Here is a 72,089-nt window from a genome sequence, read left to right as displayed (position 1 = left end):
GTAATGTATGGGTATCTAGCTGAAAATTAATAACATATGACTGTTCTTAGGCTCTATGCTTTTCATGTACACTAGAGAAAGTTCTCACCCAATCTACATCTGGACAGCATTATGCAGAATCTGGAATTCCCTTAAAATTTGAGGAAAAACATAAATAAACATCAGGATTCTTATTTTACTGCTCTTCTATGAATATAACACTGTTTCCAACTGGACGATGTGGGTAATGATTTCAATATGGATTAGTATTCATGTTAGCCTACCCCTCCGTGACCCCATGGTCCTTCTCTGACCTCCATCATCCCTGAGTTTTACCTGAACCACACCTGGTCTCTCCTCCTATTCCCAAGTATAGCTTCATCTGCTCCCTTACCTATTCCTGACCCTACCCTCTTCCCAAGTCTCATTTCATTTCACTAATTTAACCTGTGTCTTAGTGGTGAAATTCAAGAATGGGCTTTAGAGGTGGTTAGAGATGAAGTTGTTTGTGGCATATATTATTGAATGATTTTTTTAAGTAGTGGGTTACTTTTAAGGCTTTAAGGCTTTATCAAAATACAATATAAAATTCTTGTTACTATGTCAAAACTGTCGGTTCAAATTCTTTCTGCTTTCCTCACTTGTATCTATTTTTGATAAATCAGGGATGCTTCTCTGTAATTTAAAATAAAGGAACATATCTGAAGTCTCTGGATTTTGTCCTTGGCTTCTTTAATGCCATTAGTAGTGATATGGCCTGAGATATAAAGCTTTGTAGAGGACAGAGCCATTTAGATTGGATCTGAGGACTGGTAAATACCAACCAACAGTATATGGATTGGTTAAATTTTTTATTAATAAAGAAAATAATGAATTCACTTTATTTCTGAACAAGTTACATTACTTTCAGATAATTCATATTTGGGTTTTATATAGTCAAAGTTTAAGCAATAAAGTTCAAAGAATAGTGTAAGCAAATTATATTAGATATATATATATATATATTTTTTTTTTCTTTTCAGGATCACACCATTTAAGAGTCGCAAATTTGGAAAGGTTTTAGTTATCATTCTTCCCTAAAACACCTATCTCTCAAAGCCTTCTCCATTAAACCCCCTCCCTCCTCTCCTTTCCCTCCTCTGTAGCCATTCCAAGACTTAAATTCTAATCAAACTTCTTTTGAATTTGTGTCTTTTCTCCAACTGAGTTTCTACAAATCTCTTACCAGCTTGCCCAGCATGGCATTGTTGTTCAGAAAAATCTTGTTCCTTAGTTTTTCTGTTTCCTAGTGATATAGAGATATTAAAATCAAAATACAAACTCTTAACATAGTCAAGGTCAATAAATAATATTCATACCAATTAAGTCCCAGTGCTGTCACTGTAGGTCTCTGAACTTGGCTGCAGTTATTTTTCAATTATTTTTCTGATGGTGAATTCACTTTTTATTGCTCTTCTACCACTGCTTATAAAATCATTTCATAGTCAGTTTATAGATGCCTTGAGTAGTGTTGGGCTGGCAAGACTGGGGACCTCAAAACAGCTGACTCCAGGCCAGCAACCTCCCAATAATGCCTCCTTGCCACCCTACCCTAACTTAGCTTACAAGACCTGTAACCCTTGCCCTAATCGGAAGGCTGTCCTGTCCCCACCTTCCCACCGAAAACTCTTTATAGACCCCCCTGCGGTCAGCCTGGGTGCGACTTCCCCCGCTCTCTCCCTCCCCTGCGGGCCCAGGAGCAGTGCATCCCATTTAAAGCCTGTTTTGACCAACTTTTGCCTGGCCTCTCTATTCCATTTCACTACGGATCAGATTAAACCTGACAAGTAGTATCTTATAGATTAAAAATACTAATTTCTAAAAATTAAAATTTCTAAAAACTAAAAATTTCTAATTATAATATTTTATTTTTAACCCTCCCTCATTAGGGGCAATTAGTGTTGTCTAGCCTTTTTGGGGATATTCAGTAAAACTGGTATGCTATTGCTATTTTAGGGCAGCCCCACCTCCAGTTGTTTAGCATGTTTTGAATCAGTCTTGCAAGTTGTTTTTAGTGATAAATTTCCCTAAAAAGGTTGTGTTTCCAAGTAACCACAGCAAAGCATAAAATGAGTTAAGAAAAAAGGCATAACCTTGGTGGTGATGATGTTTGATTGAGTGATAGGAGTAGGAGAGCCCCTACTCAGTGAGCTGAAGAAGGATGAGAATCAGGAGCCAGGGAGTATAGACAACTATAGCAGTAACTTTGCCCATAAAACTATAGGCTAGATGTAGGTATTAGCTTAAAGTACATTTGGGGAAAAGAAGACATATATTATTTTTCTTGCTTTTTTAAGGTAAGAGAGAGCTGAGAATATTTAAGGATTCAGTGGAAAGGGTAAGAAGGAATTGAGAAGTTGAAATAAAGTAGGAAAACTAATGGAAGATGGTTTTTGAAGAAGAAATGGAACCCAGTGCAGATGTGAAAGAAATGCTGTGGGTGAGAAAAAGGACACCTTTTCCAGCCATTTTTTTTTTTAAGTATTCAACCCATAACAGAGTGGCACTCCTAGATGCCAAGGGATGAAAAGTTGCAAATAGCAAACCCTCTAACTCAGGAAGGGAGTGCATACTGTGTTAGATGTAGCTGAAATTACAGTGGCAGAGATGGAGAGTGGAGTCATCCCTTAAGAATAATAATGTCTATACCCTAGGATTATCATGAGGATTAAAAGGAGATAATACATATAAAACATTTTTTAAAGATTTTATTTATTTATTCATGAGAAAGAGAGAGGATGAGAGAGAGAGAGAGGCGCAGAGGGAGAAGCAGGCTCCATGCCGGGAGCCTGACGCGGGACTCGATCCTGGGACTCCAGGATTGCGCCCTGGACCAAAGGCAGGCGCCAAACCGCTGAGCCACCCAGGGATCCCCCATATAAAACATTTAGCACAAAACCCAGAATATATGAAAAGTACTCAATAAATTGTTAAAGATCCTGGTCTCCTTTCATTTTTTTTTTCCTGGTCTCCTTTCAATAAATAATAGTTACTACTGTAAAAATAATACCAATAACAGTAATAGTATTCTTCAATTTTTTAAATACTTTATAAACTCCATCTGTAGTAGGCCCTGTTTTAAGAATAGGAATGTAAAGTAGATTGAAATTAAATATTTGTTGAAAGAATGAATGATTTTGCGTGTAATGGGACAGAAAGGCAATATAGATGATGAGCCAGTGAAGCAAATCCAAAAAGGCGATAGAGTCCTCCAGGAAGAATTGGAGCTCTAGGGATGGCTTCAACAAGAGATGATAACTGAATACTTACCTAGGTAGAAAGTAGATGACATTGGATGGTGTATTGTTTTATCAATGGATTCTGTTTGCCAGTTCCTGTATTGTGTCTATGGAAAACACACATGAACACATACACACACCTATACACATATGTACACATACACACAAGCACATGTGTACACATGTACCTGGTAGAAATTCAATCAAAAGGATAAACTGAAAGCTTCTCAGATATTACAATATAGTTAATGGTGTGTTCTCTGAAGCCCTAGGTGCATTGTGGGCAAGACAGAATTGGGAGGGGGGAGGCTCTCTGTGCTCCCAATCCTACTCCTGCTTCAACTACAACAGCTCCTCTCGTATCTTCTCCACCCTTGCCAGAGGGGCACTAAGGAGATTGTTCTTTGCCTTTTGGGACAATCCAGCCCTACCCAGGCCTTTTAAAATTACAATCAGTAAGTAATCAGACCTGATATACCATCTGATGACTCAGTTATTATGCAATGAGAGTGAGTCACTTCTCTTCTCTCCACAATTTCTCTCTGGGCAGTCTTTTCCAATTCCATAGCCTAGACTGCCAACTGAGTGGCAGTGATTTGCAAATCTTTATCTCGTGCCCAAACCTCTCTTGGCCACAGATTCTACCTAAATAACAATGGAATAGCTTTACCTGGTAGTCCCAGAAGCACCTCTAACTCGGTATATGAAAAGTTGGGCTCACAGATTTCTCCACTAATTAGATCTTTCCTGTATTTCTATAATTTGTTAATTAGCATATTAGGGCTTCATTTTAGATGATTCCTTCTCTTCCATCCTCAGCATCAAATCTGTTCCTCTAACCTGTGTGTGTGTGTGTGTTTAATCTCCTAAACATCTCCTTCTCTCTATTTCCATTGCCAAAGTTCAGTTGCATGCTAATTTTTACAATGGCCTCTACTAATCTTTCTTTTAAAATACATTCTTCAAATAAACTATCACTAATTCCCCTTCAGAAATCATCAGAGAATCAGTTTCAAACTCCTGACTGTGCCTTATTTTCACCACATGTTCATTGCTTAATTTTCTAGCATCATCTACCAGCATTCTCTTCCTTATATTTTTTCATTTCTTTTGTGATTTCTTGGCAAAAAAGGATTCTCAACTCCCCAAACATATATATTTTGCCATGCCTCCATGCATGTATGAAGATTTTCCTTCCACCTAGAATGTCCTTTCCTCTACCTCTGCCACACCTCGTACCCTGCCTTTGTCCACCTGGTTCTCTTAGTCATACTGAAAACAGTTTTTCCATCTTCTCCTTGAATCCTTCCCACACCTCCTTCCCCTTCCCCCAGGCAGAGTGACTTGCTCCCTCTTCTCTACTCCCAAATACCTTCTTTTACATCTATATTGTATTAATTGCCTCATTATATAATAACTCTCTGCTTCATAGATTGTATCTTCCTGAGAGTCAGATCTTGAATGGATGAATGGATAAGGAAGTCTAAGCCAATTTTATTTCTCTTTTATAATATAAAAGTAGTTTAGATCTGAACAATTGAAGTGTAACTGATGTTTTCAGGTATCTGTGAAACATTCACAAACTGCTGTGATTCAACCCTACCAAGGACCAACTCAAAAACGGTCAGAAAGCTTCTCTTTTCTCTTCTTACGATCTGTGGTTAAGTAAAGAAAATCTTGGGTCATTTTGCCTTGCAGTCTGTAGAGGTTTTGAAAATGTATTCAATATTCAAAACAGAAAAAAAAATATTAGAATGAAATTTCCAATTATGGGTATGTTTAAGAATCATTTATGATATAATAGTAAGGTAATTAATTGGCCAGAGGATTGTAAGAGCACAAAGTGCCTTGGAGGATATTTATCATTTGGTTGTTTGTTATCTGCATAAGCTTCTAGTTATGCTGATTTTACAAAAAACATTTGATTTTTGTCCTTTTGCATTTGATGCTGTCATAGAGGAGGTCTTCCATCTTTGTGTGTGTGTATATATATATATATTCATTGGTGATTAATAACTGCATTTCATTGATTAGTTGAGAGCTAAACCAATAAACAAGATTTTAAAAGAAATCTATTCATTTCTGTTCAAGAAGAGATATAGTTTCAGAAATGTTAGGCCTTTCTAGGCTAGGTACTAAAAACATAATTTTTTAGAGTGCTTAAAGGCAAGAACTCAAAATTTCATTATTCATTATTATTTTTCAGACTTTTTTTAGCAATTATTATTTTTTGATGTGTTCTAGAGCTACATTCCATTTCTTTTTATTATAGGCTCAAAAGGTTCTTGAATCACCATTTGGGAAAAAGAGTAGAGAATGATTTCTTTTTCCTTCTTCTAAGGAAATATTAACTTTCCAAAGGAATATTAATCTAATTGGAGCCAAATCCTAAACATTGTTGAACCACATTTAGTTGTAGATGGGGGTATGGTATATAAGGTCCTGCATTTAATTGTGAATCTCTCTCCTTCCTCTTGTACCATGAAGCAAGAGCCAGAGAAAGTGTTGAAGGGTCTTCTCCAAAGGTAATCCTAGTCATCCTACTCTCTTTGCCCTTCTTGGCATCCACAAGCATTCTCATCTTTTTAGTCTTTTGTACCAAATGGTCAACCTGAAGTTAGTAAGACCCTAAAATATGGATTTATACTTAAACTAGTGAAAAAAAAAAACTCTTAAAGCAATCCTTTTCACCAGATTACATTCATTAACACAGCTAACCAGAGATCTCTGCTTTGGAATTTAAATACAGAACAAGCTAATAATAAACTGGTAACGTATTTGCCATTTCCCCTGGATTCTTATGAATATTTCTTCTATGTGGATATCATGTGAAAAGAAACAAAGCCTAGGTTGAAACACTCCTGGGTTTTCTGGCTATAATACAAGAATCCTCCAAACTCACATGATCATTCATAACAAGCTGTTCTGGGACTTTGTCTTTATTGTCCACATTGTCATATAGTTATTGTCATCATCATCATCATCATCATCATCATCATCATCTGGATATTACTGAGAGTCTCCATGGCTGAATTACAGAAAATATCGGAATAAACTGGAATCTGAGATGGTTTTAACTATAAGGTCAGAAGAGAGGATTGTGACATAATAATGATGGTAAAGATCATTATCATAATAATGTTAGCACTAACATTTATTGAATATTTAGTGTATGCCAGACTCTGTACTCATTGTCTTATATTTCCAATTTTACTAAATTCTCAAAAGAACTCTATGAAGTAGATATTATCATTTCCATTACATAGAGTAGAAAACTAAGCGCTAGAAAAGTTAGGTAATTTTCCCAATGTCCAAAATGACATTAGTGTTCAGTATTATGTTGATCATGTGCATTTGAAAGGAAATGATGACTTTATAAATCTCGTTTTGAGATTTATGTTCTCAGCAACAGTACAAACACAATTTGAAAAGGGACTTAAAAACAAATATGATTTTGTGGAAATTTTTGATAAGCTATATTCATTAAAATAAAATACTGATATAGGCATCTACCTTTATTTGGAAATGCAGTATTCTTTTATTTAGACTTATGTCCTAATTAAAGTTATAAATTGTTGAATTTAAATTTTGCCTCTAATTCTGCTTCCTATTAAAGCCTATGGATTCCTTTTAATGCACAGTATCTGATCTCCACGCATTTATTAATATATAAAAACCCCATACTCTTGCTATTTTAAACTTAGAAGTTTGGTAGAAAAATATACATTTCTGGACTATTAAGAATATGTAGTCTGTACATTTTTAGACTGTTTTTTCTTTGAGTGAAACCATCCAGATTTACTGAGTTGATTTTTGGAATCATTCATTAGCCTAGATTGAAAAATATTAGCGAAGTATTCCTTTTTTATTGCACCACACAGGGTTAATTTATGAACTCAAAACCAGGAATAGTTGGGCCTTCCTTGATTGGAGTTTTATTTATTTATTTATTTATTTATTTATTTATTTATTTATTTATTTATTTATGATAGTCACACACACACACACACAGAGAGGCAGAGACACAGGCAGAGGGAGAAGCAGGCTCCACGCACCGGGAGCCCGACATGGGATTTGATCCCGGGTCTCCAGGATCACGCCTTGGGCCAAAAGCAGGCGCTAAACCGCTGCGCCACCCAGGTATCCCCCTTGATTGGAGTTTTATCATTAGGCAGATTTATAGTGCCTCGGTGTTATTGGGGGGAAATAACGCTGTAATAAGGGAAAGGAGTAATAGGGGAAAGAAGTCGTTACATATTTTGATGCTCTGGACTATGGTAACACTATTCCTAAGAATTATTTCTTTGATGTATCAAGATCCTGATCAGTAATGACATAATAAATTGATGAAAAGGAGAAATTCTTTGAAGGTGGAATATGGTAGAAGAGAATTATAGAGTTTTTTTAAAAAGAAACTTTAGTTATAAGTTTCAAGTTCTTCATCTTAGAAGCTCCCCACATGCTCCATTGCCTCCGCCACTGTATATCATCACGTATTTTTTCATTCAGTGATTCACTGCACATATCAATTGAATATTAAGAGCCATTAAATATACTTTTTAGCAATATAATAAATGACCATGTGGAAGAAAGAAACAACTGAGAATTAGATATGAAAATATGTGCTTAATTGCAGTCTAGTGTAGGATTTTCATCAAAGGTCATTTTTTTCGTTAGGATGATCATGAATTGATGAATAACAAAAAGCAACCAGGATGATGTTTGTATGGTTACCTTTTATATTTCAACTTTTCTAATACCACTAGTAGAAATTTTTATTATGATTTTTTTCCAAAAGGACTTATCCTCATTAAAGACATGCAAAATAAGGTTAACAAAATAGTAAACTGGAGCAAAGGGATAAAAGAAAATGAAAATATCCTAACTCTATAATAATTTATGTAGTTGAATTTCATATTTGTTTCAGATATTCCTGACATACAAGGGGGAAAAAAAGAGAAAATATGGTCAGTCACAACAGGGGTTTTTACCTATTATATCATAACTGACATTATAAACTGAACATCATAATTATTTCAAGGGACAAAGGAGGAAACAGAGGCGCCTGCATGCCTGCACTATCTACCCAGGGATCCAGATAACCTGAGGGCGGAGAAGATCAATATTTGGACACACCTAAGAATGCTCCAGGGTATACTCGTGAGCCAAGGCATCATGGTCGGAAAATCTGTTACATAGTTGACATTATTAGGGCAAAGGGTGTCTCCTAGTTTCTCTGGGAGTGGGGAGGAAACACTTTTCCTCTGTCTAAATTCTAAAATACTACATTTATCACATTGAGAATAAATAAGAATAGATTTCACAGATTCAGTTAATATCTGCACATTCACTTTTGATGTTAATGTAATGGTCTGCCATTAATAAAGAGGATGTTGCTTGTGTATTTGTTTGGTTTTCACTGTTTCTAGGCATGGTCTCATCCTATGTGGCAGGTTATAGCATCATCCAGTTCTCCAAAGGAATTTCTTGGAGTAGGAGATGTAGGGCTTCCCTCCCTGCTTTCTAACAGAAGACACAGAATTTCCCTTGGAGAGTGTGAAGACCAGCCAGTTCTTCAGTTAGGGCAATGATGTATGAGTATGGTTTCTGCCGTTGCCCTACCCTTTCAAACTGGATGAATGGCGTCAAAGGGCAGGGCTCTGCGACTTGATGCCTGGAGGAAAAGAGAGACATTTTTTGTGTAAATGTAGACTTTTGCATAATGAACCGATATGCAAGCTTCCAAGTTGTACAAGTTGTAACGGGTAGTATTTTGGAAACAAACATGCAGGTATAATCAGCTACTAAGATACATAAGCAGAATATGTGGAAAATGTTTTTCTCCTAGAGGGCCTTGTGAGGGGCGTGGAAAGGAGCTTTTAAAATGAGGGAGACACTAAATCCTGTTGCCATGCAGGGCTGAAAAAGTAAACAGTATACACACTCCCAAGGGCTTTTCTTTAAAGAGTCTCTACTGGAATGAGAACAGCAGGCATCACATCCAACTGTTGCCATGAAAAGCAGGAGAACTAATCCAAGCAGAGAAGATTCATGTCAACTGGGAGCTTGGCTAAAAGTTAAGGGAACACTATTATAAGCGGTAATATTTATTAGGTAGATGATATTTCCTCCCAGATAATTTTTAATAGTTTGGTTTGAAGTAATATGATTAAAAAAACCCATAAGTTTTTTATTGGATTAGAAAACTATCTTCATCCAGTTGGGATATCCACTGCTCTTATGAATCATCTTAATATGACTGTACAAATCACCACATTGTGTAGAATTGGTGTTCAGGGTGTTATGGCCTAAATTGTGTTGCCTTCACATTCATATGTTGAAATCCTAACCCCTAGTACCTCAGAATGCGACTGAATTTAGAACTAGGACCATATAGAGGTAATTAAGGTAAAATTAGTTCATAGGGGTGGGCCCTAATCTAATATGACTAGTATTCTTATAAAAAAAAAAAAGGAGATTAGGACACAGACATGTACATGCACAGAGGAAAGATCAGGGGAAGAACTCAGGGAAAAGGCAGCCATCTGCAAGCCAAAGAGAGAGGCCTCAGGAGAAACCAAACCTGCTGGCACCTTGATTTTAGAATTCCAACCTCCAGAACTGTGAGAAAATAAATTTGTGTTTAAGCTGCTCAGCATGTTACATTTTATTATGGCAGCCTTAGGGAATGAATGTACAGATATAAAATTTTAAAAAATGACCTAGCAAGTATGTTTGGATTTTTAAAAGAATAATAAAGCAGTATGTCTGCTTTAAAGAATAAAATTCACAAATTCTGAAGTTGGCTGAAGATTCAGAGCTCCTCAATTTAAATAAGTGTCTCCCTGGCTAGACTGTAAACTCCTTCAAAAAAGGAGCTGAGCCATGTTCTTTTTTTCTGTGCATTCTCTGGGTGATAGTATAAATTAAGGTCCTCCCTCTTGAACTTAGTTCTTTGATTTTTCATAGAGGGGAAGAAAGGGAATTCTGCAAACTATAAACCAAGAATCTTGCCCTCAATTTGAATCAGGAAACTAGAAAGAATTTATACAAAGATGATTAAAATTGAGCACAGTACACCACTAGTAATAAGGAGTGTTAGCCTAATTAATCCCTCTTTGGGTAATTCATTCAATGACATTGAACATTACTGTTTAGCTCTTGAAAGACTCTCCACCTTTGACTTCTACAACATTGTTTTGATCTCTCATCCCTCCTTGACAAGAGTTTCTCTGTCTCCCTTCCTTGCTTTTCCTTTTCCAGCCCCCATCAAAGCTGTTGGAGTAACCATTACATTGAAAAGCATATTTGACATAATCAAAATGTAACTTCTGTTATTAAAAGAACCTCTAAAATTTATTTGTAGGTCAGTCTTCCCTTATCCTGGATGGGAATTGATGGTGCTTACACCCCTTTTCCACTACATCTTAGAATTTCAGAGACTTAGAAGCTAGGCAGTGATAGTGCTAGGACTCACATGCTCCTACTTGATTCATTCCACTGTTATCTTCGGTCAGGCTTTTCCACATGCTGCCTACACTCTGAGATCAATCCTCATCGCCCGAGGCATTGAGAGAAAAAAGAAGTTCCTATTGATTTGGATTTACAAGCCAATTTCAGTTTAGGTCATATGCCACATTTTTACGAACTCTAGACTGATATGTTGCTTTGAAGTATGGGAGCTGGGACTCTGGAAACTGCATTTCTCAGATTCCTTTGCTAGCTAGTTTCTTATCAGTTTCTATGAATGGGAAGTCTAGACGAACATTAGAAGGCAATAGGTGGGAAGAAAGGAATTTCTTCTCCTTTTATTAATTGCCATCTCATCACTCCAGCTACTGGGGAAAGTGGCTCCAGCTTCCAGTTTCTTTCTGAACCCCCAACACTCCCTTCACTGTGTTCCTTACAGGAACCAATAGCTACCAAGATGTATTCCCTCAGTAGTTGGAGCTAACCATTGTTCTTCATGTTACCTAGTGGGCCAGCCAGGATATGGTCAGCCACATCCTGAAAGTCCACACCCCAGTTGGAGATCGTCCCCCTACATCCTGGAGCACCAGGTCTACAAGATTTCCTCTTGTGAACTCCTGTGTTTCTACTCCTCACCCCTCTTTGCTTCTGCAGACCAAGAGTTTTTGCTCTTTGAGTCTTTCCATGCTTATGGGAAGAGTTTTCTGAGTGGGTTCCTTTCTGTCTTTGAAGTATCCAATGTGGTTTCTGATTACTTTATTGGCCCCTGGGTTATACTGGTCACAGGGTCAATCACCAATTGCTGAAGCCAGAAAGTGACCACAGTTGGCCAAGCCTGGGACTTCTGTGGCTGAAAACATGGTCTTTTATTAGAAAAAAGATAGGTTGGGAGGATAGCACTAGTGGACAGCTGTGGGACAAAACCTATAGTTATTATAGTAAAAAATGACCTTTTTCATGATAAATTAGGGAAAGGAAGAAGGAGAATAGTAACTGAAAAGTAGGGAGTGAGAGTAAGGGAAGGGTTCTGTTCTGAGATGGACATGCATGTTTAAACACTGGTGAGAAGGACTAATACACATGCAGAGGCAAAGGACCAGAGAAAGGAGAGATAATGGATGGTATGAGGCTCAAAGGAGACTGGGAACTGAGATTGAAGCTAAGCCTTGAATGGGAGGTGGGGCACAACTGCTGAAATAGGAGTGAAGATCCAGGTGCAGAGACATTTTCTAGGTGCAGGAACTTGTTGGAGTTTACCGATACTGACCTCTCTCTTCTCTGTTAAGATGAAGGTAGGTCATTTTCAGGAAGGAAGGGGGAGAATGGGTCTATAGCAGAAGTTTGAGGAGAGAGGTGTAGAAAAGTCCTCTAAAGGAGAGAGAAAAGTGGTCAGAGAAACACAATGTGGTTACCAGAAATACTGAAGCCACCTTTGAATTTAGTAATCATAAATTTGTAGGGGTATCAGCTTTCTCTCCTGTGTACCTTTTTTCCTTTCTTTCTTTCTTTCTTTCTTTCTTTCTTTCTTTCTTTCTTTCTTTCTTTCTTTCTTTCTTTCTTTTTCTTTCTTTCTTTCTTTCTTTCTTTCTTTCTTTCTTTCTTTCTTTCTTTCCTTTCTTTCTTTCTTTCTTTCTTTCTTTCTTTCTTTCTTTCTTTCTTTCGTCTATTTTTTATGGGAGTTTGATTTGCCAACATATAGCATAACACCCAGTGCTCATCCCATCAGGTGCCCCTCTCAGTGCCTGTCACCCAGTCACCCCATGCCCCTGCCCATCCCCCTTTCTACCACCCCTTGTTCGTTTCCCAGAGTTAGGAGTCTCTCCTGTTGTCACCCTCACTGATATTTCCCACTCAGTTTCTCTCCTTTCCCCTTTATTCCCTTTCACTATTTTTTATATTCCCCGAATGAATGAGACCTTATAATGTTTGTCCTTCTCCTACTGACTTACTTCACTCAGCATAATACCCTCCAGTTCCATCCACGTTGAAGCAAATGGTGGGTGTGTGTCGTTTCTAATGGCTGAGTAATATTCCATTGTCTACATAAACCACATCTTCTTTATCCATTCATCTTTTGATGGACACTGAGGCTCCTTCCACAGTTTGGCTATTGTGGACATTGCTGCTATCAACATCGGGGTGCAGGTGTCCCGGCGTTTCACTGCATCTATATCTTTGGGGTAAATCCCCAGCAGTGCAATTGCTGGGTCGTAGGGCAGGTCTATTTTTAACTCTTTGAGGAACCTCCACACAGTTTTCCAGAGTGGCTGCACCAGTTCACATTCCTACCAACAGTGCAAGAGGGTTCCCCTTTCTCCACATCCTCTTCAACATTTGTGGTTTCCTGCCTTGTTAATTTTCACGATTCTCACTGGTGTGAGGTGGTATCTCATTGTGGTTTTGATTTGTATTTCCCTGATGGCAAGTGATGCAGAGCATTTTCTCGTGTGCTTGTTGGCCATGTCTATGTCTTCCTCTGTGAGATTTCTGTTCATGTCTTTTGCCCATTTCATGATTGGATTGTTTGTTCTTTGGTGTTGAGTTTAATAAGTTCTTTATAGATCTTGGAAACTAGCCCTTTATCTGATATGTCATTTGCAAATATCTTCTTCCATTCTGTAGGTTGTCTTTGAGTTTTGCTAATTGTTTCTCTTGCTGTGCAGAAGCTTTTGATCCTGATTAAGTCCCAATAATTCATTTTTGCTTTTGTTTCCCTTGCCTTCATAGATGTGTCTTGCAAGAAATTGCTGTGGCCAAGTTCAAAAAGGGTGTTGCCTGTGTTCTCCTCTAGGATTTTGATGGAATCTTGTCTCACATTTAGATCTTTCATCCATTTTTAGTTTATCTTTGTGTATGGTGTAAGAGAATGGTCTAGTTTCATTCTTCTGCATTCTTGGCTGTCCAATTTTCCCAGCACCATTTATTGAAGAGACTGTCCTTTTTTCCAGTGGTTAGTCTTTCCTGCTTTGTCAAATATTAGTTGACCATAGAGTTGAGGGCCCATTTTTGGGTTCTCTATTCTGTTCCATTAATCTATGTGTCTGTTTTGGTGCCAGTACCACACTGTCTTGATGACCACAGCTTTGTAGTACGACTTGAAATCTGGCATTGTGATGCCCCTGGCTCTGGTTTTCTTTTTCAAAATTCCCCTGGGTATTCGGGGTCTTTTCTGATTCCACATAAATCTTAAGATTATTTTTTTCAACTTTCTGAAGAAAGTCCATGGTATTTTGATAGGGATCTGTGTGCTTTTTTTTTCATTTAAATTCTGGTATATGAGTATGAGGAGTACGTGTACAGAAAGTATGAAAAAAGTGTAAAGTTAGTGTAGGGAAAATGTGAAGAAAGTGTAGAGAAAGTGGATATTTAGTTTCTTCCAAAAGAGGGGATGGAGAGGAACAAGAGAGTTGAGGTTTGGGCAAGAGAATTATTCAGGTGGCCAACCATTATATTTATTCTGGAAAAAGAAAGACAAAAGACCGAAGGGAGTGGAAGAAAAGGAGTACAGCAGAGATTCAAAAGACTGGAGAACCCAAAGAGTTCCAGGTACTCACGGAAGCAATCTTGAAGGATAGAAGGGATATGGTCACAGAGCACAAGGACTTTAAGTGATAATTATGGAAGTGGGCCACTAAGGTAAAGGAAAATTTATTGAAGAAGAGAATGTCATGGAACCAAGAAATATTTATTTCTAATTGCTGGAATAAGAGCTTATGTATATGCTCAATGCTTTATGCATCCAATATTAGTTTTCTCCTGTTGTGAGCCTATTGAAAGCAGGGACTGTGTCTAAAATAATTTTTGTTCATCTAGAGCTTCACAAAACCTCTTTCCCATAGAATATTTTGCAAGAACAATATATTCTTTTCCACTATTTAAATTTTAATTCCAGTATACTGAACATACAGTGTTGTATTTGTTTCAGGTGTATAATACAGTGAGTCAGTGATTCTATACATTGGCTCAATGGTTGAGCATCTGCCTTTGGCTCAGAGTATAATCCTGGGGTCCTGGGATCTAGTCCCCCATTGGGGTCCTCACAGGGAGCTTGCTTCTCCCTCTGCCTCTATCTCTGTGTCTCTCATGAATAAACAAATAAAATCTTAAAAAAAATCAATTCTATACATTATTCAGTGCTCATCATAAGTGTATTCTTAACCCCCATCACCTATTTCACCCATCCCTCTACCCACCATATACACACACACATAACCTTTACCCCTTCCAGTGGATATTTGGGCTGCTTCCATAGTTTGGCTATTATAAATAATGTCATTACTATATCATAGGATAGTTCTATTTTTAATGTTTTGAGGAAACTCCATACCATTTTCCACAGTGGGTGCAACAGTTTGCATTCCCACCAACAGTGCATTGGGTCCCCCCCCCCCTTTTTAAAGGAATTTATTTATTTAGTTGACAGAGGGAGAGAGAGAATGGACAAGCAGGGAGAGCAGCAGAGGGAAAGGGAGAAGCAGGCTCTCCCCTGAGCAGGGAGCCTAATTTGGGGCTTGATGTGGGGCTCAATCCCAGGACCCTGTAATCATAACCCGACCCAAAGGCAGACTTAACTGACTGAGACACCCAGGCACCCGTGAAGGTTCCTTTTGTCCACATCCCTGCCAATGCTTGTTTCTTGTTGTTGTTTTAATTTTAGCTATTCTGACAGGTATGAGGTGATATCGCATTGCAGTTTTGATTTGGATTTCTCTCAGATGAGTGATGCTGAGCATTGTTTCATGTGTTTTGTTGGTCATCTGTATGTCTTTTTTGGGGAAATGTCTATTCATGTCTTCTGCCCATTTTTTAATTGAATTTTTTGGGTTTTTGATGTTAAGTTGTGTAGGTTCTTTATATATTTTGGCTATTAACCCTTTATCAGATATGTCATTTGCAAATATCTTCTCCTATTCAGTAGATTGTCTTTTAGTTTTGTTGATTGTTCCCTTCACTGTGCAGAAGCCTTTTATTTCAGTATACTCTCAATGGTTTATTTTTGCTTTTATTTCCCTTGCCACAGGAGACATACCTAGGAAAATGTGGCTACAGCCAGTGTCAGAGAAATTACTGCCTGTGCTCCCTTCTAGGATTTTTATGGTTTCAGGGCTCACATTTGGGTCTTTAATTTATTTTGAGCTTATTTTTATGTATGGTGTAAGGAAGTGATCCAGTTTCCTTCTTTTGCATGTAGCTTTCCAGTTTTCCCAATACCATTTGTTGAAGAGACTTTTTCTCATTGCATATTCTTTTTATTTTCAGATTTTAAAACCATTTTATTATTTTTATGCTTTTAGATATGGTTCCAATTTTATTTATTTTTATTTTTATTAGTTTCCGAGAAAGAGTTTAGTGATTCATCAGTTGCATGTATCAGCCAGTGCTCATTACATCAAGTGCCCTCCTTAATACCTATCACTCAGTTACCCCATCCTCCACCCATTTCCCTTCCAGCAACACTCCGTTTGTTTCCTTTTTTTTTTTTAAAAGATTTTATTTATTTATTCACGAAGGACTGAAAGAGAGAGGCAGAGACATAGGCAGAGGGAGAAGCATCCTCCCGGTGGGGATCCTGATGTGGGACTCGATCCCAGGACCCCATGATCATGACCTGAGCCAAAGGCAGATGCTCAACCACTGAGCCACCCAGGTGACCCCCTCAGTTTGTTTATAGTTAAGAGTCTCTTATGGTCTGTCTCACTCTCTGATTTCATCTTATTTTATTTTTAATATCTCTATACCCAACATGGGGCTCAAACTTACAATTCCGAGATCAAGAGTTGCATGAGCCAGCCAGGTGCCTCTCTCATTGCATATTCTTGCATCTTTTATTGAAGATTAATTGATCATATAATTGTGGGTTTGTTTCTGGGCTTCGCTCCTGTTTTATTGATCTATGTGTCTTTTTGTGCCGGTACCATATTGTTTGGGATTATTTCTTGATTTCTCATTATATTATTTATTATTAGTGTATAAAGAAATGCAAGGGATTTCTGTACATTGATTTTATACCCTCCAGCTTTACTGAATTCATTTATCAGTTCTAGTAGTTTTTGGTGGAATCTTTACGCTTTTCTATATATAGCATCATGTCATCTGCAAAGAAGTTTTACTTCTTCCTTACCAATGGGAAAGTCTTTTATTTCTTTTTCTCATCTGATTATTGTGGCCAGGATTTCCAACACTAGGTTGAATAAAAGTGGACATCCTTGTCTTTTCCTTATCTTAAAAGGAAAGCTCTCAGTTTTTCACCATTGAGGATGACGTTAGCTGTGAATTCCTTATATGTGGCATTTATTATGTTGAGGTATGTTTGTTGAGAGCTTAACCATGAATAGATGTATTTTGTCAAATGTTTTCTCTACATCTATTGAAATGATCATATGATTCTTATTCCTTCTCTTATTGATGGGGTATATCACATTGATTTGCAATATTGAGCCACCCTGCATCCTGGAAATAAACCCTACTTGATTTTGTGGTGAATGATTTTTCAATATATATTGCATTCCATTTGCTAATATTTTGTTGGGGATTTTCGCGTCCATGTTCATCAGAGATATTAATCAGTAGTTGGAAGAACAATATTTTAATAAAATAGTGAAAATGGCAATTCAGGGATCTTTTTTTTTTTTTTTTTTTAAGTGGCCTCCATGCTGGGGCTTGAACTCACAACCCTGAGATCAACACCTGAGCCAAGCTCAAGAGTCAGACACTTAACTGACTGAGCCATCCAGGCACCCCTCAGGGAATTTTTTTGACCTGTTTCATTGCCTTCAGAATGATAAGATATGAATATTCTCTGCAAGTTTAGCAACTTTAGGTCTAGTTGGGGGTCAGTTATTTACTCAAGGTGAGCTAAAGCTAACTTCAAATATACAGAAACTTCATTGAGTTAAGAGAGAACACATTCTTCTGAATTTTTTATAACACAGAGCATTTCCTTTGTTCATTTGTTTGTTTTCTTCCCATACATGGCTTTGCAAAATCAGTAATGAAATGGCTATTACTGGGCATAAATGGCTATTACTGGGCATAGAGTGCAGGTTTAAAGGGGTGCGGCATTGAAAGGCAGTGACAGTCCAGCCACTGATCATTTGGGGGAAATGAGAAGTGTAAATGGCTCCAATGTTGTCATCTTTCCTGTTTCCTGTGAAAACAGGAAAGATGAGACTCTGCTCATATGCACACGTTTCCCCCGTCATACCTCTTTTTAGTCCTATGTAATATTTCAGTTGGATTAGCCCTCTTTGCCTCATGCCCACCCTCTCTGGTCCACTCCCTGCACAGCATCCTGAGACTTGACACAGTTTAGGATTAAGCTATCGACTAACTAGTGCTTAGAGAATTTAAAGTCATCCCTGTAAAGTCCTGTGTATTCAGAGTGACATCCCAAGTGATGCTTCCACTTCTGACTGCATTTATGTTGCTCACAAACTTTTTTAAAAAGGATTAATTAATTAATTAATTAATTAATTAATTAATTTGAGGTGGGAGGGGCAAAAGAAGAGAGAAACTTAAGCAGACTCCTAAGCATGGAGCCCAATGCAGGGCTCTATCTCACCACCCTGAGATCATAACCTGAGTCAAAACCAAGAACCGGGTGCTGAACTACCTGCACCACCCAGGCTCCCCTTTGCTCAAAAACTCTTAATGAATTTATCACTCTTGAGGATTGAAAGTTATTCACAAAAGTGAAAGATTTGAAGTTTAGAAATGATTTACTTAAAAAAACTTGAAATGCAGCAACTGAAATGTCTTTCAGTGGGTGAATGGTTAAGCAAACACTGGTACATCCATGCAATGGGATACTGCTTAGCAATGACAATGAATGAACTATTGATACATGCAAAAATGTGGATGGATCTCAAGGGCATCACACTTAGTGGAAAAAAAACCAGTCTTAAAAGGCCATATACTATAGGATTCCATTTACATAACATTTTCCACATGACAAAACTATGAAGGTAGATAAAAAATTAAAGGGCAGGGACGGGGTTGGGGAGGTATGACTATAAAAGAGGAGCATGAAGAATTCCTACAAGATGGAGGCCCCTTGGTGGCTCAGGGATTGAGCATCTGCCTTTGGCTTAGGGCATGATCCCTGGGTCCTAGAATTGAGTTCCACATTGGACTCCCCACAGGGAGCCTGCTTCTCCTTTTCCCTATGTCTCTGCCTCTCTCTCTCTCTCTCTCTCTCTGTCTTTTATGAATAAATAAATAAATAAATAAAATATTTAATTTTTTAAATAAAATCTTTAAAAAAAGAATTCCTACAAACTGTTGGGATAGTTTTATCTTATTATTTTTCATCACCACACATAGTTAGAAATTTTTTTCTTGTGATGAGAACTTTTAAGTGCTACTCTCTTAGCAACTTTCAAATATACAGTACAGCATTAACTACAGTCACTTATTTGTTTATTTTTTAGTCACTTGTTTATTTAATAGTGGAGTCTGTATCTTTTGACTCCCTTCACCCATTTTGCCCATATTCTGTCCCCTGCCTCTGGGGGGCCACCTGCCTCTGGCAGCCACCTATCTGTTCTCTATATCTAAGAGGTCTGTGGTTTTTGTTTTTGTTTTGTTTTTAGATTCCATATATAAATGAGATAATATGTTCTTGTCTTTCTCTGACTTATTTCACTTAGAATAATGGTCTCAAGGTTCATCCATGTTGTTGCCAATGACAGATTTTTCCTTCTTGTTTTGCGGCTGAATAATATTCCATTGTTGGGGTGTGTCTGTATATTCCATTTTCTTTATTCATTTATCCATCAATAGACACTTAGGTTGCTCCCATGTCTTGGCCATTGTAAATAATGCTTCAATGAACATGGGATTACAAATACCTTTTTGAGTTAGTATTTCCCCCCCACTCTGGATAAGTATCCAGAAATGGAATTTCTGGATCATATGACGTTTTTATTTTTAATTTTTTAAGGAACCTTCATATTGTTTTCCATAATGCTTCACCAATCTACATTCCCATCAATAGTGCAGAAAGTTTCTTTTTTCATCACATCCTTACCAACACTTGTTATTTCTTATCTTTTTGATAAGAGCCATTCTAACAGGTGTGAGGTTATATCTCTTTGTGAGTTTGATTTGCATTTCCCTAATGAATAGTGTTATCGAGCACATTTTCATACACTTATATGTCAATGATTATTTGTATGTCTTCTTTGGAAAAATATCTATTCAGATCATCAGCACATTTTTAATCAAATTGGGTTTTTTTGACACTGAGTTGTATGAGTAGTTCTATATGTTGATTTTAATAGTGGCTACATTAATTTGTTTATGGAAAAAAATTGAAAAAAAATAAAAAAAATTTTGTTTATGGTATCAAAATTACATAGAAGTAAACACACACACATCAATATACACAGGCAAATGAGTGCATTGAGAAACTAGTGAAAGCTGAATAAGGTATGTAATCTAATTAGCAGTTGTATTTTTAGTCAGGATTCTTCAGAAAAAGAGTCAGAATATATACATGCTGGAGACCTAGGAAAGCCAATGGTGTAGTTTGAAGGCCTGAGAACCAAAGGAACCAATGCTGTCAATTTTAGTCCAAATCTGAAGGCCTGAAAACCAGGAGCACTGAGGGCATGAGGACCTTGTCTCCACTATGCAGTCAGGAAGAAGGAGGATAAATTCCCCCTTCCTCCACTTTTTTGTTTCATTCTGGCCTTTAAAGAATTAGATAATGCCCACTTCTGTTGGAGAGGATCATCTGTTTTACTCAGTGTGCTGATTCAAATACTAATCTCCTCCAAAAATACTAAAACAGACATGCTCAGAAATACTTTTGAACTGGCTATCTGGGCATCCTGTGACCCAATCAAGTTGGCACATAAAATTAACCATCACAGCAGTATTGTACCAATGTCAATTTCCGGTTTTGATATTGTGTATGTAAGATATTTATATAAGACGTCACCATTAGGGGGTGTTAGGCAAAGGTTGCACAGGACTGCATGTACTACTTATGCAACTTCCTGTGTCTAGAATTATGTTTAAAAGAGTTTACAAGTCAGTTTGAAAAGAATTAAGATCACTTCTAAAATAATATCATCTTTACTTATTTGCATTCTGATTGAAAGGTAAAGAGAGGGCCCCACTCTATTCTAAGAACATTCTCTGTAAGATTATAAGAAGGCCTAGTGAATAGCTCTCAGTAGAGCATTGAATGAATCTTGCTCTTGGTTATACTTGGATCCTATTAGACTGATTCTCTCTGCATTGGAGTCCCTCATTTACTGAATTTTCTGCTCCTAAACTTGCATCAGCCAGTGCCTGGGTGTGATTGAACATTCCAGATCCTAATGACTTGTCTACCTGGCTCTCAGGTCATGCTTCATTATTGTTCTATCTCTACCAGGCTGGATAATGGTCTTAGACAAAGTCTGTACTTTCTGACTGTATTATTTGCATACCATTCCCAGCTTAAATGACCTTTCCTTATAGGGCTTTTCCTTTGTTTACAATTCTAAATTCTTCAATTCTGCTCCATTATTCTCTGTTGGAGTAAGAGTATAGGTTTTTTCTAACGTAAAACTTACCACACTTTGTACTCATATCATATTTGTTTGTTTATGCATTTAATGCTCATCTACTCACTAGACTATGAGCGGAGTGAGGACAGAGACTATGTCTATTTTCTTCTTTAAGTGAGGAGGAAGCCATGTGTATGCATGGGCCTACAGTGCTCTTGGCCAAAAGTGGGAAAGCAAGGACAAAGGATCTGAGGTAGGAGATTTCTTAGAAGTTTAAAGAGTAATGAAGCCAGTGTGGCTGTGTAAAGTGAGCACAGGGGAAGCCATAGGAAATGAGGAAGAGAAGTAACAGAAACTAGAGCTTGGGGAGGATGAATTTAGGGCTGTGTAGACCTATAAGGACTTTGGCTTTTACTCTAGGTGAAATGGAAAAATGACTTGACATGTTTTTAAAAGTATTTCCATTTTATGATTCTTTAGCATCTCTTTAAATTAAACAAATTTAAGAGGAAAAGAAGGATGCTATTTATCAATTTCCTAAAATCTCACACCTGGTACCCAGAAAACCCCATGCCAAGTGTTTTTCCTTGCATCATTTCCTTTGGCGCAATTATTTGCCACATTTAACAAATTATGAACCTAAGGCTTAGGGAGGTTACAAAAATTACCTAAAGCCATAAATAGTAAATTGCAAATTTCTGATGCAAACTTAGATCTGCTTTATCTCAAAGTGCATTTCATCAACTTCTGGAGTATAATATAATCCTAGAGTGAAAGGAGATACAGCTATAGACATAGACAGTCTTCAGATTGTCAAAAACTTTGTTTACCATATATAGTAGATGCTTATATATTTTATCTGTCTCATTTTCCCTGCCCTTCCTGCTCAGCTATCCATCATAGTACCTTCTCCCCAGGGCTGGGTTGGGTACCTGATTTGTACTTGGCCTCTTAGAGTGACTCATTCATTCCTCCAGCTGCAGTGATTGGGCCAAAATGAACATGTGATCCTGGTCAAGCCAACCTGAGACTTTCATTTGGGAGCTTTTTATTGGAACTAGAGAAGATTTCTCTTCTGGGTCTTGGAGATGGAAGTACGTAATCAGGAAATGTCATCAATCATCTTTCTTGCCACATGGAGAAACTAGTACATGGTGAGAAAAAAATAATTTGGGTGTAACACTCTTCATTGTCAGTCAACTCAGGAATGCTTTGTAATATAACCTAAAGCAGGGGTGGAAAGATGGAGTGAATATTCTGTTTGCATATTTACATCAGATATATTAATATTAGCACTTGCAATATAAAGTCAAAGACTTGTAAATGGGTAGACTCTCTCAATCGCAATAAGTTTCTGAAAGAAAATCAGTCTTCTCTATTCTGGGCTGTTTGTGCATTAAGACAAAATGGTCCTCCATCTGGACTGAAGATTTCCATCTACTATTCTTTCTCTCCTCTCAGACTTGCCCTATTAAATCAACAAACATTAAGATCCTCTCTTTACAAAGTAAGCAGAAACAGAAGAGATGTCAGAGGCTGTGATTTGTATGAATTTTAAAAAGTAGATAAATCCACAGTGTGTGATCAGGGTTTGTCACACCTCTATTCAAAGTCCCCAGAGACTCTCCTGTCACATTCAGAATCAATCCAGAGTCATCACCATGTCCTACGAGGCCCTAGATGATCAAATCTATGGCTTCATTTCTGACTTCATCTTCTACTAGTTTCCTTTTTGCCTATTCCACTCCAACCACCTGGGCTTTTGCTGTTTCTCAAACACTCCAAGTACTCCTATTTCAGAATGTACACTCTGTTTCCTCTTTCTGAAACACCTTTCTCTCAAATACCCACATGACACTCTCAACTTCTTTCAAGTCTCTATTCACCAAATCATTGAGGCTTTTACTGTACTCCCTAAATAAAATAACTTCCCCAAATTTATGTTCTATTTCCTTTATAGTACTTGTCACTACATATTTGTTTATTTGTCGATGGTCTGTTTTCATTCACTGAACTGTAAAACTGTAAAAGCAAGGACTCTATTGCTTTGGTCATGATCCCCCATATCCTCTGGCACATAGTAGTGAGGGCCCAGTAACTATTCTTTGATTGGATACATGAATGTAATTTGACATCCATTGAGACAATGTGCTAACAATTGATTTGTAATTATTGCCGAATTATTCAGAGTTCCTTGAGTATTTATTTATTTATTTATTTATTTATTTATTTATTTATTTGAGACACACACACAGAGAGAGGCAGAGACATAGGCAGAGGGAGAAGCAGGCTCCATCCAGGAAGCCCAATGCAGGACTCGATCCTGGGACACCGGGATCATGCCTTGAGCCAAAGGCAGACGCTTAACCACTGAACCACCCAGGCACCCCTCTTTTTATTCTTAAATTAACATTGCTAAACATTTTCCTTTTCTCAAATCGGTCATGCACACAGATACACAGGTTGGAGAACCACTGGTTTTGTAGAAGAGGAAATATAATTAAGATCACTTTGATGATTAAATGAAGGATAACATTGAGGGCTTAATTAGCTTTTCTTGTTTGTCCAAAATTTAGGTTTTCTTTCAAACTTACTTAGCTTTTTCATTTGTTTAGATTTTTTTTCTAATATCTGTGCTTCATTTTTGTTAATATTCCATTATATTTATTAGATTTTTACTGTCTCTAAATAAATTGCTATCGATATTATTTTTCAAAATATCCAACCTGTCATATAATCTCTCAGTTCCATTTTTTTCTGGAGACAACCCCCAAGCCCTTTGTTATCTTGTTCCAATTCAAGTAGTTGCTTCTAGGCTTGCTGAGTGTCTCATCCTGGCTCTTTAAGCTTTATCATCAAAGTAAAACTGAATTTTGTCATTTTGCTATAATGGATATCTAGTTTAATAAGACCCATTATATTCTTCTTTCTTGTTTTATGTTCTTATTTTACTATAGTAACTGTCTAATAGCTTCTGATAAAGGAGTACTTAACAGAGCCATTTTTTTTGCTTGTTTTTTTTTTTTTTTTTTTTTTTGGTTCTTGCATGTCTGAAAAACCCTTATTTAGCCTCACATTTGATTGGACTTTGGCTACTATAGAATTTCATCTTGGAAATAGCCTTCTCTTGGAAGTTAACAGGTACGTTTCCACTGATTCCTGGTGTCTAATGCTCTGAGAAGCCTAATGCAATCTGATTTTTTTCTTCTAAAGATTATTTATTTAGAGAGAATGAGTAGTGGGGACAGCAGGGGGGTGGTGGTGGTTGGCAGAGGGAGAAAAAAGAGAGACTCTCAAGCAGACTTAGTGATGAGCATGGAGCTCAGGAGCTTAGAGCATGAAGCCCAATGAAGGGCTCATTCTCACAATCCTGAGATCAGGACCAGAGCTGAAACCAAGGGCCAGATGCCTAACCAACTGAGCTCCTCAGGTGCCCCGATTTTGTTTGATTTTAATTATGACTTAACTCTTCACCTTATCTCTGGAAACCTTTAGGTTCTCTTCTTCATTACTTCATTCTTCATCACTTCATCACTATGAAATTCCAGAATTTCATAACACTATGGTTTGGGTCTGTTCTCACTTTTTAGGTTGGTACTCATTAACCTCTTTATACTGTCAGACATTTTACGTATAATTTAAAATGTGTAAAGCAAAATTTCCCTATATTGTTGTTGTTTTTCTCTTTGCAAACCTCCTATTTATTAAAATTAGATCTCCTGGATTTCTCTAATTCTTTCATCTTTTATTTCCCATTTTCCTCACATATCTTTTATTCTACTTTCCAGAAAAATTTCTTGAGTTCAGTTTTCTACACATACTGAATTCATTATTGTCAGCATCAGGTGTTTCATTTCTACAAATTCTTTTCATTTGATGATTGGTTCATTTTATAGAATTATCTTTTGTTTTAAGAAAGTAAAAATTTCTCATCTGAAATTAAGGTAGGAGTTTTGCTAAAGGAAGGATGGTTGCAGAGGGTGGGGAGTGAGCCAACTGATGTCCTGTTAATCTGCCTAGCCTGTGCCACCTCACTCTCTGCTGCTTCTCAGCTATTGGCTTATTAAAGAGTTTTCTCTCAGTCAATTCCTGATTGTACTGAAGGCCCAATTGTGAAATGAAAAGCTATATAATTAGCTTTGTATAGGATAGGATGTAGACTTTATAGTGAGGGAGTTTTCATCAAAATTTAAAATTATAGGGATGCCTGGGTGGCTCAGCGGTTGAATGTCTGCCTTTGGCTCAGGGCGTGATCCTGGGGTTCTGGGATCGAGTCCCACATCAGGCTTCCTGCATGGAGCCTGCTTCTCCCTCTGGCTGTATCTCTGCCTCTCTCTGTGTGTCTCTCATGAGTAAATAAATAAAATATATTTTTAAAAGATTTAAAATTATAAGCAATAAAGAATTCATGGGTTTGAGTTCATAAAAAAGAAACAAAATTTCTGTTCAAGTTAAGATATTTGGTATTATATACCAAAATATTGGGAAAAGTTAACTCTGGGTGATAAGAATGTGTGATCAGAAAGAAAGAAAACTCAAAAGATTGACTGAAATAAAATTGAGGAATAAAGAATTAGGCTTGCATGCGGTAGGAATGTAATGAAGTATAAGTTAAGGTGGGAAAGAAAAGTACAGAAGTTAGTGGAAAAGACCATGGGTTAAATTTTATGAGCTAGTACAGAGCTAAACGATGATAACGGTTGCCTAGGAAAGGAGAAGATGGTGACTGAAATGGAGTAGTACTGAAAATCATGGGCCATTGAATGGGTTATCTACACAGTCCTTGTAATCTAAAAAGTGGGCAAGAGTTTTGGCAGGGGAGGGGGGCAGATGTGCAAGACTCTGAACAATATCAAAATCCTCAAAATCTCATTAAGGATTGTCCAAAGATAATGTGGACTAGGGAATTGGTGGACCACACCTCTAGGATTTGCTACTTTATTCACTGAAGTATCCCACTGTACTCACCTGTAATTAAAGTGGGCGATTTATAAATGGCAATTTTAGGATCAATCTAGGAAGAATCATATTTTTAACAAAGCATTATTATTATATTTCTCCTCTGCTTAGCTTCATCTACATGGCAGACATTTTATGTAGGGTTGAAAATCTCTACTTTCTTACTAAACTGCTCTTGAGTGTTTCAAACTCTTAATTTGTGTGCATACCTAATTGCATCAATGAATTCAGGGTAAAGGAAAATGAAAAGGTCGGGAGAGGCTGAGATATGATAAGAAACTTTTCAAGTCTAAGAAATTGTATAAGTCAGTACCTCCCTGGGAGAGCCAAGCTGGAAGCTGGAGCAGCTCAAGAAGGCACCTGGCTGCCATGAGGCAGAGTGTGCTTCTTGGACCATGTGCTGCCATATATGCCTGAAGTACTTGAAATGCAAATTTGGAGACACTTTGCCATCTAAATGCTTGGCTGGATTAATCGACTAATTAGGATGGTTTTTCTACAGGTTGGAGTAAGCATGCAATTGGTACTCTGGTCTGGGAAGCCATATGGTTCATCTCGAAGTATCGTAAGAAAAATTGGTACTAACTTATCTCTGATCCAGTGTCCAAGACCAATTTTTAATATTGGTCCAAGAATTTGGTTTCAGCTTACCTACAACAGAGCCCCAGCCATCCAGGAGAAGAGGCAGTGGTGTCTTTTGCTGATGTTGGATGGGTTAGCTAAAGAAGAAGGAGAGTGTTCAACGAGACGAAGGACAGACGTCAGACCAAGGCAACCCCTTCAGGATGACATTCCTTTCTTTGAGAAGCAGCCAAGCAGACAGTTTTCCTTACCAAGTCTGTCTCCAGAAGAGCCTCAACAGAAGACCGCACTAGCAAATGAGGAAGCATTGAAAATGCTTGAAATGCCCTTGAAAATGAACTTTGCTGCTCTCAGAGCACAGATTGCCAAAATTGTGACCCTGCAAGAACAGCAAAATCTCACTGCAGGTGATTTAGAACTTACCACATCTGTGGCTGCAGCACCACCCTCTGTCCCCCGGCCTCCCCCACGTCCCCCACCCCTCCTCCCATCAGGGCTCCACCAAAGTGTGTCTTCTGTTGACTTGATAAAAGAGAGAAGAGAGAAAAAAGCTTGTGCTGGAAAGACTCTGGTTAAGAGCAGTCCAAAGAAATCTGATATGCCAAAAATGCTAGAGATCCTTAAAGATATGAATAGTGTAAAACTGCAGTCAGTAAAAAAAGGTCAGAACAGGATATAAAGCCCAAACCGGTGGATTCTATGAGGGCTACCCTGCTGCCCTCATAGCAGAGGCTCTGAAAAAGAAATTTGCTTATCTATATCGAAGCAATAGTCAAGGTGAATTTGAAAAAGGAATTCCAAAACCTACATCTGAGGTCACCTCAGAAACAGTGTTGTTTGGGCCACACATGCTGAAGTCTACAGGAAAAATGAAGGCTTTAATTGAAAATGTTTCAACTTCCTAATAGACAGTGAGCCGAGAAAAACTATCCTTCTTCCAGCTGTTGGTTGGTTAGGGCTGTTTGGCTAGTAGAAATCAACAGTATTTAGCAAATACCTGAATTTAGTATTCAGTGGTATCCTTTTAAGTCTAATTAGATTCAGCAATAACAAAAGCACCCTAAGTTTGTGAGGTTTCTCTTATTTTATGAGATTAGTTCTGAAGTTTTCCATAACGTGTATTCGGAGGTAACATGTTTCTAATGTGTAGTCATAATGTTTAGGTTTCTAGGCTTGAAAACATTTATATAGATTTCAGAAGAAAGGACATTTGTAGTTGTGAGTTTTTAATTCCTAACACTAATTTATCTGTGCAAATGTTTTATATGCATATATTCGGGTATAACATAGTATGTAAAATTTAATAATGACATCAGTGAGGGTAGTACTGTTATCATCATTAGTTGTCAGTAATCATTTACTACTTAGTGATGGAGCACAGGTTGTTGGAGTGAAATATTTAGGATTGGAACCTTTATGCCTTGAATAAGGCTTTTACCTTAGATTCTCTATCTCATTTCCTTGGGAGAAGGGGTTCAAGTAGGAACCAGATAATGTTTACTGCTGAAAATTCCATAATGCTTTCGTTTAAAGGGAAGCCAAGACTATGAAAGCTGCTTTCACTTTAGTGCTGTTCAGCACTGAGGAAAAAAATGTAGGTTTCATATAGATTTAATTCAATAATTTGATTTTTCACTATAACAAGTGAAAACCAGAATGTACCATCTTTTTTTTTCCAGTTGAATAAATGGCATCATAAAGAGGACTCATTGCAAAATTAATACTTAATGGGAAATGGCAGCATAATAGGGTTTTAAAATTTTTAATATTGGTGGAATATAGTAGCTATAGTGAAACATTGAATAGGCGAAAGAATTTCCTGTAAGTTGTTTATCATTGGTCAGAGTGCTGTTCTGTTGAATTACATTATACAGCAAACCTTAGGTGCTATTTGGAGAACAGCCTTTCTCATTGAAAACTTCTGAGGAATTGCTGTTAAGTGATCATTCGTGAATGTTTGATAAATCTTTACAGTTTTCTGTATTTCTGTTAAACTCAGCTATAGTTAATGCCAGAATCTCCTACCATGAGTAAATACTTGGATTTATTTAAATCTAGTAAAAAGAAGTGGAGATAGGTAGACATCTAAGTCACTGAAAATATGTGCAATGTTCTCAATATTAGCAAATGTTATTCAGCTTAAATTTGAACTGTGACTTATTTTACATATGTTGATTACATTGTTTCTAATTGATGATTTAAAAATTCTGCCTTTAAAAAAATTCAGAAAATTTGCCTGAATTACATATTCTGACCTCCTAAGGAATTTATATTTGTATTAGTATTGAATTTTGGCCACTGCTCCAATGGAAGAAGTTACTGTTTTGAAATAAAGCAAACTTACATTTTCCTTGGGAAAAAAAAAAAGAAGAAGAAGAAGAAGAAATTGTATAAGTCCCCCTACTGATTTACATACAGTTGTTTACATACCCACTGATTGTCTTGTCTCCCCCAGGTCTGGCTGACCACTTCCTAGTTTGATAAAGATTGCTTAGAAGCCAAGAAAACATTAGCAAGATTCATTCAGAGGAAGTTACGTAAGAACTCATTTTATTTATGTTCCTTTATAAATATTTCCACACCCACCCTTTACCTAAACTGTTCACACTGAAGCCCCTCCAAAACAAAACAAAACAAAACAAAACAAAAAAACCCACGAAACACTGGAGTTATAATGAAAACAAATTTATAGTCAGTTTCCCATGGGTGGTCCTATGTTTGTGATCAGTGCCCATAATTAGTGCAGGTTTTAGGACTGTTTTTTCCCTCTCCTAAATGCAGTAAAAGTAATCCTGGTAGTATATCCTTCCCTTCCGTCCTGAAGATCACTTCTTCTGATTCCATAGTCCTTCATTATTCACTCAGTATTTTGTGGACACCAGCATTCTGCCTAATGGGGTCCAGGAACCCATATGGCTTAAATAGGTTGAATTAACTGCTTTAAGAAAATATCTAGAGAAGACCGTTTGCTGCCAGAATTCTTTCAATTCTACTGACTTCTGGTCCCCCAAATGGTTGAAAATGCAGACTGATTTTCATATGTAACACACACACACACATACATGTGTATGTACATACTTTTTTTGAGAGAAAGAGAGAGAGAGCATGCAAAGGGGTGGGGGAGAAGAGCAGAGGGAGAGGGATAAGCAGAATCCATGCTGAGTGCAGAGCCCAACAGGGGGCTTGATCCCACAACCCTGATTATGGAGGAGAGTCGGAAGAAAAGCAGGCAGTGGCATGGGGCCCCAGTTTTTAGAATCCATATATAAGTGAAACCATATGATATTTGTCTTTTTCTGTCAGATTTATTTCACTTAGCATAATATCCTCTAGGTCCAGCCATGTTGTCACAAATGGCAAGTTCTCCTTTTTATGGCTGAGTAATACTCCATTGTGTATATGTACACATCTTCTTTATCCCTTCATCTATCGATGGACACCTGAGTTGCCTCCATACCTTAGCTATTATAAATAGTGCTGCAATAGGGATGCCTGGGTGGCTCAGTGGTTTAGCATCTGCCTTTGGCTCAGGGTATGATCCCAGGGTCCTGGGATTAAGTCCTACATCAGGCTTCCCACAGGGAGCCTGCTTTTCCCTCTGCCTATGTCTCTGTCCCTCTCTCTCTCTGCATCTCTCATGAATAAATAAATAAAATATTTTTAAAAAATAGTGCTGCAATAAACATAGAAACTTTCTTTTTCAATTTTAATTCCAAGAAAGAAATTATACATTCTTTTTTAAAAATCTCCTTCAATTTATACACAATAGACTAGATTGATCCTGACAGATATAGCAGAGAGTGAGCATACAGGTAAGGAAGATAGTTAATCAACTCCACAGCCAGTATTTACAGAGAAAATTCAAAAAAGGAGGAAAATCTCTGAAGAAATTCAATGATGATTACATGAACTTAAAGACTATACTTAAAGCAAATGTGTGAGATAAGACCTAAGACAAATAAGTAATAAGGCCCTTGAGACACGAAGCACACACCCTGCCAGTCTATGTGGGATGCCACAAACAGGTCCAAAAAAGACCAAAACATTAACATATACTAGAGAGAGACTGAGCTCAAAATGCACTATATGATTTTTTTAAAAATATTTAATTAATTTATTTATTTGACAGAGAGAGAGAGAGAGAGAGAGAGAGAGAGAGCTCATTGCAGGGGAACCAGGAGAGGGAGAAGCAGGCTCCCCACTGAGCAGGGAGCTTGGTGCAGGGCTCCATCCCAGGACTCTAGGATTATGACCCGAGCCAAAGACAGACTCGTAACTGACTGAGCCACCCAGGCGCCCCAGCACTATACAATTTGTTGTACATATCTTCCTCGACTTAAAATAAAATGAGGTTACACCTGGGAGCTGCAGCTCACTACTGCTGCCCAGCATCACAAGAGAGCATCACTCAGGAAAAGTTCAAAATTCAAAATTTGAAGTACAATGTTTACTGAATGCACCATCATAAAGTTGAAAAATCATTAAGTTGGGGACATCTGGGTGGCTCAGTGGTTGAGTGTCTGCCTTTGGCTCAGGGCGTGATCCCGGGGTCCTGGGATCAAATCCTGCATCAGGCTTCCTGCTTCTCCCTCTGCCTATGTCTCTGTCCCTCTGTCTGTCTCTCATGAATAAATAAATAAAATATTTTTTTTAAAAAAGAAAAATCATTAACTTGAACCATTATGAGTGGTGAACCATTTGTATATATCTATGTTAGGTAATTTATATGCCTACTTTCCAGTTTAGGATGTGGGTCCTATTACTCCCAATCTATTGGTCTCTTGTCCTCATTACCTACTATGTTAGTAGTTTCCTATTACTACTGTAATAAGATTACTTCCAATTTAGTGGCAATTTATTAACAAATTTATTTTGTTTGTAACACATTAATAAATTTATTATCTTATAAGCCTATAGTTTGGAAGTCCTAAATGGTCACATTGGGCTAAAATCAAGGTGTGCCTTCCTCTCTGGAAGCTCTATGGGAGAATAACTTTTCTTGCCTCTTCCTGCTTCCTAGGTTCTTTCCATCTTCAAGGCCAGTAATAGCTCGTTGAGTGTTTCTCACATTGCATCATTTTGACACTGACTGTTCTGCCTCCTTCTTTCACATACACACAAGGACTTTTATGATTACATTGGATAATCCAAGATGGTCTTTATTTTAAGGTCAGATGATTAGCAACCTTTATTCCTCTGCAGTCTTTGTTATGCAACGTAGGGCAGATTCCAGTAATTAGGACTTGGACAACTTTGAAGAGGTGGGGTACAGGATTCTGTCTACCACAACTACCAAGATAAAAAAACACTGTGTAATGTTTCCTATAACACTATGACAGGGTAAATCTTTTTGAGCTTCTTATCCCCAGTCTCTTATGCCCGTTAAACCATCTGAAAAACAAATAACTATATTGTTACCACGGGATACGTAGATATATTTTTTAAAGATTTTATTAATTCATGAGAGACACAGAGAGGCAGAGACATAGGCAGAGGGAGAAGCAGTTTCCCTGTGGAAAACCTGATGTGGGACTCGATCCCAGGACCCTGGGTTCATGACCTGAGCTAAACGCAGATGCTCAACCACTGGGCCACCCAGGTGCCCAGAATATGTAGATATTAAGTTAATTTCGGAGTCAGGTGTGAGACGAGGAATTATGTAGCCTTCTCTAAAACTTCTCATAGTATAATTGAAGAAAATGAAATCCAGAGGGATTTCTAGTTCTCCATGTCACAGAAAGTCAATGTTACAGCCTCAAGTTACTTGAGAATATTTATGATATATATAACCTTGTAAATAATAAAGAGAATTAATATGAGAAAAGGGAGCGCTGCATCAATTTGGTGTTAAATTCCCCAAAGTTGGGAGCTTTAATACAGTTATTCTGTTTCTACCATTTGAAGGCTCTCATTCTTTGAAGCAGGCTTCCTCCAATTTAAACGGCATTTCAGTAACTCAATATTTAGACTATTACCCTATTACCCAATAGTGCTAAGCCAAGTCTAAATAAAATATACCATGACAATATTACAGAAAATTTACATTTTAAATGGTAGGCTTCCGGGTATGGGCTAAAGAAACATTCTTTTGCTTTGCATCACCTCCAACTGTGTTTTGCTTACAGAGAAGGATTGTTTACCTCTTGGCCTTTCTTCCTTGCTTCTTTCCCAGTAATATGTAAGTGGAAAACACTCCTTCAAGAGCATGTAAAATATATCCCACCCTGTGCTTTATGAATGTTGTCATCATGCACAGGTATTGAGTAATAGCCAGAGAAAGTCACGCTATGCTGCTTCCACATCACCTATTAGATACAATTGGGAACATGAAAGAACAAGTGAGTGTTCTCTGGCCAGGGTTCACTTTCAAAAAGGCACAGACGCAGGGGAAGCCGAAGAAGTCATAGAGGCTGTGGCACCAGACCAACTCAAATCTTAAGCTTCTTCCATTTGACTTTAGTGAGGAGGCATCTAGGAAAGAAACAGAGAAGTAAACTGACGATAACTCTCCCTGTGATCTTTATCAAATAACGATCTTTTCCCTGAATTTTTTTCCCTGTGACTTCAGCTCATAGACAGTGTGACCATTTCGTTTTCTGGGTTTCCATAGCATGCTAAAATAAATTTTACCTAATTTAGGGATTCAAATTAATTATTAGAATGAAAGCAATCTGATCACTTTTGATTGACAGTTGTGTTTATTGAGGATCCTTGAAAGTAGTGATTTATGTCTGGCTTAAAAAGCAGAATGATTTACCAAATTGTTTACTGTTTATCTTAAGCGACTCTCCTCTCCTTCATAACCAGACTGTGGCTAAATGCGACCAAAGTTTGAGTCCTTGAAAGTACATTGGAATTGGAGGTGGGGTTGGGGGACAATTGTGATTTCAGATCTTTTTGTTTGTTTGTTTTTTACCCTCAGCTTTGTTGAAAGCTGTAGGAAATAAAGCAGCTCTGAGCTCTCTAAGTCTGTGATATTATGTTCTTAAAACATTATTAAATTAGTTCTAACACATGTCAAAGATATCTATCTATCTATGTATCTATCTATCTATCATCTATCTATCTATATGGAATGGAGGAAAATGAGGGAACATCAGAAAGTCAATTTTGAAAGTAACTGTTTCTTGATTACTAACGTGATCATGTAGATAGTATGAAATATGTAATACATAAGCTGGAAATTAATAAATCCAATCTGAAATGGATATTTAGTGTGTGATATAATATAATGTGATGTTAGTACATCCAGGACACGTAAAGTCCAGATATTAGTCCACATGTTTTTAGGAGGAGAGAGAGAAAAATTAGGTAGGACCCCGCTTTAAGTTATGGAATTAAACTTTTTGGAAGAAGGCACACACAGAGGACATAATTCTGTGTGTGTGTGTTTTAATTTGTTCGTTTAAGTTGTGTTAGGGAAGGTAAATGGATACAAAGCAGTCACATTTAAATAATGTAACCTCAAAAAGAAAAAGAGAAAAGGAATATCATTGTTTCTCCTGACAGGAAAACTGAAAGATATGATAATAGCTGCATTCAAATATATGAGATTTGCATTTCATTGACTTCCCTTGTTAGCTATTTTTTTCCTATGTCTAAAGACAAAATAAAAGGGAGTGGTTTGAGGGTTTAGTGAGTCTCTTGTTAGGAAAAGTCTTAAAAACCAATGTTTCCAGTGACTGAAGGAAGTCATGTCATTTCTTTATTTAATGATCATTAGTACAGTTATATGGTTATACAATTGTAATATTTCTCAAGAAAAGAAGAATGCAAGATGAAAATCTGATTTTTTTCAGCCAGGGAACTATTTGTGTAACTGAAATATTAATAGAGGACCACTGTTATCCATGCTGTGCCTCATAATTGAAAGAGCTTTGAAATTAAACACATTTGAGCTCTGTGGGTGCTTGGGTAAGTTATGGAATGGTTCTAAGCTTGTTTTTATCTTAGTGAAATGATAGTAACAATATTTTCTCCATGGGATTGTCATATAGAATAAAAGTAGCATTTACAATAAGATGATGAGTATATAATAGATAACAAATATATGCAGAAAATAAACATAGACCCCAAAAATATTGTTGGGAATTATCTATTCAGTCCCAGCATATTTTCATTTTTTTTATTGCTGGGATATAAGTTATATTGGGATATAAGTTGTATTTGTCAAAATGCACATGATTATATGGACAGTTCAATGACTTTTTAGGACAGATATACCTGTGTCACTCATACCACTCTACTGCTACAGAAAGCTTTGTTATTTATGCACCTTCTCAGGTAATCTTTGCTACTCCCTTTTCCTCAGCTATGATTCTTGATTACTTTCCTTTTAGATAGTTCCTTACAGGACTTTATATAATTAGAGTCACACAGTATGTATTCTTTTGTGCCTTTTTTCCCCTCTACATGTTTTTGAGATTCATCCATGTTATCGAAAGTATCAGTAGTTCATTACTTTCTACTAATGAATAGCATTCCATTATGTGGAGATACCACCACCTGTTTTACCTTATCCCATCTCTTGCTGATGGAAATTTGCATTATTTTCCATTTTTTTTGTATTATGAATAAAGTGGCTATGGACATTCCTGTGCAAGTATTTTGTGTGCACTTTTATTCATTTCTCTTATGTAAAAGCTAGAAGTAGATTGCTAGATTATAGGGTACATTTGTGTTTATGTAAAACTGCCAGATTGGTTTCCAAAGTGGGTATAATGTTTTACACTCCCATCAGCAATTATGAGAGTTTCATTTATTCCAGTCTTTGTGAACATTTGGTAATCAATGATACATATTGGTTCTGTTTCTCTCTTTTTCTCTCTCTCTTTCTCAATCTCACTAATATTGAGAAGGAAAGTGAGAGAACATCAGGGATTCAGTTTTACAAATAAGAGAGACAGGGACAGAAACAGAGAGATTTTAAGGGATTGTGGAGGCTGGGATACCTGAAATCTTCAGGGCAGGCCAGCGAGCTGGAAATTCAGGTAGAAATTGATGTCAAGTCTAAATTCTTCAGGGCAACAGTCTGGAAATTCAAGTAGAATTCTTGTGTTGCACTCTTAAGGAGAATTCTCTTTTGGGTAATGTCAGTCTTTGCTTTGTAAGGCCCTCACCTGATTGCATGAGGTTTGCCATAGTATGGAGAATAATATGCTTTACGCAGTCTACTTATTTCAATGCTAATTATATCTAAAAATTCTTTCACAGGAACATCTAGACTGGTGTTTGACCAGACGAATGGGCACTGTATCTTAGCCAAGTTGACATATAAAATTAACACTTAATCTTTTAAATTTTCATGAATCTAATAAGTGTTTAGTATAGCTTACCATGGTTTTAATTTGCATTTCCCTGATGACTAATGATGTTCAACATATTTTCATATGCTTATTGGATATTCATATATCTTTCTCGGTCAGTTTCTGCTTATGTCTTCTGCTTATTCTACGTTATTTTTTTAACTATTTAGAGTTATTTATATGTTCTATATTCCAGTCCTTGTTAAATGTGTGTGTCATGACTATTTTCTGATCTGTGGCATGTCTATTCATTTTCCCAGCATAGTCTTTTGATGAGCAACTTTTCTAATTTTATGAAGTAAATTTCATTAATCTCATTGTTCTCATATCATTTTTTGAAAAGACTTTTGTTGGTTTATCCATTAGATTGCATTGCTACCATTGTCAACTATGCAGTTGTCAAACTGAACTAGAATCTCCACCCTAATTCTGAATTTTTTCGAGAGAGAATTTTATTTTCCCAGCTTGGTTAGGTATCCACTCTAAGACAGTCTATTGTGGCAGTTTGGATAAAAGTCAAGGAAATCAAATGATACAAAAGTGGCCTGTAAACCTATTCTTGCCACCAAGAATGGCATTGCATCTCTTCCTTTTTTAAAAAAAAAAACTTTTTATTTTTAAATAACTATGAATTTGCAGGAAGTTGCAAAGAAATATATAAGGAGGTACCATGCAACCTTCATATCACCTCCTCTAATGTTGACATCTTACATAATTATAATCCAATATCAAGATCAGGAAATTTACCTCAGTACAACCCACAGACTTACTGAGATTTCACCATTTATACATGCATTTGTGTGAGTGTATGTGCATAGTTTTATGCAATTATGTCACATCTGTAGCTTTGTGTAACTACCACCTCAATCAAGTTGCAAAAATATTCAATCAGCACAATATCAGGTCATATATATATATGACCACATTATAGATAACCTTGTGAGACTGGCTTTTTTTTTTTCACTCAGCATAACTCCTTTGAGTTCCATTCAAGTTGTTGCATGTATCATTAGTTGTGTTTGTTTCGCTACATAGTGCTGCATGGTGTGGATCTACCACAGTTTGCCACAGTCTGTTTAACAGTTAACCTTTTGAAGCATATTTGAATTATTTCCAGTTTGGGGCAATTATGGATAAAGTTGTTATGAACCTTCATACGCAAATTTTTATGTGAACATAGTTATTCTTCTGGGATAAATGCCTGGGAGTACAATTGCTGGCTTGTATAATGTGGTAGGTAAAATAATGGTCCTCCAAAGATTTCTAGACCCTAATCTCTAGAACCTGTGAATATGTTACCTTACATGCAGGGCCCAGGGGACTTTGTGTATGTGAAAAATATTATGAATCTTGAGGAAGGGAGATTTTCCCAGATTATTTTTATCGGCCCAAAGTAATAAAAAAAAAGGTCCTGATGAGAGGGAGGCAAGAGGATCAGAGTCAGAGATATTAGAAGGTGCTATCCTGCTGCTTTGAAGATAAAGAAAGGGACCATGAACCAAGTAATGCAGTTAGCCTCTTGAAGCCAGAAAAGGTGAGAGACAGATTCTCTCTAGAGCTTCCAGAAGAAACACAACACTACTGACACCTTGATTTCAACACATTGGATCTGTCTTATTTCTGACCTCTAGGACTGTAGATAATAAATTTGTGTTGTATGAAGCCAGTAAATTTGTAGTGATTTGTCGTAACATCAATAGAAAACTAATATACATGGTAAGGGAATTTTTAGTTTTAGAAAAACTGTCCAAATATTTTTTCCAGAGTGGATATCTCTGTCTTCTAAGAGCTTACTCTTTCTTTAAGAATCACCATATATTCTACTTTTTCATGAAGTTTATTCTTGTTCACCTACTGAATATTTTGTAATGCCCTTTAAGTACCAGACACTGTTATGAGAGCAGTAAATAATGCAAACAAGGTCCTTGCTTTCATAGACATGAAATTCTACTGAGGGGACACAGATAATAAACATACAAATCAAGATAATAACAGAAACAAACACCAAAAAGAAGATGAAAGAGCTTAAAGAGTAGTTAGTTTGGTGATTGGAGAAGGCCTTTCTGAGAAGCGGACATCTGAGCCAAGATTTGGACATTGAGAAGGTTCTAGCCATGTGGAAATCAGAAGAAGGAGCATTCTAAACAGAGGCAGCAGCTTGAGAACCCCTGATGGTGAACAAATCAGAAGAAAGCAGATGTGGTTGGAGCACAGAGAACAAAGGTAGGACATTATGGTAGATGAGATCAGATAGTTGGGCAGGGGTCTGATTACTGAGACACTTTAAGATAGGATGAGGAGTTTAGGTTTATCCATTGTGTAATAGGAAGTCATTGGAAGATTTCAACCAGGAGAGGAGCATATCTGATGTATGTTTGAAAATGATCACTCTCATCATTATAAGGAGAATGGTTTGGAATGAGGCAAGAATAGAAGGAAGGCCAGTTGAGAGAGAACTGTATCAACTAGGTTAGTAGTATTGAAGTTAGAGAAAAGGTGAGAGGTGTAGAATTTGTTTGTAGTTATAATCAACAAGATTGCTGTGGGATTGACTATGGTGTGAAGGAAAGCGGGGTTTTTTGCTTGAGAACAACACGGTGGTATCCTTTGGATGATTATTTTGGATTGGTACAAAGAGGGCAGAGATTGTAAAATAGGACATTAAATGTATGGATTTGAGTGGATAAATTGTCAATTGACAGTTTGAGATTGTTCTGGAGAAATGTTTGGGAGTGATAATGTTTCAAGTTATGAGCTTAGATGAGATTAACCTGGAAGAGGGCAGATAAAAAGAAGCAGGGAATTAAGATACTACAATTTATAGATACAGTGGAGGATGAGATTTTTTAAGTCTGAAGGTGGAGAAAGACCAGGAGAGTATCAAACCAAGAAACCAAGGGGAAAAAAATCTTTCAGTAAAGAAACCATAGACATTTGTGCTGAATGCTACTAAGAAGTCAAATAAGCAGATAAGAAGGATGGCAGAAATGAAGTCAAGCCGGTTAATGTGCAATGGAGAGAGTAGACAAGGAGTGATTGTAAGGAAATGAGATAAATGAGGGTAATGAATGGTGATGAGGGCAATGGATCAGTAGGCTCAGTGGAACTAGAGAGTGAGTAACATGTTAAAGTGTGAGTACTAAGATAGGTGAGTTAGAAGGGGAGTCAAGGAAGATGCTTGAAATCAAGATTTTGGTAATGGTATAGCAACTGATGATAAGATCAAGATATGTATAGTCATAGAAAATAAGGTGGAAGAAGACATCACAGGAATGAAGAAGGTCAAGGAAGAGAAAAGCCGGGTAGGATGTTAAATAGGTGGTCCATGTGGATATTGATATTATCAAATTACCATGATTGGGAAAACAACAGAAGTCCATGAGCCAGGTATCAACTGAATAGAACATCTCTTTGAACTTTTTAATTTTGTACCTTCTTAATTTTTTACCTTCTTTATTTTGTACCTTCAAAATAAGACATTTTGTCTTATTCTTTGCCTTCTGTGTACTTTGTACTTATTTTTCCTTCTTCTAGATTAGGCAATGAAAACACAATTGTTGCTATCTCTGATAGCACAAAGCACACATTTTCCAATACAGTGTTATAGTGAACAAGGGATAACTGATCCTAGGAAACCCCTGATGGAGGGCAGAATCATTTCATTAACAGCTAGTCTGGTTTGGAATAGATGCTTCAGAGAAATCATCCATCATGACAAAGATATATGGAAACAGTCAAATTTATTTTAGAAGAGATTTTTCATTCTTAGATAGTATAAAAATAAACAGGCATTTGTTAACACATTTTACATCAGTTAATTTAAATACACATTTGTCTGAGGCACCAAAACATTCATATTATACTCCAAATTCAGTCGGCATTGATATTAATAACAAAATTTTTCTTTCAATCAGTGAAGTTAAAAAGGTTTTTTACATAAGCCCTTCTAATATTGACTATTTCTTAACTTTTTAAACATAAAATCTTAAAAATTCCCCTGAGTTATTTCCTTTAATAAAATCTCATTTTCTTTCTCTACCTAAAAGACATGCTTTCTCAATTATTTACAAATACTGATGTTATCTGTAATCAGTGCATGATTTAAAAATATTAGAATCCACAAAAAATATTAAAACCCAGTGATTTGCACATGTGTCCTCAATAAGTTATAGCTGAATGAATTAATGAAGGATTCATAGGTCCCTCAAAAGTGTATAAAAGGTCTTATGGTACATGCAGGTTAATGAGACACAGTGTTCTCTGTGGGCTGGTATATAGGTAAATCTATATTTCAATTCCAACTTTCCATATTTCAATATACCAGAGTTGGGTTCCTGAAAATTTACTCACAGATCTCAAATAATTTCTCTTAGTGTTTACATAATAATTCAGAGTTAATCTCAAAGAAGATATACTGATTCTCACATAATGCAAAAAAAAAAATGATTGCAGCTTAAACCTAGTTTATAATAACATCCTAAGAAAACATAAATAATAATCCTCAATAAATTAAGTATACAGTACCAGCAAATGTCAGCTGACAATGAGATGTGGAAAAAAAAACATTATCTTCCCGGGAACTATTCAGAATTTGACTTTGCTTTTAAATAAGGATATTCATAATAGAAATACGACTTTCTTCCATCAAGAACCCCCTACAGTTCTTTGTCAGTCATTAGCCTCATGGAAGCCTTCTGTTACAATTTAAAATTAATTTACAAAAAGATCTCTGCCTTTCACTTAAAATAAGTGTATACTGTTGTGTATAGAGTCCTTTAAGGGCTGGTTTTTTTTTTTTTTCCTTTCATTCCTCTTAAGAGGAGCTAAATTACTAGTAGTCCTGAGTTGAGGTTTTCCTGAAAACTTACACAAGTTCAGGTAAGAAAGTATAGACAGAGTCACAGAGTCCAAAGAAAGGTGTACTCAGATCTTAAAAATCAAGGAAACAAGAAGTAAACTGATCAGAAGAGAGTTTCTACCAGCACAGTGGCTAAGAGAAGAAAAGAAACAGTGTGCAGGTAGTTGCTTCTAATGCACCAGGGAAGATACACTAGAAATCCCGATAGTGTCGAAAAAAACTTGCAGCATTGTCATCCTGGAACAGCATTTAAATATCCAACATCTTCACTTTTGTTCATAATAAGAATAATATAAACTGAAATTCAAGTAAAAGGATGTCAAACTCATTTATAAAACAGAAAACTGTTTTCCTCTTTAACCTGAAGACATCTTTAAAATAGTGACATGAAAATCTTCACAAGTATGACCCCTTTCTCCTTAACAGAAGATGTTAAGTAACATAAGGAGTTTAACATAAATATTAAATAATTAAGTTAAAAGGAATCGTCCATATAAATAAATAAATAGGATTAACAGGCTTCTATAGTTCAGTTGACCGTTCTTTCAGTAGGACTGTGGGATTGATGTCATCTAGACCGGAGTGCGAAGAGCTTGCATTAATGGTGACTGTTTTGGTGAGCTGTCCGTCTTGAACAGAGAATGCAGTGAATGGACAGCCCTTCACGTTATTGCAGATGAGAGACTGGATTGAGGCAGTGTTGATGATTTTAAAGCCTACTTCTCCACCAAAGGTGCTAGGCTTCCAGTAGTCAGGTGAACAGATGGGATTACCCATAAGTCCTTTCAAGGAGAATGGTGCTCCCATTTCTACCATGGTCTCACCAAAGATGGCATCTGGACGAGGCTTTTCTACCAAGAGGGCAGGATACAGCTCCATGGCATCAATATCACCATAAAGGGCCTCCAACCCCGCAGCCATTTCCTTCTCTCCTGTGAAGGTGACAAAAACAGATATACAACTAATGTATAAAAAACTTAAACCAAAAAAAAAAAAGTTTTAACCCTTTGCTCAATTCCCTTTCAACTTGTTTCCATTTGACCCTTGATTCTTTTAATAAGTTTTTCTCACCTGTAAGTTCTTCGAATGATGTATAGGGCTTCAGCCTAAAGCGTTTGCGATACTCATTAAGAGACTGGTATTTCATCTGTCTGCTCTGGTCAATCGAAGCTTTTGCTACTTGTTGTACTGCAGCTGGAACATTCCTGCCACCGGCAACCTACGGGAAATGAATTAAATTGTAGAATAAGGTCTTAGGCATCTTTATGATGATCTCTACTTTAAAAGCATTCATTCCTTGGGTACAAAGGAGGGAAGACTAATGCTCCCAGCTGAGACCTAAACTAAATTAGAAATATTTCTATAATCTACAGATTCTATTTTTAAGCTATGACTACATATCGCTATTTGATAGCTGGAGACTACAAGTTTAGACTTCCAAAAATTGGGAGGCTTTTTTTTTTTTTTTAAGAGAAGAATTGGCTAGCAAAATATTAAACTTTCAGTAAGAGTTCAGAAAGATCACTTTGGTGGCAGAAATTCTGATTAGTCCTTTGTTTTTTCAATAACAAGGCTTACCCTGCCAGCAATTTGCCTGCTGAATGATTCCACAAACTGGGTAAGGCCATGTTCCAATAATATAGAGTTGTTGTAGATAAACTGTTGGAAATTGTACTCCTGGTCATCTATTTGCAAGGTGTCAGGCAGGAGGGGGTGCCAGTGGTAGAGTGTGTTAAACTCAGCAGCAATACGGTTTTGGTACTGGAATTGTTGGTTGAAAAGCAGCTCTGGGTCAAACTTCAGCTTGAAGTGATAGCCACTCAAGTGTTGTACATAGTCTTCAATCACAATCTTAATGGTTTCTCCTATTTACAAAAAAAAAAAAATAGAGCATTAATTCTCTGATCAAGCAACTGAAATGCAATCTTGTTAATCTGCTATTCTTTCACTTCTATTTTGTCCTGGTATACCAACAAAACAGAAAAGTATTAATACCCTCAATCATGCTCAAAGACTGAAATATGGAGCATGTGATTTTCCATTCACTACATTCTCCCAGAATTACTTAAAACAGATCAAAAGTAACATGCTAGCTTTCTCTGGGGGAGAGGGTTTTATTGAAATTATTTTCTCTTCTTGCTTACCTATCAGTATTAGCCTGCTTGTCTGGAACAACCGCTCATCATCCCATTCTGGGTGCTCCTGTTTAAGCACATCACACACTCTGTTATGCTCCCGCAGCCAAATGGTGGCATACATCATCAGACCAGGCACCAGACCGAAGACCTCCTGGCCCACAGCAAACTGCAGGTGTTCAGGAACATGAGGTGGGTAGATCATCTCAACCTGAGTATCTTTGACGGTAGGAGGATATACCTCTCCATCAATTACCTAAGAAACAACAGTAGTACAAACATTAAATTTTAATCAGGGGAAGTTTTTAAATATGGGTTAGTTGTGAGTCATAATTATTAATATTCCAATGGAACAAACCTGATATTTCATTTTTCCATCCTTGAAAAGGCGCAGTTTATGTTGTCTATCCAAAGTTTCCCCATAAACATGACTTAAGTCCACCTGGAAGATTATGGAAAAATTTTAATTTGTTGCTGTTGAAGTTCTAAAGTTTCTATACTGTAATTCATCATTAAATAATCAATAATTTGATAAAACACATATTTCTCTCACAACCACAAAATAGTAAATTAGTTTGTCCTCTGACACTACAAACCTATGTCTCGTGTTGAAAGGTATTTTATAGCTCATAGAGTTATAAGTATATAATATGCTTCACTATATGGTATTTCCTTTAATAAGCATCAGAAAATATACTGATATAAAACTCTTACTGGTAAGTTGGAACTGTGTAATAATGCTGCAAAAATCTCAATATTTAAAGCAGCATAATCAGAGTACAAATAGCTTTTTTGAAGATGCAACTTTTTGCAGTGCTAATATTTTAAAGTAAAAATATAAGATTCAAATTACAAATAATAATGTCTGTATATATGCATGTGTGTGTGCAAGAGTATTTTTACTAAACAAGTGAATTAAAATGGAAATTCCACTAAGGTTTTTATAGATGGAATTTTTTAACAAGGGGGTGATTTGGTGTGTATATATATCTCCTTCATATCAGTACTCAGTATGACTTTTGCTATAATTTGAATTTCTTACCCCATGGCCCAATCCTTTGGTGAAAGCTGGTCCTCGCTTATGATCTGTCTTGAAAAATTGATGGGTAAAGTGCTGGGCAAAGAACGCAAACATCATATTGGTGCCTTGTGGATCAGGAATGAACTTTCTTCGCAGAAGAAACTTTTCCACAATCTCTTTTGAATCAGGAAGCTCTTTCTTGCCTGAAGAATGAGAAAGCTAAGATAAGAATTCATTTACAAGTTCAAGCAAGCAGTGAATGTCAGTTCACTCGAGGGCTTTCTTCACTTACAGGAGAAATAAAGGTGTGAACTGTATTCATCTGTGTAAATAGGATTATAATATAAATGGAAGTTCGAAGATATAGGGAAACATTGAATAGTTTTACTTTAACTAGTATTAATTTGGTTTTAGTGAAAGAATTTGAAAATGTGAAGATATTATACCAAAATGTCCACTTTCATAGGATAGTTTAATAGTTTAGAGATTCGCAGATATCCTCAAGCAAAAAATATGCTTTTATTAACAAATAAATGATAGAAAATTCAGGGCTGAATTTTCTAGGTAGCAACCCAATCCCTATTGCAATGAATACATCTCTAACTGCCTCCCCGTACTCACCTTTCACACCCATGGGTGTTGGACAGTCATCAGGCACAGGGGGAAGAGCTCTGGTATAATAGGAGAGGTTAGAAAAGGCTTCCCAGCTTTTATAGCCGTAGTTCACATTATAAGTTGGTGGACTCTCAATCAAATGTGACCGGGCTGAAATTTAAGAAAAAAAATTGTTTTATTTGTTCCTATACGCATATTGTACAATGTGCAAAGTGGCACTAGAGACCGAATTTAATTCCATCAGTCAAAGATAACCGATTGTAAACCAGTGGTCCATGGATATTCAATTAACAACTGGACCACGCTTCCTTCAGATTGGTAAGAGCAGTGAATTTAGAAGAGGTATACAGGATTATAAGTAGAATTCTGAATTTGAGACAGAACTTTACAAACTGAATGGGACGGAAATGTCAATATTTTGGGCCATTAAGATAGAAGGCAAAGGGGCGCCTGGGTAGCTCCATCAGTTAAGCATCTGCCCTTGGCTCAGGTCATGATCCCAGGGTCCTTGGACTGAGTCCCATGTCTGGCTCCCTGCCCGGCAGGGAGTCTGCTTCTCCCTCCACCCCTCCCCCCACTCAGGTTCATTCTCTCAAATAAATAAAATCTTAAAAGGTCTAATAATCTAAAGTCTTATAAAGAACATTTTTCTTTGAGGAAATTGAAAACCTAAGAAAGAGACTTGTACTTACATGTCAACACATATTTCATAATTGTATTTCGCAGGAAGGGGATGTTATTGACAATGTTCCAGACTCCCTTGAAGTGGGTAAGTATGTAGTGCACTGTATTTGGAGTGGGTTTCAGGTATAATTTTATTCTTGTCAGAAATTCAGCTGCAAAAACAGAAAAAAGAGGGAAAGATTAATAGGACCCATTATGAGACACTAGTAGGTAAAATGGTAACTGGACATATCCCCAGTCCAAATGAGGGCACCCAAGGGCACACTTACGTGTTGAGCAGTTTTCGCCGTAGAATCCTGTTCGGGTACAGTCACACTTATACTGGTCAAATCCTATGCTCATACAAATACCTTGGTTTTGACATGGGTGGGAACAGCAAGGATTTGCTACAAAAAAAGTAAGGACAGTAAATGATTCATTCTTTACTTTCTTAATCTTCATGTAACATTGCATTGTATGGATCAACTTTACATAAATAAATTCAAGAAATCTACAGGTAGTCATGGGCAAACAGTTGTTTTTTTTTTAACCTGTGGCACAGAATAATTATAATGAAAATACTATTCTAAATAAGGCCAACAACGTTCAACCAGGGAAGCGATGTCGCCAAGCTTTCTTTAGTAACTTTGGAGATGTTCAAATTAGCATTTTTAAGGAGCTCACAGAAGTAGCACCCTCAAAAGTCAAGTGGACGTACCTAGTACAATTAATCAAAATGTAGGAGAAATTTCAGCGTAAAAACAGCTTATTGTTAAAATGTTTTGCTTATCTTCAAAAAGTAACCTGGCCTTTCCTGGGTCCGGAAAGCACCAACTAGGGTACGTAAACCAGTTTCTCCCCCTCCCCAAGAGCAGAACGTCTCCTACATTGATTGATTCGAGAGCCTTATCATAATGACCATCGGCAAATTAGTATCCCTACTCACTCCTACTCATTAGCGGATGAGAAGGGAGACCCACACCCGCTAAGTGACTGGCTCAGGCTGAGCAGAGCAGGTGGCAAAGCTCGGAGAGCCACCCAGTCCTTGGGGCCCCAAACGGTCCAAGCTCTTTACCAGGTCAAACATCATCATCTCCTCTCCCGGACTGTTTAAAGCCCCGAGCGGGTGCGGGTCCGGGCGGTCCGAGCGGAAGCTCCGCGGCGATTACCCAGCCGAGGAGTCCCCGCGGCGGGGAGCCAGGTACCCACCTGCGCGGACGACCGCCAGGGCGGCGCAGAGCACCAGGGCGCGGGCCAGCATCGCGGCGGCGGGCGGAGGCGGAGCGCGGGCGGCGGCGGGCGGCGGCGGCGGCGGAGGCGGAGGCGGAGGCGGAGGCGGAGGCGGAGGCGGAGGCGTTCCCGTCCTGGGCTCGGGGCTGCGGCGCTGGAGGAGGCGCTGTGCGAAGTTCCCGAGCGTGCTCCAGACGCTCGCTGCAAGTTGTTTGACAACTAGTCGCTAACGGACGGAACCTTCCTTTTATGCATGATAACTAAGCCCACGTGACGCATGACTGTTTCTTTCCACCCCCTCCCCCCCTCCCCATCACTCTCCCCTCCCCCTGTCTACTTAATAATTGCGTAAGGATTTTTTTTTTTTTTCTCCACGCAAATGAGAAAATCGGAAACCCGAGAAGCTGCCCTGGACTTCCCCAAGGGGGTGCAAAGCGAATTGCCCCCCTCGGTTCCGGAGGGCGATTTGCGCCGGATTCCCTTTCTCCGCAGGCTTTGACCGGGAGCTTTGGAGAGCGAGCGGGCGCCGCGGCGGGTCCCCCTGCCGGGAGGGAGAATCCGGGGCCTCCTCTCCCGGAATCCGAGCGGCCGGAGGTCCCAGGACGCAGGGAATCTCCCCGCGCGGCCACCCCCGCGTCTCATGCCCAGGTCTTTGCGGGGCCGAGGAGTCACAGTCTGGACAGACGCGGCCAGGAAAGGCGGACACGGGTTACGTCATGTATGTCAAACATGTCATGATGTTCGTGGCGACCGTCACCTAGTGTATATGTAGCACATACATTACGATTTTCTAAAAATTTTGGCTGAATGAAATAGAATAGCTGGAGTCAGTATGCACATCTGTAAGCTGTTCGTTCCTCGCCCCAGGACTGCTCCTAAGCGGCGATCCTGCCAACAGTCCATCTGAGCTGGAACTACAGTGTTTCCCCTCTTGTGATGAGGGATCTGCTGGGATGCTAAAAGCTCAGCACATCTGCTTTCGTGCATTTCTTTCACCACTTTGGCCACCAGCCCTTCACAGGAGATACGGAGAAGAAACTAGTTTTTTGTGTTTTTTTTTTTTTTTTTTGAAGTCTGCTTTTTTTGTCTTTCTGCCCACTTTTCAGAGACGAGGAGGACTGTGACGGTGGATCAAAGTACAACATTGCATTTATTTTTTTCAATTGGGCTTAAGAGTGCAAATTTTCTGTTCTCATTTTGGAACATACTTTGACGAGGAACTGAGTAGAATGGGTGAAAAAGATGGATGATTTTGACAATTTAAAATTTCATCGTCCTTTGCTTTTATTTAGTATCTTTTGGTTGGTGATGTAAGGGCGAAATGTGAGAGAGAGAGAGAGAGAGAGAGAGAGAGAGAGAGAGAAAGGAAAGTTAGTTACCAGCAGCAAAGTGGAGAATAACAAGTTCAGTAAAGCCATACATTCTTAGCACTAATAGAAATAACAGCATAAAACCTAAAGTAAAACGACACTGGATACCTCCGTCTGTAGGAGTCTTGAAGAAGAGACTCACTTGGAATTTTTTTTTTCTTACCATTTTGCTTAAGGTACACAGTATCTGATTTTTACATGAGACACAAATGACTAAAATTCCATCTCATCCAAGAAGCCTTTTTCCTCCTCTAGTCATATTTAATCATTCGATTTGTGACACTCCCATTTATTGTGTTAAATCCTATGTGAAATTTTAACTAAGAGCATAATTTTTTAAGAATTCCATTTTCTATTAAATGAGTAGGTTGTATGTATTCAAATTTTAGAGTGATATTTAGGGCCACTTATTTGAGCTTAATTTTTAGGTGTCATGTAGGAGTCTATACTCTGACTCTGGTAGTGTACTAAAGTTTTACATTGCAATCCTGAATTCATGTTGAAGTCCTCATCATCGATATCCTCTTTATTAGATCTTAATGTGGAGACTGAATTCAAAGATGAGGACAAAACAGTCTAGAGAATAATCACATTTAGACTACTTGGAATGTAAACAAATTGAACTCTCGCTCACAGTGGAAGTTCAATGAAAAAAATCTATGTGGTTCAACTGCTTGGTTTAACCTGACTTCAGTGGCATGATAGAATGGAGAGATTTCCATGTACCTCTACAGTCAGAAGAGAGTTCAAAGAGAAAATGACACTTGAAGGATGGACACAGTTTAGAAAGAAGTCCAAGTATGGGCTTGAGGAAAAACCATTAGGATATCATTTATTAAGTAATTTTGACAAGTCTGAGACCATGACATAGAGTGGATATATATATATATATATCCTATGTATATATATATATATATATATATATATATATCAGACTTTTTTTTAAAGTTAGTCTCCAAAATGTATTGGGAAATTCTCTGTATGAAGAAAAAATAGGAAAGCATATTAAAAATCTGCCAGAGTATTCTGTTGAGTTTTACTGCCCCCTTCTGCTGCTTGAATTTCTATCAACTTCTTTTTCTTTGTGATGCTGTGGAGATTGGTAGGTAGATTTCTGTGTCTGATGTTATAATGGTCACAAAAGTCTACATGTGCAGTGCTTATTTTAGATTTAACTCCTGAGTATACGGAAAAGGAATGAAATATTTATTAATTGAAGTGATAAGCCATTTATATGAGTTAAAAGAAAATAAAAAAATAAAGAGTCTTAATACCCCAAATTCCGAATGGGATAACATTTTTTAAAAAGATCTTTTTTTATTCATTTGAGAGAAAGAGAAAGGAAGAAAGCAGAGGACAGAGGGTGGGGGAGAAGCAGATTCCCTGCTGAGCAGAGAGCCAGCTGAGTGGGGCTGGATCCCAGGACTCCTGAATCATGACCTGAGCTGAAGGCAGACTGTTAACCAACTGAGCTACCCAAGTGCCCCCTAAATGAACTAACGTTTTTGAGACACATATTTTTATTGTTGAACAGGGTTTTACCACTCAGACATGCAAGAATGCTCTGATCTACTATCTCCGGCATGGAGGCTCTTTCCATGACCCTCCCTTCTACTTTGGTTGATTTAGTGATTCATTCAGAGGGAGTGGAAGTTGCCCCACATCTTTTCATTCATGGCATGCTGGCTAGAAGAGAAATTTTGCCATCCTGCATTAGGGTTATTCTTATGAGCTACTTTAGCAAAGGTATGCCACAGAGTCTATCTGTTCCATAAAGGACAGAAATGCTACTTACAAAAGGCCATCCCTGGCTATATAAGATAGAAGTTTTAAGGCCATAAAGAATATTTTTTAATTAAAAAAATATTGTCACATAAACCCATGAAGAAATACCAGATAGTAACCATTTCTGAGTTTTATGAAAAGCTGGTCTTCTTTCTTTCTGTCAAATAACCCTCGCCCCTGATTTTTCTTTTTCTTCATTTTTCACGGTTGCATGTCATAACTACTCAGATGAGCCAAGGTAGACTGAACCAGCCCTTGTGTTAGAGTTGGGAATCTCAAAAGGGAATAAGGAAGTGCAGGGGTGTGTAAGCAGGTCGAACAGGGGTGGGCATAGTGAGAACACACTCACCTATTAAATATCAGGATTGGGACTTCCAATCTCTGCACCAGCACATAAGGAGCTTGAAACTTACCACTTTATCCTAATAACAAGTAAGAATCTGAACAAACTGAAAGCTCAGTACTCTTCTTAGATCTCTTAGGACAGTGAGGTGATAGGATAAAATGCCCCCCCCCCACACCAAATTTGAGAGATAGGCCATACGGAGAAGCACAGCTTAGCAGAGCAGAAACTCAGATGCAGAAACCTCCATTGAAACCAGTACTGGGACTGGAAAATTCAAGGTATAATTGACAAATTCTGGATGCTCAATGTGGAGAAGTCTGAGAGTTAAAAACCTTAGGGAAAGGAGCCCATGCTTTTATGAGTTTCACCTCCTGAAGCACTACCAGGTTCTCACACAGCAAATATCAGAAGGAAAAAAAAAAAAAAAAAAAACCCCTTGAGGACCCTTGAGAGATTGATAGGGAAAGGGGAAAAGTAACCATCTTGAAATATGCCAGAGCATTCTGTTCTTTTCAATAAGGCCTGCATTCAAGAGAAACTATTTCACCAGAACCAGAGCCTCAACTTTTGGGATTGTATCAGAATGAAACTAACCTAGGGGAAAGGAAATACCCACCTCCATCCCCTCTAGCCTTCCATCCTGCCTACTTACTCAACTCCAGCTTGGAGCCCTTAACCCCATCTATAAGACATAGGACTGGGGACTGAAAAGCAGTGTGACATTCTCAGTTCAAGGGCTTAGGCTCACTAAAAGACTGAGCCCTAATCACAGGATTATAGAACCTTCTCCTCACCTCATACCTCACCACCACATTGCCAGGGTCCTATACGAGAGTTCCTTTCAACCCATACACCATGTCCAGCTCTCAACAAAAAATAACGAGGCATACTGAAAGGCAAAAAACACAGTTTGAAGTGACAGGACAAGCATCTGACCAGACACAGATATAATGGAGATATTGGAACTAACAAACTCTTACTTTGAACAACTATAATGAACACGCTAAGGTGGCTCATTAAAAAAAAAAAAAAAGGAGATAATATGCAGAAAGAGAAAATATAAGCAGAGAGAAAGAAATTCTAAGAAAGAATCAAAAAGAAATGCTAGAGATCAAAAATACTGCAACAGAAATGAAGGATGTCTTTGATGGGCTTATTAGTAGACTGGACATGGCTGAGCAAAGAATCTCTGAGCTTTGGGATATGTCATAAAAGTTTTCAAAATTGAAAAGCAAAGAAAAAAAATACTGGACCTCCCCCCGCCGCCCCGCCAAAATATCCAAGAGCTGTGAGACAACTGCAAAAACTTTAGTATATGCATAATGGGAATATAAGAAGGAGAAGAAAGAAAGAAACAGAAGCAATATTTGAAGCAATATTGATTGAAATTTTCCTGAAATTCATGTCAGATACCAAGCCACCGATCCAGAAAACTCAGAGAACACTAAGTAGCAAAGAGCCAAAAAAAACAAAAAACAAAACAAAACAAAAACTACATCTAGGCATATCGTATTCAAATTGCAGGAAATAAAAAAGAAAAAAATCTTGAAAGAAGGCAAAGGAAAAAAAACACTTTACTTTAGAGGAACAAAGGTAAGAATTACTTTCTACTTCTCCTTGGAAACCATGTAAATAGAAGGGAACACAGGAAAATATTTAAAGTATGGAACAAACAAAAAAAATAAAATAAAAAAATTTAGAATTCTGTACCCTTGGAAATTATCCTTCAAAACTCAAGAAGAAAAAATTTCTCAAACAAAAATTGAATGAAATTTGTAGCCAGTAGGTCTGCCTTGCAAGAAGAGTGTTAAAAGATATTCTCCAGAGAAAAGGAAAATAATGATAACTCAGAATCTCGAATCTACCTAAAGAAAGGAAGAGCATTAGAGAGGGAATAGGTGACAGTAAAATCTAAATTTTTATTTTTCTTATTCTTTGTTGATCTAACAGATAAGTTTGTTCAAAATAATAACAAAAATGTATTTGAAGATTATAGCTTATGTGTAAGTGAAATAAATGACAGCAATGATACGAGTGACCAGGGGGAGAAATTAGCAATATTTTGTTACTATAAAGTATTTGTACTACCCATGAAATGGTATAATGTTATTTGAAAATAGAGTTGGATTAGTTGTAAATGTATATGGCAAATTCTAGGGCAACCACTAAAAAATGTTTTAAGAGGTGTAATTGATGTGTTAAAAAGAAATAGAATCCTATGAAATTCTCAATTAATATCACAATTAGCAGAAAAAAGAGTGGAACACAAATATAGGAACACAAAACAAAAACAACAAATAGAAAACAGTAAAAAAAATGGTAGATATTAATCTAGCTACATCAATAATTATTTTAAACAACAAAAAAGAGATTATCAGGGTGGGTCATAAAAGACCAAACTATATGATTTTTACAAGAAACCCACCTGGCTGGCTGCCTGCTCAGCGACGAGCCTATTTCTCCTCCATCTGCCCCTCTCCCCTGCTCATGCTCTTTCTCACACGCTCTCTCAAAATAAAATAAAATAAAATAAAATAAAATAAAATAAAAATAAAATAAAAAGAAATACCTTAACAAATTTAGAACAATAAAGAAATGTATGCTGTCACACTACAATGGAATTAAACCAGAAATCAATAACAGATAACTGGAAAATCCCCAAATACTTGGAGATTACACAATATACTTCGAAATAACACAGGAGTCAAATAGAAATACTAAGAGAAATTTTAAAATATTTTGAACTAAATGAAGATGAAAATACAATTTAAAACTTGTGAGTTTCAGCAAAAGCAGTGCTTAAACGCTGAATGCATATATTACAAAAGAAGGAAAATCTAAAATTAATAATTTAAGTTTCTACTTTAGGAACCCTAAAAAGAAGAGCAAATTAAATCCAAGTAAACAGAATAAAAGGAATAATGTATATTAGAGCAGAAATGAAATTCCAATTTCAATGAAATTGAAAATTGGAAATCAACAGAGAAAGTCAATGAAACCAAATTCTGGTTATTTTAAAAATCAGTAAAATCCATGTCTCTAGCTAGGCTAAGAAAAAAGAGAGAAGACACAAATGACAAATTTTAGAAATGAAAAAGGGAACATTATGACATATCTCATGGAAATTAAAAGGATATTAACAGAATACTATGATCTGAAATACTTATGATACTGTATAAGTCCAAGTATATGATATTCTAGAAAAGGCAAAATTATGGAAACAGTAAAAGAGTAATGGTTGCTAGGAGTTAAGGGAGGGGTAGGGATGAATAAGCAGAGCATGGAGGATTTTTAGGTCAGTGAAACTATTCTATATGATACTGCACTGGCGTATATGTGTCATTCATTTCACATTTGTCAAAATCCAAAGAACCTCCAACATCAAAAATGAACCCTAACGTAAACCATGGACTTTGAATGATAAGGGCATCTCAATGTTGGTTCATCAACTGTAACAAATGTACTACTCTGGCTGGGTTGGGGGTTGATAGTAGAGCAGGTTGTGTGTGTGTATGTGTGTGAAGATGGGGGATGTAGAAACTCTGTGCTTTCCACTCAATTTTGCTGTGACCTTAAACTGCTCTAAATATTAAAGTTTATTAATTAAAAAAAGGAACCTCAGTCTATAAATCAGGGCTTTTGATTTCAGCTGTTTTCTTTTTTTAACTTGTTAACCTATGAATTCTATTCCCCTCACAGATGTTTCACTTCATTTTTAGAGATAGAAGAAAACAATCTCCACCACAGGAGCCACAAGACTGTTTTGCTGGAAGCAGTGCATATTTGTTTACTGACTATTCATTATCATTGATAAACATCTTCCAGGTTGAATGTTGCAGGATGAATAATGTCAGATGCTCATTTCTTAACTAAGATCTTACTCTACCCTAGGGACAACGATTCCCTTGCAAATATCTGAAGAATTTGTTCCTTCTCTCATTCCTTTCCTATCCAGAGATAGCATTCACAAAAGGCCTCTTTCTCCCTTTGTTGAAAATCTATATACTCTTGTCTTAGATATTTGGTTCCTTTTCAATTGCTTCAACTGGAGCTTGAGTTTCCTGCTTCTAAAGCTGTATTTGTACCTCAGAATCAAATCCAAATTTCAAACCCACTTTTCCAACTGGATCTTTTCATTTGACCATACTAAGAACCAAACAGGGTCACCGTTACTCTGAGGAGAGAAGAGTTGGTAGCGGGGTGCAAAAACGCAGAGTAATAAAACCTTTAACTTGGAGAAGCAAAACCATACTCCAAGGAAGCATCATCAGCATCACCACCAGCAGCACCACCAGCAGCAACAGCAGCAGCCACCACCGCCACCAATACCTGCAAATGGGCAACAAGCCAGTAGCCAAAATGAAGGCTTAACCATTGACCTGAAGAATTTTAGGAAACCAGGAGAGAAGACCTTCACCCAACGAAGCCGGCTCTTCGTGGGCAATCTTCCTCCTGATATCACTGAAGAGGAGATGAGGAAACTATTTGAGAAATACAGGAAAGCAGGTGAAGTCTTCATTCATAAGGATAAGGGCTTTGGCTTTATCCATTTGGAAACCCGAACCTTGGTGGAGATTGCCGAAGTAGAATTGGACAACAGGCCACTTCGTGGAAAGCAGCTGCGTGTGCGCTTTGCCTACCATAGTGCATCCCTTATAGTCCGAAACCTTCCTCAGTATGTTTCCAATGAAGTGGTGGAGGAAACCTTTTCCGTGTTTGGCCAGGTGGAGAGGGCTGTAGTCATCGTGGATGATCGAGGAAGGCCCTCAGGAAAAGGCATTGTTGAATTCTCAGGGAAGCCAGCTGCTTGGAAAGCTCTGGACAGGTGCAGGGAAGGCTCCTGCCTGCTAACCACAGTTCCTCGGCCTGTGACTGTGGAGCCCATGGCCCAGTTGGATGATGAACAGGGACTACCAGAGAAACTGGTTATAAAGAACCAGCAACTGGGGATCCCTGGGTGGCTCAGCGGTTTAGGGCCTGCCTTTGGCCCAGGGCACGATCCTGGAGTCCCAGGATCAAGTCCCGCGTCGGGCTCCCTGCATGGAGCCTGCTTCTCCCTCTGCCTGTGTCTCTGCTTCTCTCTGTCTCTCTGTCTATCATCATGAATAAATAAATAAATAAATAAATAAATAAATAAATCTTTAAAAAAAATAATAAAGAACCAGCAATTTCACAAGGAGCGAGAGCAGCCACCCAGACGTCAAGAAGAACTTAGAAGGAGCTGTACAACCAAGAAGTGCAAAAATGAAAGCAACTGGAGCTCAGACAAGAGGAGGAGCGCAGGCGTCGAGAGGAAGAGATGCAGAGGCAGCAGGAAGGATTCAAGGGAACATTCCCTAATGCAAGAGAACAAGAGATACGGATGGGCCAGATGGCTATGGGCGGTGCTATAAACAATAGAGGTGCCATGTCCCCTGCTCTAGTGCCAGCTGGGACCCCAGCTCCTCCAGGACCTGCCACTATGATGCCAGATGGAACCTTGGAATTGACCCCACCAACAACTGAACGCTTTGGCCAGGCTGCTACAATGGAAGGAATTGGGGCAATTGGTGGAACCCCTCCTGCATTCAACCGTGCAGCGCCTGGAGCTGAATTTGCTCCTAACAAACGTCGCCGATACTAATAAAAATTTCAGGGATCCCTGGGTGGCGCAGCGGTTTGGCGCCTGCCTTTGGTCCAGGGCGCGATCCTGGAGACCCGGGATCGAATCCCACGTCGGGCTCCCGGTGCATGGAGCCTGCTTCTCCCTCTGCCTGTGTCTCTGCCTCTCTCTCTCTCTGTGACTATCATAAATAAATAAAAATTAAAAAAAAATTTAAAAAAATTTTCAATGTCTAGTTTCCCCAAAACTCTTAAAAGCAGGACCTCTTTTGGACTACCCAGAATTCTGCCCTGGAAAAGTGTTACGGATTCCTCCCAATAGTGAGGTCTTTCTTGCCTGTACTACTTCGAGGGCGTTTACTGGAGGCTGAAGGCAAGGGAGGGGCGATATTTAACAAATCAGTTCTGTGTGGTATATCCTTTAACTAATTGATTCGGTGTGGTGCATTCCTGAAGTCTCATGTGATTCTTAAGGGTCTTGGGGATGGGGGGTGGGGGTGGAATCATGGCAAAATGGATCCAGTTAGAGCCCCATTAATCTTGATCATTCCATTCTTGTCCATCCTGTTCTTTTTGCTTTCTCATTCTTATATCCTCCAACCCCATAGACACTGCTACATACACCACAAAAACAAACATCCCCCAATGACCTTAGCCCCATTCCATTCGCTCACAGGTGGGCATTCAGGCAAATGTCCACAGAGATCACAGACAACATACATATGATTCTGTTATATCCCGTATATTACCCCTTCATGTCCCAAGGAAGACCTTTCTCTTAGAGATTTTCATTTTAGTGTATCTTTAAAAAAATACTGTGTTAAGTTGCCTCCATCTTTTTTCTGGGTAAGGACAACCCAGGAAAGGCCCTTTTATGTCTATGATGCTGTTCACAGCTTTTGATAGGCCTAGTACAATCTTGGGAACAGGGTTGCTGTATGCTGAAGGCTAGACTGTAGCTCTTAGCCATCTTAGGTCGTTATACCGTGCATTTTTTTTTTATTGGTGTACCATGTTTGATTTGTCCCTGATACCTTTGAAGTTTTTCTGAGAAATGGAGCAGTAATGCAGCATCAACTTTTAAAATACGTTTTAAGCCTTTAAAAACAAAACAAAACAAACAGATCATCAACAAAAAGCTATTTTCCTTTCATATTCTCCATTGGAGTTAACGGGCTTACAACCCACCCAGAATAATTATGTATTTGTATTAATCAACGTTTTACATGCTACCTATTTTACTTACTTTGTTTACTGTCTTTCTTCCCCACCAAATATGTAAAGTTTACAAATATAGGTGCTTTTTTTACTGTTGATTCCAAGTGTGTGGAACAGTGCTACTAGAGATCAATAAATCTTTTATTGAATAAATGGGTGAATCTATCTTTTGTGAAATAGACTTTAAAAATGAGATGACTTTTACTTCATCTTGTAGTCATTTCCTAAAGTTGGAATGTCCAAGTCAAAGGAATCTACATTTTTAAGGCTCTTTAAAATGCAGTGGTTATGGCAGACGCTGAGGGCAACATCTAGCTGTGTGAATCCTGGAGCTGCTTTGACCGCCTTGTACAAGTCAATATATCATTGGTATAAGAATGGAAGGTTAAGAAATACCTGGGTCCTTGATGGCGTTACTGAGATAGAGTCCTGGTCAATTTACCCTTGAGTTTGCCCTACCTATGGATTTTGTGCTAAATGAGTTCCAATAACTACACATACGCAGTTGGGCTGAACATACATCACTTTTACTAATCTTTGTTTTAAAACATATGGTCTTAAAAGCGGTAATAACCATCACGTCCCATCTGTTAGGTCTAATAGCTTCTCATTACTCTTGAAATAAAATCTAAGCTCTTTACAATGGCCTATAAACTTTCTCCCTCACTATGACCCAGTCACACGGGTTTTGTGTGTCTTAACCACATCTTTTTGTTGCTGAAAGTCCTTTGGATTTGCTATTATTTACCCAGAGTGGTTTTTCTGAGTTTTTTTTTTTCTTTTTGATTCTCAGCTATCAGCTCAAATAATGTAACCCCAGTTACTTTCTCCATTATATATTCTTGTTTTTCTTCATCTTACTTTTTACAATCTAATTTTTAAAATTTACTTAGTTGCTTATTGTCTTCCTCTCTCAAATATACTCATTGTGAAAGTATCATCCTTGTTTCTTCAGTTCACTCCTGTGATCTCTAACACCAAATACATGTACCCAATTCATGGTCTGTTCTCAAAATAATTTTGTTTTGTTGTTATATATATATATATATATATAATTGAAGTTCGATTTGCCAACATATAGTATAACACCCAGTGCTCAACCCATCAAATGCCATCCTCCCACCCACCTCCCCTTCCACACTACCCTTTGTTTGTTTCCCAGTTAGGAGTCTCTCATGTCTTGTCTCCCTCTCTAATTTTTCCCACTCATTTTCCCTCCTTTACCTTATAATCCCTTTCACTATTTCTTATATTCCCCTTATGATTGAAACCATATGATGATTGTCCTTCTCCGATTGACTTACTTCACTCAACATAATATCCTCCAGTTCCATCTATCAAAGCAAATGGTGGGTAACCATCCTTTCTAATGGCTGAGTAACATTCCATTGTATATAAATATATACACGTATATGCCATATCTTCTTTATCCATTCATCTGTTGATGGACATCAAGGCTCAAAATATTTTTTGAACAAAGGAATAAGAATATGATAATAAGTGATGATCAGAATGCCTGGGTGGCTCAGTTGGTTAAGCATCTGCTTTCAGCTCAGGTCATGATCCAAGTGTCCTGGGATCGAGCCGAACCCCTCATTGGACTCCCTGTTCAGTGGGGAGTCTGCTTCTCCTTCTCCCTCTGCCTTGCCTCACTCATGCTTGCTCTCTCTCTTTCAAATAAAAAAAAAAAAACTTAAAAAAAGAATATGTGATGATCAAGCCAATGGTTATATAAAAAAATGTTAACTAGATAAAATTATTTATTTTTTATTTTTTAAAGATTTTATTTATTCATGAGAGACAGAGGGAGAGAGAGGCAGAGACATAGGCAGAGGGAGATGCAGGCTCCCTGCGAGGAGCCTAATGTGGGATCCAGGATCATGCCTTGAGCTGAAGGAAGACGATCAACCACTGAGCCACCCAGATGTCCCTGATAAAATCATTTTAAATACTTATGTATTTTTTAAATACAACAAAAAATAAGTAAAAGAAAGATTATGGAAATTTTATTTGTCAAATAATTGTAATATTATTAAATAAAGAACACTTACAAATGAATAAAAAAATCTGAACATGCCAATTGGTATACAGGCAAAAGCCATGATCAACTAATTCAATAGACAATTGCTTAGTAATCATAAGAAAATAATAAGAAACTAATCATAAGGGATCTCTGGGTGGCGCAGCGGTTTGGCGCCTGCCTTTGGCCCAGGGCACGATCCTGGAGGCCCAGGATCGAGTCCCATGTCGGGCTCCTGGTGCATGGAGCCTGCTTCTCCCTCTGCCTGTGTCTCTGCGCTTCTCTCTCTGTGACTATCATAAATAAATAAAAAGTGCCTTTAAAAAAAAAAAAAAAAAAGAAACTAATCATAAGACTTGGTTAGTAATCCCATAAGAAAGTCATAAGGCAATATCATAAGAACATATAGTCTGCCCTAAGAAACAAAGAAATGCAAATAAAATTCAGAAATAACTGAAAAATTGATAATTAGTAATGAAATGAATACTATGTACATTTTTGCAAACATATCTGTAATGAAGAGAGATTTTAAATGCAAATAAATCTTTTTATATCTTTACGCACATATCTGTAATGGAGAGAAAATGGTCACTGTTAGGAATGTTCAAGGAACAAGAAGGCCAGTATGCCTGGTAGGCAGGGAGTGAAGGAGGTCTTAGGAGATGAGGTCTGTGAGACTGTGTCCTATCTGGTAGATAATGAGCACTTAATGTTTGTTTGGGAGTAACTATCTCTTAGTGTTGCTACTGAAGATAACCTTAAGTTTTATCTTTTTGCTAATCTTTTGTTTACATTTTTAAACAAATGTATATCACTTTTATAAAAATAAGTATTTTACAAATTTTATTTAAAATTTAAGTGTCGAAGGAGTGTGATACAGTAGACTGTTCTGTTAGATACTAAGAATACTTAATTTTGTTCATAGATACAGGCAATTTTTTTTCTTTCTTTGGAGGGTGGGTGCAATTGCATCTTTATTGGGCTGCAAGGGTAATTTTTCACTGTAATGCCTCAAATTGTTCCACTCGTTTGATACACATATACACACTGGAATTTTTTAAATTCTAGTATAATTAACATGCAGTGTTATATTAATTTCAGGTGTACAGTATAATGATTCAAAGATTCTATACATTATTCAGTATCATCACTATAAGTGTACTCTTAATCCCCTTCACCTATTTCACCCATCCCCCCACCCACCTCCCTTCTGGTAACCATTGGTTTGTTTTCTAGTGTTAAGAGTCTCTTTTCTGATTTGCCTATTTTTTGTTTGTTTATTTTGTTTCTTAAATTCCACATCTGGGTGAAATCATATGGTATTTGTCTTTCTCTGACTGACTCTTTTCTTTTATTTTTTTAATAATAAATTTATTTTTTATTAGTGTTCAATTTGCCAACATACAGAATAACACCCAGTGCTCATCCCGTCAAGTGCCCCCCTCAGTACCCATCACCCATTCACCCCCACCCCCCGCCCTCCTCCCCTTCCACCACCCCTAGTTCGTTTCCCAGAGTTAGGAGTCTTTATGTTCTGTCTCCCTTTCTGATATTTCCCACACATTTCTTCTCCCTTCCCTTATATTCCCTTTCACTATTATTTATATTCCCCAAATGAATGAGACCATATAATGTTTGTCCTTCTCCTATTGACTTACTTCACTCAGCATAATACCCTCCAGTTCCATCCACGTTGAAGCAAATGGTGGGTATTTGTCATTTCTAATGGCTGAGTAATATTCCATTGTATACATAAACCACATCTTCTTTATCCATTCATCTTTCGATGAACACTGAGGCTCCTTCCACAGTTTGGCTATTGTTGACTGACTCTTTTCACTTAGCATTATTCCCTCTAGATCCATCCATATTATTGTAAATGGCAAGAGATTTTATTCTTTTTTTATGGTTGAGTAATATATATTAAAAATTATATATAAATACAATATATTATCAATGTATAATAAGCAAAATAATTTATATCATAATTATAATAACATAATTTAAATAAATATTTATATGTAAGTATATATACATTTTATACAGACTCACACAACACCTTCTTTATCTATTCGTCTACTAATGGACACTTGGGCTGCTTCCATATCTTGGGTATTGTAGATGATGTTGCAATAAATATAGGGGTACATCCATATGTCTTCTTTGGAAAAATGTCTATTAATGTCTTCTCGTTTTTCAATTGGATTGTTTGGTTTTTGGGTGTTGACTTTTACAAGTTCTTTGCATATTTTGGATACTAACTACTTACCAGATATGTCATTTGCAAATACCTTCTCCCATTCCATGGGATACCATTTAATTTCATTGATTTTTTTTTTCCTTTGCTGTGCAGGAGTTTTATTTTGATGAAGTCTCAATGGTCTATTTTTGCTTTTGTTTTCCTTTTTTTCTAAAGATTTTATTTATTTATTCATGAGAGACACAGAGAGAGGCAGAGGCATAGGCAGAGGGAGAAGCAGGCTCCCTGCTAGGAGCCCGATTCAGGACTCGATCCCAGGACTCCAGGATCATGACCTGAGCCAAACAAAGGCAGATGCTCAACCACTGAGCCACCCAGGTGCCCCTGCTTTTGTTTTCCTTATCAAAGAAGACATATCTAGAGAAATGTTTCTACAGGTGATGTCAAAGAAATTATGGACTATCTCTTCTAGGATGTTTATGGTTTCAGGTCTCACATTTAGGTCTTATCCTTTTTGAATTTATTTTTGTGTATGGTATAAGAAAGTGGTCCAGTGTCCTTCTTTTGCATGAGCTGCATGGTTTTCCCAGCACCATTTAATGAAGAGACTGTCTTTTTCTCACTGCATATTTGTGCCTCGTTTGTTGTAGATTAATTGACCATATAATTGTGGGTTTATTTCTGGGTTGTCTATTCTGTTCCATTGATGTATGTGTCTATTTTTGTGCCAGTACCATATTGTTTTGATTACTACAGTTTTGTAGCATATTTTGAAATTTGGGATTGTGATACCTCCAGCTTTTTTTTTTTTTCTTTTTCCTTTCTCAAGATTGCTTTGGCTATTCAGAGTCTTTTGTAGTTTCATAAATATTTTAGAATTGTTTGTTCTAGTTCTGTGAAAAGCGTTATTGATATTTTGATAGGGATTGCATTTGTGCTCTTTATCATGTGCTAACAGAAAAGGGCAAAAGCTTCTTGTTCATTAAAAATAAGCTTTGGGCTTTGTTAAGTATTTAGAGAAAGCTTTACAGATATATTTTTTCAAACGTTCTACTTAAACAGAAATATAAACTCTTTTAGGGAAAAAAGTAGAGCATTTACATAAGGATTTATTTAATAGAGTCCTACAAGAACACTTTTCTTAATTTTTCTCAGGATGTTTATTTCATGACATAATAGTATATATTATATTATATTATATTATATTATATTATATTATATTATAGTCTCACTGTAAAAATCAACCTAGTTAGCCTAGGTATAAACTACACAATGGGTGATTACTTTGGCCATGTTATCTCTGAAAATAAATTTATACTAGATGATTAATATTTTCCTCTCACCAAATCACAATTTATTTTTAGCAGGTCAGGAAGCTCATGCCAGATGAAATCTAACGGAAAGATTGTTTTGTACCAAAGAGAACCCTTGACTGCTTGCTTTCAGATATGTGGCATTCTAGCAGCCTCTGGTACAAAGTCGCACTAAATCTTGGATAATGCTTTTCATCTCTATGGGCTAAAGTCCTCACATCAAAAATGTTTTCTAGAGTTTATTTCAGCTATAAAAATTCCTATAATGCCTCTACTAGAAGGAAATAAACAAATTAGAAAATAAAAGAGTGCATTTAAAATGCATGTAGATCAACAATACAGCTTATATGTAGTAAGAAATGCTGAGACATCTATTTATTAATTTGTAAAGCTGAAATTAGAAAAGTGCTAAATTTAAAGAGTGCCTGAAATCAGCAATGATTACAAATTAGACTCTAGATAAATATGATATAACTGCTCTGAGAGCATTTGGGAGGAGTAAAGTAACACTAGGGTAAAAGAAACAGCTTTAATAGATAAGATTAAAAGCATGACAAATACCTTTGATAAACCAAGAGAAATTTAATAGGAGACCATCACTTCATTTTATTATATTCTTACCTGATTTTTATTTTTATCTATGTATATTTTTTATTTTTATCAAACGTGAGAACACTATCCTCACTGTCTTGCACCACACTTCTATCACTACAAAATAGAAAATAGTTCCTCAGTACATCTTATCACTTCCTTTAGAGTAGCTGCATGGTACTCACTGCATCATGTTGTTCTGTGATTAAAGTCAGTTACATATTTGTAAACTTTATAGCATTTGCAGTCTTTTAATATTAACAGTGCTGCAAGTAACATTCTATCACAAATGTTTTCTTCATCTATGTGAATATAACTATAGGAAAAATTCCTAGATATAAAATTGAAAAGCTAAAGGATATAATACATTAAAAATATTGATAGATATTGCCAATTGGTTGAAAGAATTGTCTTATTTGTTTATTTATTTATACAATCATTCAACCAACATCTTTTAACTAGTCATCTATTGAATCTAAGATATTTTTCTATATATGCATCTATCTATGTGTATATGTGTAGATGTGTATGCATGCATGCATGTGTAGGGATATAACAGTGAATAAAATGCAAGTTTGAGACTGTTCAATAGACTTAGGTGACAAAAGTTATATGTTCGGAAAATATTTTTTCTACATTTCTTCATCTCTAAATCAAGGCTTTTCTGAGGCACTCTTGCAGCCTGTGGTAGATGCTGTAGAGCACTGCCTGGATCCCCCTTCAGGCTGAGGAATTTGATCCCTCAACTTTTGGGAGGGCTAGTGGCTAACACCTGTGAGTTCAATGACTCGACTGCTTACTACTACTCCCTTGACCACCTAAGGATGCTGTTTCTCAGAGCATTCTTTGTCAAAGTGCCTTTGTGGAAGCCTCCAGTGTTTCCTGAGGAACCTGAGCGAAGACACTGTCTACTTGTACCCAGCAGGACCCTGGAGCTAGGCGTCAGACATTCAAGACTGGAGGGGAGGCTTTTGAATAGACCCAGTCTCTCCTTGAGCTCTTCCTAACTCCTTCTCATGTGTGATGGTTCATGTCCCCCATGAGGAAAGACTGGAAAGAGAATGAGAGAGAATGAGTTTCATCATCTTCCTTTCTATCTTCCTCAAGGTTTAGCCAGGAGTGGCTCAGGCTTTCTCAGGATGAGCTCCTGCCAGACTTGCTCTCAGGGTGTTTTTATCTCACATAGTTATTGGCACTTATACAAACAGACATGCATACACACATAAAATGTACACAGACATACTGATATTTGCAGTTATACATTTGTGTATACATAGTTGTTATCATTGTTTAGAACTTTTATTTTAATGCACTCATATTTGTCAAACTATGCCTTTTATAGTTTGAATGTGAAGAAAGGCATCTCCACTAAAACCCTTTCATGCTTTCATAAAACACTTTTAGTAAAAAAAAAAAAAAAAGAAAGAAGGAAAAAGAAAAAAAACACTTTTTAGTTTTTATTTATTTATGTTAAATGTTGGATATATTTGGAATTTATCAACATTTGAGAAATTGGGTAGGAATAGCTTGTCTTTTCCTTTCTGAAGTAGCCAAACAATTTCAAAATAGATAGATAGAATATCCATATATTGGATAGTTTGCCATTTTCCACTATTGCAAACGCTGCCTTAGCATAAATAAATTTCTCTCTTTGGCTCTCATTCTGAATGCCTCATTGCATTGATCTTTTTTATTTGCTGTAATTGTATTATTTGCTGTAATATTTGTATCATATGCTGTAATTACTGTAATTATATAATGGATTTAAATATCTGATAAAACTAGTCCTTCATTACTTCTATATTTACCTATTCCCATCTTTATTTTTTATACAAATTTCATAGTAAGTTTGTCTTGTTCCCTCAAAAGACATTTTATTTTTATTGGGATTGCATTGCATTTGTAAAATGTAAAATAACTTGAGAAGAGCAAACACAACCGTAACAATGAAACTTCTTTTCCGAAATAAATATATGCATTGCAATGTATTCAATTTTATTTATGTCTCTTTGGCTATAGTTTTCATCATATAATTCTACACTTTTAAGTTTATTCCTAGATATTTTTGTTGTTGCTATTGCAAATCAAACCTTTTCTTTTATCACATTTTCCTAACAGGTTATAAAGAAAGGCATTGCAGGAAAACTGTTGATGTTGATATTGCAAATTGATTTGTTCTTAGCCAGCTTAGTTATTTTTATTTACAATCGAAAATCAATTGATACCCTTGAGCTTACAGACATACAAACTTACCATCTGAAATAAATGACACTTTATCACTTGTTCTTCAATTTTTATGACTCCTTTTTTTCTTTTTTTAAAGATTTATTTATTTTAGAGAGAGTGACAGAAAGCTGGGGGAGGCACAGAGGGACAGGGAGAATCCTGAAGCTGACTCCCTGCTGAGCACAGAGCCTAAAGTGGGGCTTAATCCTAGGACCTGGAGATTACCTGAGTGAAACCCAGAGTCTGATTCTTAACCAACTGAGTCACTCAAGGGCCCCTCTTCTTTTTTCTAGTTACTTTGTCCAGTTCTTCAAAAATTATGGTAACAATTAAGGTAGTGGGCATGCTTATCTTGTTCCTGATGTTAGTGAGCTTATGAATATAGTTTCCTTGTTAGATATGAATGTAATTTAAGTTTGAAAAAATATATTTTATTATGTTAAAAACATATCCTTCAAGATTTATGAAGATTGTATTTTGAATCAGTAATGGATCTTTAATTTTATCACATGTCTTTTTGGCATCACTATAGTGATGATTATTAAATGGTTTATTTCCTTTGACCTTTTAACTATATCAATTATAGCTGATTTCCTAACAGTGAGAAATCATTGGAAAAACCCCTCTGAGTCATGATGAATTATTCCTTTTATAAGCTTCTAGATTATATTAAATGATTCTTACATTAACATTGATACTTGTATGTGAGATAGATCTGTAGTTTTATTTATTTATTTTTTTAAAATCTTTTTTATTATTATTTTTTTAATTTTTATTTTTATTTATGATAGTCACAGAGAGAGAGAGAGAGGCAGAGACACAAGCAGAGGGAGAAGCAGGCTCCATGCACCGGAAGCCCGATGTGGGATTCGATCCCGGGTCTCCGGGAAAGCGCCCTGGGCCAAAGGCAGCGCCAAACCGCTGCGCCACCCAGGGATCCCAGATCTGTAGTTTTAAAAGACGTTTCTGTCAGCTTCTGTTACCAATGTCTTATTGTGCATCAGTCTGGATTTTTTTTTAATTTTAAGTATTTTTATTTATTTACGTATTTGAGAGAGGGAGACCATGAGTGTGGGGTGGCGGGGGGCAGAGGGAGAAGCAGACTACCTGCTGAGCTGGGAGTCTGCCAAGGGGCTCAATCCCAGGCCCCCGGGGATCACAACCTGAATAAGAAGGCAGATGCTTAACTGATTGAGCCACCCAGGCACCACCAGTCTGGATTCTTAACTGGAAGAAATGGAAACTTATTGAACAGTGGTAGAAAGGGGATTCATGAAAGCATTTGTGAGGCTCAGAGAATATCTTGGAATACCGAGAACTAGACCAGGAGACTACATAGCCAGAGCAATGACCCAAAGACACTGTCCAGGATAGTGTAGAGAAACTACCACATCTGCCACTGGGGAGCACCAGACATTGTGACTTGAACAGCCCACATGATGAACATGGGAATCTCAGTGGTGCCACAGAGGGGATCTGCTTCCACCATTATCTCTGGAAAACAGAAATGGCTACAACCAATTCTGCTGTCATTTTATTCTGCTATTAGATTTTATTTAGTATAGGCTCTGGTTCTGGCTGACTCACAGTCTACCTGGGAACATCTGCCAGGCAGAACCTAGGTGTTTTTGTTTTGTTTTGTTTGTTTTTAAGATTTTATTTATTTGTTTGAGAGAGAGAGAGAGAGAGAGAGAGACACTGTGCACACAAGCAGTGGAGGGTAAGGGCAGAGGGAGAGGGAGAAGTAGACTCCCTGCTGAGCAGAGAGCCCAATGTGGTGCTGGGTCCAGGACCCTGGGATCATGACGTGAGCTGAAGGCAGATACTTAACGGACTGAGCCACCCAGATGCCCCAGAACCTGGGTTTTATTCTAGCTCTAACTGTACAGGAGACTGGGAAAATGAGTGACGGGCATTTCCAGTTTCTATAGCGGAAGTAGCTGGCTTGGGGAATGGAGAATGCCTCAGTCAGTGCAGGGGTTACAGTGTTGAATGACAAAACCAGAAGCCCTGGCTCCTGAAAAGTAGGAGGCCTATTTTCTAATATTCTCCCTGGAATAAGTAAAATACTACTGAAGTTATTTGAGTAACTGATAACTGGTATAAATTACTTGAGTGCTTTGTGAAATTGTGTTTATCTGATACCATTTTAGGAAGCAAGTCTTTGACCACTTGCTCATTTTTTTCTATTACAAACTGAATTTCCGTTTCTTTTTTATTTCAGGTATGTTTTACATTTTTTGAACACAACAGATTTTTTAAATTCAGATATTCAAATGTTTTAATAGAATGGAATAAAGAATTTAATTTTTATTATTGCAATTTCTAGTACATAAGTGTGATGATTTTTTCTCTCATTTAGATTTCTTATTGTTGTTTGGGGGATTCTTCCTTTGATTAGCTATGTTAGCTAATGGTTGATTTGTTAATTAGTTTTTGTTTATAAAAGTAGATCATGGGCTGATTATTTAGTTTTTCCCTTGCTCTTATCTGGTTAGTATTTCCTGACTTTATCATGTTGATTTCTTCCTTCTGCCTCCCTCGTGTTTTTGCAATTAATAGTCTTTTTCAAACTTAGTGGATTGTTTATATTAATTTATTTGAATTTGTTCTTTTTCTTGTTTGTCAAGAGTTTTTGTATGTAATATTTACATTATTGTTATCTTCTAGATAGTCTGCAATTTTGATTCTGAGAGTTTTTCTTATTTAAATATATTTGTTAGTGGTTTGGAATTTTTAAGTTCTGTTAGTATTATTTTTAATTTTATTACATTGGGATTAGAGAATGTATGGTAGATAGGACTGAACTTTATGATTTATTGATATTTGCCTACTTTTTAATATTTTATTATGAGAATTATCAAGTATGCAGTGAAGTTAACCAGTCTTTACATAGGACCCATTATCTAAATTATACCATTTTAATATACTCACTTTTTCACATATCTATTCATCTATAAATCTGTCTATATATCCATCCATGGCATTCCTGTTCTCTTACTTTTAGTCTTCCTTAAATGCTTTTAAAAAAATACATGTTTTACATATTCTTAAATAGTAAAATATTTACTATTTCATATAGTAAAATATTTAAAAATATGTAAATATAAAGTAGATAGGTTTTGTTTTTATGATCTACCTGAATTTTATACCTCTCACTTAACTTTTAGCTAACAAATGTACTTATCACTGAGAAATTCTGAAATCTCTTTCCAAAATGCTCTTGATCCCACATGATATTTTATAGTTCAGGGATTCTAGGATTATGTGCATGTGTTATTATTACATGGTGAGTGAGTTCATTGTCTAATTTGAGAAAAATAATCTGGAAGTCCGGCTTTTTATTTTAGTTAGTACCTGTCAGGATCCCCAAATTCCTTTGTTTACAAAAGTTTCTCATGCCTTGTTACTCCATAAACCATTTTGGAAATTAAATATAGGGCTATACATATTTAAAGTAATAAAAGAGGCATATATTATGCAATATGGAGTAAAATAATAGAACAACTTTGGACGTTTTTGAGACTTCATGATACTTAATCTCATAGCAGTAGAAGATGCTGTTGATCTTTTTCTCTTTTAGTATTTTTTAAAGATTTATTTATTTGAGAGAGAAAGTGTGTGCACATGTGCATGCAAACCTGGAGAGGAGGGGCAGAGGGAAAGGGAGAGAATCTCAAGCAGACACCCCCTGAGCTCAGAGTCTGACATGGGGCTGGGTCTCATAACCCTGAAATCATAACCTGAGCCAAAATCAAGAATCAGATGTTTAACCAACTGAGCCACCCAAGAACCCCAATCTTTTTGTCTTTCAAATTGCTCTTTTGAGGAACACCGGGGTGACTCCAGTGGTCGAGCATCTCTCATTGGCTCAGAGAATGATGCTGGGGTCCTGAGATTGAGTCCTGCATCAGGTTCCCCACAGGGAGTCTGCTCTCCCTTTGCCTGTGTCTCTGCTTCTCTATCTGTGTCTCTCATGAATAAGTAAATAAAATCTTAAAAAGTCTACTTATTTCACTTGAATATTATGATGCCAGTTCAGACCTGGTGTATCCAAAATGGGACTCAAGCTTTAAGAGTCCTTTGCCCTCTCCTTATCATCAAATCTGCCTGTCTTTGTTTCTCCCTTTTGAGCGAATTATAGTATGATCTGTTTAGCTAGAAAAGCTTTCTTTATTATTTTACTCCCTAAATATCTTTTCTGTGTGTGTAATTTTTGTTCTAAATCTACCACCACTATTCTGGCTCACTTGTACCTTCTGTCTCTCTTATACCTTTCTTTGTCTCCCTTATGTTCCCTCTGACAGCCAAGGATCTTTTTCAAATACAAATTTGACAGTTCATCTCCATAAAACTTTTCAATGTTTGTGGATGCTCTTAGGATAAAGAAAGAATTCTTCACATAGTTGACAAGGTTTGTATAACCTGGTCTCACCTACCTCCCACCACAGCTTCCTCTCTATTACTCATACTCACCTTTTTTTAGTTTTTACATAGAAATGAGCATTTACACAGACTCTTCTTTTTGCCTGGCATATTATTCTTACCTCTCTTTACCTACTGAATTTTATTCATCTTTTAGACCTCATTTAGTGTCACTGTCTCATAAAAAACTTCCAATTATAACCCCTTATATTTGTCAGCATTCTCCAACAAAACAGAACCAAAAGGATACATAAAGCCCACACTGGATTAAATGCCCCCACACTGGGGAAGGCCATCTGCTTTACTTCATTCATCAATTTAAATGCCAGTCTCTTCCAGAAACATACCATTCTGGGTTTAATATCATATCCAGAAATTGTGTTTAATCAAATACCTGAGTATCTTGTGGCCCAGTCAAGTTGGCACATAAAATGAACCATCAGACCCTTCATGGTACTATTGTATACCTTTTCTTTATGGTACTAAAAGTTCCTTTTTAACACTTATTTGTATGATTAGTTGAGTAAGAATCATCTCTCCACCTAGACTGAAACCTTTAAAGAGGACTTGATGGTTTTATTCATCATTATATTCTTAATATAATATATATACTCCTCCAATGATTCCAGGAAAAATTGAAGGAATGATAAATGACTATGCTATTCTAGACATTAAACTATCATGTTCAAATTTAACATCAGAAATATCTTATTGGAACAGTTAAACTTCCTACAAAAATGGTAGATAATCTGCAACGTGATGTAACATGTAACGTGAAACAGTGTCAATTACTACACATTTTTGTGATTGTATGGGTGGGCTGTCCCAGCCTATAAGATATAGTTTTATTGAAAAGGGTTAAGTTGGGATCCCTGGGTGGCGCAGTAGTTTAGCGCCTGCCTTTGGCCCAGGGCGCGATCCTGGAGACCCCGGATCGAATCCCACATCGGGCTCCCGGTGCATGGAGCCTGCTTCTCCCTCTGCCTGTGTCTCTGCCTCTCTCTCTCTATCTGTGTGACTATCATAAATAAATAAAAATTTAAAAAAAAATAGAAAAAAAAAAGAAAAGGGTTAAGTTGTTGAAGCTTCTACTTGAAAACTACATCTATACTAAATATCACTAGAAGAGATGATTCACTTCAGGCAAATGATCTATATTCAGAAGCCCAGTCTTGAGAAATAAGTAAACAATCATGGTCCTTAAAAAGAAAATCTAACGATTTACACAATGCTGTATATTTCCACTCTATTCACCTCATGTGGCATTAATTAGAATCAACAATTTTATGGCTCAGAAGTACGTCATTGTTATAATCACATTAACTTTGGAGAGCAGTTTCAGTGACAACATATGTTATAACTGCAGCCAACATGAATATGTAGAAACATGATATGTGGAGTGAAAATACATGGATAGACTTAAGTTCTAGTTTTGGCTCCATTATTTTTCAGTTCACCAAGTGTCAGTTTTTTTTAGTTAGGGAAAAATAATTTCTATCTCATTGGAACACCTGTGTGGCTCAGCAGTTGAGCGTTTGCCTTCAGCTCAAGGCGTGATCCTGGGGTCCTGGGATCGAATCCTACAACAGGCTCCCTGCATGGAGCCTGCTTCTCCCTCTGCCTATGTCTCTGCCTCTCTCTCTCTCTCTCTCTCTCTCTCTCTCTCTCTCTGTGTGTGTCTCTCATGAATAAATAAATAAAATCTTTAAAAAATTTTCTATCTCATTGTGTTGCTGTGATAAATTGCTATCAAGTGCTTGGTCTGGTTTCTGTCTCAATTCTCTATATTTTATCATTTCAATGCTAAAACAAGAATAAGAGGAAATGTTTATATTCTATGAATTAATCAAGGATTTCCAAATCTAGCTGTTCATCACAATCACCTAAAACATCTTGTAAAAAGACAGATTCCCAGGCTGTATCTATGGAGATTCAGATTCTACAGATTCAGATTCAGATTCTATTTGGGTTGGGGCCCAGAAATCTATGGTCTTCCAATGTTCTACAGGTGACTCAGATGATGAATCAGATTTTTGCACCTCTGCTGGGGTATCTGGCTCTTTTTACAACTGCCATTGTGTAAGTGCTTATAATGAGGCAGGTACTTTACTTTTACTACTAACAATAATTCCATGCAATTTCTATGATACAGAAATGTTGAATAATTTGTCCAAGGTCCCAGAGCTAGCTAGTTTAGAAGATAGGATGTGAATCAAGTCTTGACAAAGTCCAAAGCTCATTTTTTTTTTTTACTATGCTATGTAGCATTTCCTCTGTCACTCATTTTAAAACATATTCTTGGGGCACCTCAGTCCGTTAAGCATCTGTCTTCAGCTCAGGTTATGATTCCAGAGTCCTGGGATCAAGCCTGAGTAAGACTCCTTACTCAGTGGGAAGTCA

General features: G+C 37.2%; 1 protein-coding gene and 2 pseudogenes across 2 annotated transcripts; 2 read left to right on the top strand and 1 right to left on the bottom strand.

Annotated features, from left to right (window-relative positions):
- The first annotated feature begins 26,642 nt into the window (after positions 1–26,642).
- Positions 26,643–27,734, top strand: LOC129506096 (mitochondrial fission regulator 1-like; annotated as a pseudogene).
- Positions 27,735–39,805: 12,071 nt separating this feature from the next.
- Positions 39,806–46,770, bottom strand: PTGS2 (prostaglandin-endoperoxide synthase 2). 2 transcript variants are annotated; one of them, XM_055319015.1, is made up of 10 exons: positions 46,440–46,770; positions 45,655–45,771; positions 45,394–45,537; positions 44,708–44,851; positions 44,108–44,289; positions 43,424–43,507; positions 43,075–43,321; positions 42,509–42,795; positions 42,002–42,149; positions 39,806–41,862 (listed from the first exon to the last, which is right to left on the bottom strand). In XM_055319015.1, exons 2-10 carry the CDS (start codon positions 45,725–45,727, stop codon positions 41,453–41,455), a joined length of 1,719 nt encoding a protein of 572 aa, XP_055174990.1. In that variant the 5' UTR covers positions 45,728–45,771; positions 46,440–46,770; the 3' UTR covers positions 39,806–41,452. The 2 variants fall into 2 exon arrangements, with proteins under 2 accessions (XP_055174990.1, XP_055174989.1); XM_055319014.1 differs by having other exon boundaries at positions 46,574–46,770.
- A 203-nt stretch (positions 46,771–46,973) lies between these two features.
- Positions 46,974–55,718, top strand: LOC129505789 (non-POU domain-containing octamer-binding protein-like; annotated as a pseudogene).
- Positions 55,719–72,089: the final 16,371 nt, after the last annotated feature.

Source organism: Nyctereutes procyonoides, unplaced genomic scaffold (assembly GCF_905146905.1).
Source record: "Nyctereutes procyonoides isolate TBG_1078 unplaced genomic scaffold, NYPRO_anot_genome, whole genome shotgun sequence".
Classification (NCBI taxonomy): domain Eukaryota; kingdom Metazoa; phylum Chordata; class Mammalia; order Carnivora; family Canidae; genus Nyctereutes; species Nyctereutes procyonoides.
This window is presented reverse-complemented; position numbering and strand designations above follow the sequence as displayed.

Coding starts and splice junctions, on each gene's coding strand:
- PTGS2 (XM_055319014.1), bottom strand. CDS start 46,625: ATGCTGGCCCGCGCCCTGGTGCTCTGCGCCGCCCTGGCGGTCGTCCGC. Junction 42,796..43,074: donor AAGCAGGCTAATACTGATAG/GTAAGCAAGAAG, acceptor TTTTGTAAATAG/GAGAAACCATTAAGATTGTG. Junction 42,150..42,508: donor GCAGGCAAATTGCTGGCAGG/GTAAGCCTTGTT, acceptor CATTTCCCGTAG/GTTGCCGGTGGCAGGAATGT.